Source organism: Anser anser, assembly GCF_964211835.1.
Source record: "Anser anser genome assembly, chromosome: 9".
Classification (NCBI taxonomy): domain Eukaryota; kingdom Metazoa; phylum Chordata; class Aves; order Anseriformes; family Anatidae; genus Anser; species Anser anser.
Genome location: NC_139729.1, coordinates 12,959,268 through 13,028,443, shown reverse-complemented (window position 1 = coordinate 13,028,443; position 69,176 = coordinate 12,959,268). Strand labels below are relative to the sequence as shown.

The window sequence follows — 69,176 nt, the reverse complement described above, 5'->3', positions numbered from 1 at the left end:
CACTCCTACCCAACGCTTCTCACTGCTGTCAGTGCCTCTTCCCATGCCACAGCAATGCCAGTGTCAGGAAAGAGCTGCCTGGGGATCCCTCAGTTCTGCAAGAGCTGGGCTCGTGCTCTGGGAGGGGACTTCAGCTGAGGAGGAGGCATTTCCTTGTAGCCTTCAAAATCTGCCTTTAAGTGGAGCTGGTTTGAAGCCACAAACCAAAGGAAAACTCCCAAGCCACAAAAACAAATGGAAGCACAAAGCCCAGATGATTTAAGGATGGTGGTTATTAAGGGTTTGGTTGCAGCTTGGATATGGTAACTTGTACTGCTCAGGGGCAATGCTCACACTAGGAACAACCAACCCTGCATGAGCAGATCACTCTTCACCTCTGGCCACGCTCTCTGATGTGCCTGCATGTCTGTTCACAGAAGGGAATAGTTAAAAGCATCGCCACAGCTTTACGCCTGTGGCAAAGATGGAGCCTATGCTGGTCAGAGAAGAAGCAGATCCAGACTGGTGGCTACCATCAGTCCCCGGTTCTGCTCATTTAAGAAAATTAAACTGAACCTCCTCCCTGTAGAGATGGTCTGCTGTGGGGCACAGAGGCCAGCACCCAGTGGGAGAAGGCGTTGGAGGATTGCTCACCACTTCACGGATATTTCCACGGAGTGGACATGATCAATAACCTTGTCATTAAATGATTCACTATCAAATCTTGGGGCCTGGGCTGTGGCTGTTCCATTGGCCAGAGTCATCATTCATTTACTCCTTGATGGATCAGTAGCAGTTTCACTTATTCCCATTGCCCCCTGTAGCTAGCACCTACTTACCTAAGGAAGCTTAGAAGTGGGGGAGCTTTAATGTAATTCAGAAGGACACAGTGTCTTTGCCCTATTTCCACAGCAGATCACTAAGTGAGAGGAAGATAACAGAGAATTTCCAATAAAACCAAACCATTATTCTCCTCATTTGTCAGGTTAAATCCTTCCTGAATAAGTCGGCATCTCTTCTGCAGAGCGCTTCATACCAAATGACCTGTTGCTCCCAAGTCCTTTTCAGCAAGAACAGGTCTTGTGAATCAAGAGAACTGGCCTTACAAATATTTAGGGATCCCTTGTGCTGCAGGCTTTCCTTGCTCTTGGCTTCAGCTGGATGCCTGCACAAGAAAAGGCCACTTGAGGCCCATGGTGCCCCAAACATGTCCCATCTCATCACGAGCACTGCTTGCATCTGGTGGCCTGGGCTCCCACCGTCCGTCCCAGATATGTCGTGGTGAGCATGTCGGCACCTCGGGGCCCTCCAGCTATTTCCACTGGAGGGCAGGGGAGCTGCTATGTCCTGTCCATCCTTTCAACCAGCAGTCAGAGAGATGGAAAGGGAGGGAAATGGGAAAGAAGAGGAGGAAACAGAGACACAAAGGCCGTCAATTTGATAGAAAAGGAAAAGAGTACTACCCAGTCTAATATCTGCCCTTTATTCTGTATTACAATACATTGAGACTTTCATACTGGACACGATGTTGTGGGAATCAAGGCTGAAATTAGTTTTCAGCCATTCATTCATAACTGTTATGTTTGAAAAAGAAAAAAAAAAAAAGAGAGAGAGAGAAGGTGGGGGAAACAAAAGTAAATACAAAAAGAGAAATGTTAACATGTGTGGCGCAGAATGTATACATCAGACAAAGCTCTGCTTGTTCTTCAACAATGGCTTTGAAAAGCAGGTGTCATAGCAGCTGTACAAGGTTAAAGCACAGAGACCATTATGTACAAAATGAGTGAGTCTTTATCCAGAGTCTGCTTCAGCTCTTAAGAATGTGCTTCCTATTGTGCCGGTGTTTGCTGGAAGGACTCCATCTATACAATGGAGAAATTTTTCATTCTCACCTTCCCCCAACCTCCGTTCCACCATCCAAATCTACAGTTATGGATATAATACAGACCTCTGGCATTCAAGGTCCTCATTGCCCTATACTTCTGAAACAAAAGCTATTGTGCTGTGCCATGAAAGCCTGCCTGCGGCAGAATAAAGCCGTTCAGCAGCGGACCCTGAGAGAGTATTTGTGAGGCTCTCTCTAAAGTTAAAATCCTGGTGAAAACAAAACACTTCCAATTAAAAATGTTCTCTCATTTTGTTTTGTGTTTTTGGTTTCCTTTTCTTTCTCTCTCTCTCTTGGATATGTTCAGAGAGATGCTCATATAAAAAGGCAAGTGACCTGTCCTTGCTTTCGTTCTCAAAGGGAAAAGATGGAAAGAGAAGCAGGAATACACAGCTTGGGAGACAAGCAGTATTTTAAATAATAGTTTTTTAGAAAGTCCCCACAGCACATCCGGCATGCCTCAGGTCTCTCTTAGAGGGAATATGAACAGATGGTGCCTATGCTAAATAATTTGTCCACCAGGCCTGTACTTTAGGTAAAACATCACAGCTAGGTGTAGGACAAACATGGAGCTGGCAGTCCAGTTCAGCCTTGCTGAAAAGGAGCCGTCAGCATCCAGGCAACCGAGCCCACACTGAAGCTGCAGAAGAGATCTGTGTGTACTTTGCTGGCACCACCATAGACAAACATGCACCCTTATTTTGGAAATATTACCTCCCGTGGTCTATTAGAGCCTTCTTTCTTTTCTTCCCGCCCTCCCCCCCCCCCCCCCCCAAATGATGAGGTGCCAGAGGTGGAAGCTGCTTGGTGTAAAGGAGAGGGTTATTCTAATAGGTAGAACCTATTCTACACATCCACATCCTCTGTGGCTCAAGTTGCCCAGATTTATCAGTGTGTCTCGTCTTTGGGATTGGAAAAAGGAGGGGGGAAATAAATAGTTTGGGCTTGATTTTTCTGTGGCTGGCTATTTTTGGAATCAAATTTTGCACTTAGTGCACACCTGGTGGGGACACAAAGCCAGGCACAGGAAGCTTTGATTTGGTGCAACCCAGTGCAAGCATACCTCTGTGTAAGCAATGTCTCTGAAATCACCACCCAGCGTATTACTGACCCCAGAGCCCAGTAAAAGTCTTTGCAGCCATGCCACAGAGATAGCTGAGGTGGGACTGGGGTTGGTGATGCAGGGGAATGAAGCCCCAGGGCCCCAGTCCTTGGACTCCAGCATAAGCACAAAAGCTGGAGTCCTTTTTCTGTCTGTAGGCACTTGGGTGGGAACTGAGATGCCAGCTGGGAGTCCCAGGAGAGCATCCTCCTCTGGGCTTCTTTCCAGTGGCAGGAGGAATTCAACCCCACACCAAAGAATTCCCCTACAGTAACTACATCGTTTTCATCAGGACCTGCTCATATTTTATGGGCAGTTCTTCCCTTCAGCTTTCAGTACTGATTGGAGTATGCATGATCAGGTGCAGGTGTTACACACCGGTTGTTAAGGTCTGTGCATGTATAGTGTTGGGTAACATCTATTTGAGTATAAATTATCTATTATACTATATACTGGGCTCTGAAGTTATAAACTAAAGGCTACAATGGATAGGGCAATGAGATTGCAGAAGAAAGTGTCTTAACTCTTGTCTTAGTACTTTTCCTTGCAAATGTGTTAGAAAATCCAGTGGAGAACCTTGTTTCCAAATCATTAGAGTCACTTGAACCTCCAACTGCATGCCCCTCAATGCATTTTATTTATTACACATTGCAACTTGCTGACCACTTATTAATTATTGCTCTTAAGAGGCAGCTGCATTCACCACACTTTTATGCAGTGTTATGCATCCAGAAGGATGACAAGTCTGTTCCCAATTTGTTTTTCCTCTGGCACTGCTATGAGCACCCACCCCGTGCAATGCTGCACCAGGTCGCTGTGGGTCGCAGTGGGGGCTGCTCGCTCTGGGTCCTGGGAGATGTTAATCTCAGCCGGCACCTTGCAAGTCCCAGCCAGGACATTTCCCCACTGCTCTTGTGTCACACCAGGATAAGTTAAACCTAGGTGTGGGAAGAAGATGGATGCCATGGCTCAGCTCCTGGACATGGAGGTCTTCTGAGAGCAAGAACAAGCATTTCAGGCCACCGAGGTAGAGAGAGGGGCAACAGGATTCTCAGTTCCTTCTTCATGGCAAACTTCCCTCCTCATTCCCCTTTTGAGGTGAATGGATATCTTCCAGAATGAAATTGGAGTGGTGAATGGTCCACATTTTTTTTTTCTGTCTCTCACCAAATAGTCACTGGGCAATATCACCTTTCTAGTAAGAGACTTAGTGGAGTCGTAGTCCTGTTGGGGTTTCAAGGCAAAGGGAGTAATGGAGCCAGAAAAGCAAGCTGATGTAAAGAAATGAGCTAATGAAGTGAGATCACAAAGTGTGCAACCCCAGCCAGTGTTATCTTTCTCTCCAGTTACCTTGGAAACTGTGTAATGATATAATGTTGCTTGGTTTTGTATCCTTCAAGTGAAAGAAGCTCAAAGTACCCACCACTGGCAAAAATATTGGTAAGATATCTACAAAACATCACAATTAACTTACGGATTCACTAGATACTGTATCGAAGGGGAAAATATATCTTCCCTAAAGCCTGAATAAAATGACTTGTATTTTCCTATGAGCCAGCAATTTAGCACTTCTTTTGATGGGATTTCTTAGGGCCAAATCAAAGGGATCACAACAGGACCGCTTTTTTCAGTGGCATGGTTAGTTGAATCTCTGCATCCTTTCAGTCTCAGGCCTTTCTGCTGATGATAATGCTGGTTAAGTGAGATATGGACTCCTGTTCAGTAGAAACAGGACTTAAACCGGATTTAGATGGGGAAGAACTTCTGTGATGGTGAGTTGAAAAAAAAAAAGACAGCTCACAGAGGTGTAGAAACAGCTCTGACTGATGATAGATATTGGTTGACAATGGTGGTGAGTCTGGGCAGACTTGGACCCACCATCCACCTTTCATGCCATTGGCAAGGGGGAGTTATGGACTCACCAGCGGGATCTTGAAATGATAGAGGGGGTGGCTCAGTGGTTTTATTCTTTCCCCCGAGTGTCAAATATTGAGGATTTTCTCCTCTTTAAGGGTGAAGGAGAGCGCTGCTGCATCCCAGTTACCGTCCCCATCACTCCTCCTGCTCCATGGCCATTGAACACCATTGGGTAAGGTAATTCAAGTTGGTCAGCTTGCAGCATGGACTTTTATCTGGCCACCCTACCTGACCAGCTGCCTGCTCTTGTCCCTGTATCCTGGGACAAAGAAAATACCCTGAGGGCTAGGGCATATGGCTTTCCCACACCAGCTGTGCTCTCCGATGATGCTCTCTTCACTTGACATCTCTGCTCTCAGCCTGATGAGGAAAGGGCTGTCTCTGGGGCACCACACAGAGACATGCTGCTGTGTGTGTGTGGAAATACCCCATCCCTCTCTGTCTCAGGCCCCAGCATGCCCACGGCTGTGGTAGCCCCACACACATACATCCTTATGTGCAGCAAGCAGCCTGAGTTGCTGCTGTAGGCTTTCTCAGGTAGGGTCTCTCACAGGTGAATGCAAGTAAATTGGGACAAGGCAGGAGCTAAGCAGATCCCTTGTGCTAAAGGGACTAAGACACACAGTGCAGAGGAAGAGATCTAAATCAGCATTGGCAGACACTTTAGCAAACTGCCCCTAAAGCCTGCACTGAGTTCTGGAGGCCAGCGAGTGATAAACCCATGATGGAACAGCGTTGAAAAGTCCCACGGGCATCCTTTGTAGATAATCTCTGCAGGTAGCCATTTGAGCTACCGTAATCCCCAGGGCACTGAAGCTGTAAGACAGCCCCAGAACCTTGCTCTCAAAGGGGAAGAGCTTCCTTGGTCTCTTTACAAAACCTGTAGCAAAATATTAAAATGAAAGGCACTATTTAAGTTCAGGCATGATCCACAGCTTTTGGCAGGGAGTTTTGCTTGCTGCTGGGCTATCTTCTTCCCCCACTTGCTGCCCAGACCTGCCCTTGCTAAGCACTGCAAAAAAAGCACCTTCCTCCATCCCTGCTCCTGCAAACCTGTTTTGGGGACTTTTTCGTGCCACTCATCCTAACCATGGTCCTCCCAGGCACCATATTACCCAGTGCTGGCTGTGGATGAGAAAGCCCCTCCAGATTTGTCTAATGAAAGGCCATCACTGAAGTATCCCTTGGTCATCACTGTGCACCTTCACTTTTGGCTCTTTGGCCCATCTCCTCTTTGTCTTTCATCCAAGAGGCAAGGAAGGAGCACTCTTCCACTCTGGGGCAAAAAATGCCCCAAAAACTTCTTTAATAACAAATGACACCTCCCTTCCAGCCTCTGCACCTGCAGAGATTAAAATAGCACTAGGAAGGTCAGGCTGGGGACGCTGTCAGCTCTGGATGCAAATCTGAACTCCCAGAATTTAGTGAGGAAACCTTGAGAACTGTGCCAAATTTAAGTTTGTGTGTGCTGGTTGAACCCATGGAAATGGAAAACAAACAAACAAACAAAAAACAACAAAATCCTAGGGCTACCAAAATATTCACTCACCTTCTCTTCCTACAAAAACATCTGTCATCTGCCTGTTAAAGGAGAAAATGCAGCCACTTTATTGTAGGTAGAAAGAAGAGGGCAGAGGCAGTAGCACTGATTCTTTGAAGTTTGCAGTGTCCCCCTCCTATGGACAGCATAGCCTGACAGGTCAATAAAAGGGGGGGGGAAACGAAGAAGAGCAACGACGCATCTGAAATGGGCTGGAAAGGCTAAAAAGCCTAAGTGTGTGTGAAAAGGCTGGCTAAGCACTGCTGGTGGTGCCCTGGTGGAGTGGAGGTGGGCAGGGTGAACGAACAGCCTTTATATATACATATATATATATATATATATACTTATTTATTTATTTATGGAGAGTTCTCCCATCAGCTAGCCTTCAAGGTGTGCCTGTGTCCCGCCGTGGGAAACCCATGTGCTACAGGCCAAAAGTGTGCACACCACTGCCCTCTGTCTCCTTGCTGTCTCCTTGGAACACCAAAGTAGGTCTCCGGATGGAAAAGTGGGGAAATTTCCTCCAGACAACAAATGATTTGGTTCTCTGCCTCGAATAGGGAAAGCCCATCACCGCAGGGCGAGGATTCAGGCCAGGACTGGAGCTGGAGGCGATCGACGAGTTTCTGCTGCCATCCTGTGGCCGCGGTCCACGTTGCTTTTTGGATGAGCCTGGTGAAATCTCTTTTATGTCAACGCAGGAGCTGGTCTGAGCAAGGTGGAGGCAGATGTCCCCATGGGACCAAGGCAGCATGGGCTGGGGCTGCTCCTCTCCACGCTGCTGCTGGCATCTCCCTGCTGTGTGGATGCAAATGTCCCATGCCGCTCCCTCCCCTTTGTCTTTCACCCCCCAAACATAAGATTTTTGCAAAAATATTTTGTCATGCAAGTTTCACCCTAGGTTTAGATCTGCAGGGTTGGTTTGTGTGCTCTGAAATGTTTGTTACTGAAATGTTTGTTAGCTGCTTTGCAAGTACAGAATCCTGGAAATATTCTTGATATGGCTAGTGACAACACCGATAGGCTTTTTCGTTGAAATTAACCACATACATTAAACTGAAATTTTGTCACTGCTTTGGATGTGCTTTTTAACAGTTTCACTACCTGTCATATTGGGAGGCAGCTTGAGAGAATAACAAAGGTGAAAAGGAGGACAAGGAGAAAAAAAAAGCTACACTTACAAATGGGAAAACCCAGGGCTAACTCTGGAGTTTTACCCTGGTTTCCCTGATGAAGAGGAGGAGATGGAAGCAAGGTTAATTGGAAGGGAACAGGCTGGTGCTCTGCATGAAATTCCCACTCGGGAGTTGAGGTTTGGTCAACACAAACACAATAATTTGACACCCCCTTGTACTTTTAAATGAAAAATCAATCCAAGACTAGCAGAGCTTTGACTAGCTGCCACCTTCCCATGCTCCTGCCCTTGCTGCTTTCAGGAAAGGTGTTCTGCTCTCTTCTCCAGATGCCTTAACCCCCTCTCTCCCCACGAGCAATTGGAGGTTTCCTCGCTTTCTTGAGGGCTGTGTTGCAGCATTGGGGTGGAACAGACCCCCCCCATGGCCCTCCTGGCCTTTTCGAGGGCTGCTTCACCTCCCTCCAAAGCCCTCAAGCATGATTTCTGACTCAAAGACAGAGATAACAGAGTCAAAGATAGGGTGCTGACCCTAATTCAAGCACGCACCTTTGGTGGTCTCACAGGAGGCAACCAATAAATCGCTTTACTGTCTGCCCTTAAAGCTTCTCTTGCATTTTAGCATCGCATTAGACACCCTATGACTCTGAAATGGGGGGTCATACAGCCTTCCCTTAATGATATCACACAGAAGCATCTATACTCTGCAGCCCAGGGTTATATGCCAGGTCCATTTCTGTTGCTTTTCCAGCAAAGTTTACTAAAAATCAGAGTTTTAAAAAAATAAATAGAAATTTGAGACTTTTACTTGAGGGAAAGAGAGGGAGAGAAAGAGAGAATATCTGCTGTCCTTGAAAGAGCAAGAGACAGTGGCAAAGGACACCAAGAGGACAAAAACAAGCAGACAAAAAGTGTATTTTTCTGGAGGGAAGCTGCCTTTTTCTTTGTGACTTTATCAGCCAGTTACACATAAGGCCAGTGGATTGTTCTGAATGCTTTCGAATTTAAGAAAAAAAATAAAAAACATTGATGGTGAGTTTAAAATACTAATATATAACACCAAGGATCTGCAGGCACTTCCTGTAATAGGGTGGAAAGTGCTCTCCTTCCTAACAAGGAGCTCCCGTGCAGTGCTGGGACTCACCAGTGGCAAAAGCATAGCTCCCAGGCTCCTGGACTGCGTAGAAAGCTGCCTTAGAGGCAGAAAATAGATTGTGAGTCTTAATGGCTATGCAGAGGATGGTGCAAGAGTTTATTTCTTGTCCTCTGTCCCCAGTGCTGAGTGGACTTTGCTGGAGCTGTGCAGGGACATCTGTCCTCATTCCTCACATGCTGCATTTTCTCTTTCATTCATCCTAAAATCAGAGGCTCATGAAATCCTCTCATATTTTTTTCCCCCTCTTTTTTTTTTCCTATTTTGTTTTCTACCCAAAGCAATATAATACAAGGCTGAAAGGCACCTTGAGAGAAGTCCTCTAGTTTGGCCCATTTAACCTTTCTTGGAAATAAGAAATAAACATAAGGGAAAAAAACTAAAAGAGGATAATTTAGAAGAGTGTCTTAGATGTTTTCTGCCCACCAATGCAGAGGAGCACTGCCAAAGTAAATTTTGTCTTTCCAAGGAAACCAGAGGCAGACACAATTGTTCTCTTCAATGCCAGGCTTTAGGTCTTGAGAAAGCTGGGGCTGTATTATTTGCAAGCACAATTCCTGTATTTCCGGAGGGAGTCTGTTGGTGTCAAAGCAATAAGAAGAAAACAAAGGCTTGGAGAAGAAAGACTTGAAATGGTGTTTGTGACAGATGCATCTGAGCCTTTAGATTCTGGCCACAAAACCCAGTGCAGGAATTTACCATCTGTTTGGACTTTAGATGTCAAAAATCACCCTCCTGCCTGCCCCCAGAATGAATTGCTGCTGGCGGAGCAGGTTCAATATCGTGGCCCCGTGACGGGAACGGTGGGGCTGGCACGTGCACTGCAGGTGTTTCAGTAACTCAGGGAGCACCAAGTAGTGTGGGGTGCCTGCGGGTAAGAGGGAGGAGGTGGGATGTGGTTGTGCTCCCTGTGGTTTCCCTCCAGTCACCTCTGGTTTCACCTCCCAGCAACCTCTCCACCCCTCCAGACTCGTTGTGCTGATGGGCATCCATGCTGCAAAGGGTGATTTGGGGACGGAATTTGCCGAGGAAGCTTAAGGTTGGATCAGAGCCTGACACAACAGACGGCAGGTGGGGTGAAGAGGAGCTTTTCTGGTGGTGGAAGTGATCAAGAGGCTGAAAAGCACCATGCCATCGGCATACACAGGGCACCAGCACACGCTGATGAGAACTGATACCACAAGAAGAAAAGAAACCCTGAGACATGCCTTCTGTGAGCAATGGAGAAAGCCTCTCTGCATCGAGAAACCCCGGAGAGAGAGAGCATCATCCCCTGGCTCTGCTCGTGCCCATGGCATGGCCTGCCCCAGTCTCCCTGCAGCCTTGCTGCGACCTGCTGAACAGCAGCACCACACTGACTTCCAGAGCCAGATGTTGACAAACTCATTGCTGACTTCTCAGATATGTAGAAGCTGAAAAATGGATTGCTCTGTGGCTGAAAGCAGTCTTTAAATTTGCCCTGGGCAAAATTTGTCAGGGCATAATTCCTCCAAGGAAGCCTCAACTCTTTCTGCCTACCTTGCACAGGCAGAAAACTTTTTCATGGATTATTTTCAGCACAGAAATAAATGAAGGAAGCAGGCTTTGGTACCCTGCGTTGCCTTGGATTGTTTGAGCAGCAGCATGCGTCATCACCCCTGAAGTCCTTATGTACAGCAAACACATAGACCTCTTACAAGAGTGACCCTCAACTGCAGACTGTGGGGTCTGAGTGGGTGCCACAACATGCACGTGTGATATCATAGTTTCATTCCACTTTTAACCTCAGTTTCTACATTTCCTGGCTTTAAGTACCTAAATATGCAACCTCAGTGTTGTGTCAGCACAAGGGGAAGGTTTTGTATCAAGTTGTAAAAATAAGTGCGCTGGAGGGGGCTGAAGTTGTGCAGCAAATGTGATACAAGATTAGGGAGCATGATTTGTGTCCTGAGTTGAAGGGATAACTCCAATGCCACCTAGAAGAAAGATAACAAAAGTGGCACACATGATATTTATATACAAATTTGTGAGTGAAAATAACACAAAGTGATCAAGAAATTATTTAAGGTGGGAAAAGAAGGCCTATCGATCCAAACCTGGGAAAGAAAGGAAACCCAGACTGGCTGTCAGCAAGCGCATCGATTTATGGCCAAGAGCATTATGAAGAGGCGCTGTGTGCCTGTAGCAGCTAATCCCTGGGGACCGCTCCCGCTGCCTCACCGAGAATACCTGTGCGTTTGGTTTGCAGCGACAGGTTGCTGCTGCCACCCCAAGCCACCCTGTCAAAGGTAACGGGGTCCATTATTTCAGGCAGTGCTCTTATTCTTCTTGCAAAACTCTGAGCTTGGGAGAATATCACTGCTTAGGAATATATTTAATTGCACTGTTAATTGCACTTATGTTTAGTCTGCATTCATGTCAGTGAGACAAGGTCCTGTGTCTGCAGCCTGTTGCTTGTCCTTCCTTGCTTGTGCAAGCCTCTGCCTGGGGTTCCACACAGAGCTCACTGGGTCACCTCTCTCCTGGGACTTGATTTAAAGCCATTTCCAAACACATAGGGAAGAAGTATTATCAACAGTCCTGCCAGATAGGTTCATAAAGGTGTCCAGGTGCCAAATTCAGGCACCAAAGCTGCTGTAGCAGGGTCTGATGTTCATTTGTCCTCAAGACCCACTCGAAGGTCCCAGCTCCTGTGTGCTGGTCTGGTCTTTCTGCTTCCTTTGAAAATGAGTTTGTCTGGGCCATTTCAGTGAGGGTTAATATTAACACTGAAAAATCAATTAAAATGGAAAGAAAAAAAGAAAAAGGAAGAGAGAAGGCTGTCAAGATAAGTTGGGTTCAGATGGGAAGAGAGAAGGCTGTCAAGATAAGTTGAGTTCAGATGGGTCCTGTGCTTGCCCATCATCTTCAGATGCTGCCTCCTGTGTTGCTGCTCCTTCAGGGTTTTTCCTTATCACAAAACAGGGAAACAACCAGCAATTTGTGAGTTCTCCTGAATTCTGTTTGGTGGACAAAGCTCTCCCTGCCGTATATTTCCTCCTCCTCCTCTTCCTCCTCCTCCTCCTGAGGGCAGGCAGGAGTGTTGTTTCACTGTTCGTAGGGATCAGATCTGGATTGAGAGGTGGCACGAAATTCACCCTGCTTGAGAAGTTAATCTTGCTTGGCCATGCCCAAGAAGGTGTGAAGGGGGAGCTCACGAGCCTCTGGAGGGAAATTGCTCCTTGATGCCCTTTCCCTGGAGACCCTGAGAATGTGAAGCAGTGGCTGCTGCTCTGGCCATTGGGAAAACCAAAAATGTGCCTGCATCCTGCCTCCCTCGCTATGACCAGTTTCTTATCCTGCTCCTTTGAGTCACCCCCTCCACCTCGTGCTCCCTGTGTATTTGCAAGATGCACTGTCTATACAATTTCCTGGTGCACCCAGCATTCCTGGGCTGAAACTTGCTGTGGTGTGCCCTGTTAGAGGCCACCCAGTGATGGAAGGAGGGACTTTTCAGTGTGGCATGGCTCTTCTGATGGTAGCTGCCTTTCTCTCCTGCTGACTAACACTCCTGAGTCAAACTTGGCCATAGAAGTCACGGGCAAGCAATGCCACTTGAGAGCTCTAACCTTATATAGGTAAAGAAATGCAAAAGTCATTTTGGGGTGGGTCTTGTGGCTGAAAAATCACAGGAAAATACATTTGGTTGACCGACTGTATTTGAATGACCAACACATTCCATCTCAAACACTTTTTTACATCCTTTCCTTTCACTTTCCTTTCTTTTTCTAAACCCCCTTATGTCCCTATAAGCAAAGTCAGAAAGAGAAATGACATTTCAAAGTGAAAAGTAGAAAAAAATTCACTTTGCAAAATTCAAGTATGAAGTTTATGGCTTCCCTCTCCCCAGATTATATTTTTTAAATCCAGACCTTTAAGAAACCCATCCTGAGCTCCTCTGCAGCCCCACTCACTCCAATCGTGCATGTCTCAGTGAGTTCGTTCTTGGCAAAAGACAACCCAAGTCCCCGCCGGCACCCCAACCCGAACCCGCCTTATAAATAACAATTGCACTACTGCATGCATAGCCCTGAGGGTGGTTAACGTAAGTTTTACTTGGCCATATCTTGTTTCAGAGAAGCAGCCGAGGCCCATACCACTTCCCCAGCTCGTTTCTATTGACCCCCAGCAGGTACTGCAAGTGTTGTGCCCAGCATTTAATCTGCTTCACCATGTAGGAGTTCAGCCAGGCCAGGAAGGAGCAATGCAAACAAAAGCGTTATTAGCATCTTATTTGGCTCTTAATGGGTAGAAAAGATGCAAGATTATTTTGGCACAGTAGCACTTTTTTTCTCCCCCAAAAAGGGAGGAAAAAGGACTTTAATTGAAGCCTGCAATGTTGTATAAATGGAAGATCTAAGTTTTAATTGAAAAATAATTATAACCACTTAATCATTTTAAATGAGGGCTGTAATTGCAGTCAGTTCATAATAGCCAAATACAGACACTTAGATTCCCGCAATAAAGCAGGGATGGTACAGCTTGATTTGCTAATAGCTCTTCCACTTCTCTCCTCTTTTGTCTCAAAGATTAATTCAGGCAAGGGCTATTAGTGCCGTTAATTGGTTCTGCAATTTAGACCTTGTGCTTGTGAATGAGTGACTGATGCGGACCTATCAGCCAATAATGTGAACGCTTTGTCAATGTGTTCCTCATTGTCCAGCTGAACATCACTCCTCCAGCAGCTCCTCTGCCACCCAACCCCAGCTCCCCAGAGGGATCAAGAAGACTGGGTCTCCTCCGGGGTGAGGGATTCACTTAGCTTTAGATAGGTCACCTAGATGTCTTTGAAATTACGGCCGGCTTATGAATAAAATAATTAGGCAGACGAGCCGTCCTCCTTGGCAGGGATGAATCCTGTATTCGGGAGAAATCTTCACTGCCATGCTGGAAGAAGGAGGCTCAGTGGAATTGCGAAGGAGAGGAGAAGTGTTAGCTGGAGCACGGATGTTGCTGATGGGATGGGACTGGTGGCTCTGGCTGGGTCCTGTCGGGAGTCTCCTTCTTTGGGGCACCAGGGATGGCTAAAGCCAGTCTAAATCACCAAAGTCACAGGCAGAGGAGCAAACCCTGCTCTGAAATGGGCATTATTTTCCACGTGGCCTGTGATGCCAGTGAGGACAGTGGACACAGCTGGCTGGACTTGGGCTAAACAGTGGCCAGTGGCCCTTGGGAAAACACAGGAAGGCTTCAACCTCTGCATAGCCATTCTGTGGGAGATAACTGGCTGAGAAGAGACAGTGCCACTTAGTCCTTACCAGAAACAGCTGTAATTTGAGGCCCAGAACAACTGAAATTGCAGGTCTGAATTCCTTGCTTCGTCTTCCTTTTCCATTATGTCTATTTTTAAATTGGTCTTCTCCCAAAATATTTTATTTCTAAGTTGTATATAATTTATTTCTTTATCTATTATATTAATTTATTAGTTTTATTGCATTATAATAATACAGAACTACAATATTTACGTATTCCATTATTTATTATTGTTGTTGTAGTTGTTGTTGTTATTATTTTCATTGCAATAATTTTGAGGCTGATTCACACAAAACACTGAACCCACCAACACCACCACTTAATTTTACTGAAAATCCCACCATTGTGAGCAGTGTTGGCAGGTTATTTTCCCCCAAAGCCAGTTTATTAACACGAGAAAATGAGAATGGAGTGTCCTGACCTGAGTGTCACTTTCTAGTCACCCCAGTTCTCCAGTCTGCATGACCATCAGGTCTACTCAGAGGTGGAAGTTGTGGAAAAAAAACAAACTTAACTGAGTTACTGAGTTTTGGTGATGTGCAACAAGCACGTGAATATTCCCAAGCACATCTTTATGCTTTGATCTTATTTGTAGCATCAAAACTATGTTTACAAGTATGCTTCTGTGGAGTTCAGCTCTGGTGCAGTACTCTTCATTTTGAGAGGAGATGCTGTGAGATCTTTGACCTTATGGAGATGTTTTCATCTCCTGCTGCTTTTTTTTTTTTCTAATACCTGGGTGGCAGCTGTTCAGAAGTGGTTTAAACTAACATTATTCCGCTTTTTAGAAGTCAAAAAAATGTTGTTTTTATAGCAAAAATCTCTCAGACCAAGGAGGTATGTTGGGGCAAGCTTAGTTTTTCTGTTTCAGCTGTTAAATTAAGTAACAGAAAAAAAAAAAAAAAAGAGGAAAAGTCACATTTCATCCTTTTTTTTTTCCCCCTCTTTTGATTGTTTCAATCTGTTCCTTTAAAATGAATAAATCCCACTGATTAAAGGCACCTACATTTCACACCAAACCTCATTCTAACACTGTTCATGAGAAGGCGGACCAGTCCTCACTTTTGGATACAGCTTTGGGAATAAAACAGTCTAGGAATAAGCTTTTATGGGAAACCTTGGTAGGGCAGGATGTGTTTGACTTCAATGCTGGGAACTCGAGGAGGAATGTCTCGGATGGGAAAGGTGGGCAGGGGAGGGGAAACAGCAATGGCAAGAGCCCAGTGTGGTGGTGTGGGTTGCACTTCAGCATGAGAAACAGGTGATAAAGGTGCCGATGAGTTTTGAATGAGGGAAATCAGTGGTGCTCTCATGTCAAGCTGCTGGGCCAAGGTGGTTGAAGGAGTTCAGTCCTTCATTATTCTCACTGTAAAATGCTGTCAGCAGATAAAACTCTCCTCGTGGTTACTGCCATGAAATTTGTGCTTGTGAATGATTCTACCCAATTCTTCTAGCTGCTGTAAATTGGCACAGGCATTGAAATAAAATGAGGGGTGATCTGTCCCTTTGCCTGCAGACAGCTTTCCCATGCATATGTGTCTTCCAGGCCTCACAGGTTGATCAGATGTGAGGCAAATCTACCTTTAGTTCAGTTTATTCAAAGCCATGCCATCTGCCATGAGTCCTGCCTGTCGCCAGGTGACCCTGGTTGTGACAAACATAGTGAGTGTATTTGCGCTCCAGTTTTGGGCTCTATATTTGGCGGTGTGATACCGGGAAAGCTTTCTGTGATTAAGCTCTGTTGACTGATACCGAAAGTAATTGCAGCCACGACACACAGTGGGTGAGGTGTGTCACCGGGGCTGGTATTGCTGTGCCCAAAAAGGGTCTGGGAGAGGGAACTGTGAGAGTGAGCGTGATTCACCAATACTGCTCCTTTGGAGAAAACGAGGAAAACGGAGCAATGCCATATTTAAACCAGAGGACTACTGGTGAGAAACATGGAGTCATCTTTTCCCTTTTTGGTGTCTAGTTTTGGGCACTATTTTTCTTGAACAATGAGGAGCAAAACTCAGTATTAGGCACAATACTGATTTTTGAAACTCTGGGATAAATTTTCCTAGGCAAAAGCAACATCTCCCTTGTAGACACTATCCAAAGAGAGGTCAGAGCGTTGCCCTGCTGTGGGTGTGGGAATGGACTGGACGACTTTCCAAGGTCCCTTTCAACTCCACTTCTTCTAAAGTAGCCAGCCTGGACCTCCAAGTGCCCTGCACTGCCAAGACAGGGCTCATCTGTCCTCTCCCTCCCATGACAGCAGCCCTCCAGCAACATCGCTGACTGCAGCCAGGTCAGCACCTGTGGAAAACTGCACTAGGAAGGAAGTGGTGAGGGATGCGGCAGAATGGGCAAAAAAGACAATACCCAACAAAGAGAGTCTCTAGGAGAAGGTCTGGTCTCTAAGATGTTCTTGTCTCACAGCAATACTTAGTGACATACCTGCTTTCTCTTCAAAAGTGATAGAGAGTGAGGATACAGGTTTGCTTCTATGATATTTTTCCTTCAGGCTGTCTGCCAGACTTGGTCAAGCAGCAAAACGAGCCCTCCCCGCTGCTACCTCAGCATCCTGCAGGTGCCCACCACCCTCCCTCTGGCAGCAGCTCCCTTCCCCTTGGCTCCCAGCCTGGCTTCACCATGCAGCAAGATCCATCCCAATGCCTGCCTTGCTGGGGCACTGCCCTTGGCTACATGCTACCCTCTGCTGCACACCATCTTTTGCTCAAATTTTGTGGTCAAGCATGAGGCAGTGGTCTATCCCACAGCCCCCCTGAGCTTGGTTCTGGACTCAGTTGTGTGTAGCTGAGATGAGAGCAGTTTGTAGAACACTTTGTCCTACACATACCTACAAACACCCCCCCCCAATAAAGGGGTGCTAATAAATACCTCCCCACTGGGCTCAGAATTGCCAGCCATGCCAGAAAAGGACTAGGCTCTCCATCATTTTTATCTGTTGCATCTGATTTAAGCATCTCTGTGCCTGCCCCCCTGGAGCGTGTGACTGCCTCTGAAGGTTTAAGGGACTGGTTTAAGGGACCTCCTGGTCCCCAACTGCCCAGGCTGGCTGCACCTCTGCTTCGAAGGAGAAGGTAAACAGAGACCGAGGCGTTCACGCCGTCTGCAACAAACGGCCCTTGGTACTGAGCGAGGAAAATTATCTCACCGAAACAGATAAAGGGAAAGGGTAGGTTTGTATGGCGCGGGCCAGACCTCTCCTGACTCCCGTCCATGACGTAGGCTGTGCCTCCAGCTAAAAGTCCCGTCTGCCCTGGCTGCATGCCCCAGAGCCGGCTTGTGGAGGCTTGTGCGCACCGAGGGCCTGCCCAGCGAGCCACCAGCACCATGTCCGTCACAATATGCCAGTCCATGGGCTTCGTGGTGTCCGCTTTGGGAATAGGAGGCATCATCGCGTCGACATGCATGGACCAGTGGAGCACCCAGGACCTGTACAACAACCCGGTGACAGCCGTGTTCAACTACCAGGGCCTGTGGCGCACGTGCGTCCGGGAGAGCTCCGGCTTCACCGAGTGCCGCGGCTACTTCACCATCCTGGGGCTGCCAGGTAGGGCCTGCTGGTGGCGAGGGCCGGGAGGGCAGAATTGTGGGTGCACTGCCTCCCGCCTGGTGCTGTGGGTGCAGAGTGGGGAACCCACCTTTTAGCCATAAGGGACATGGTTTGGAGGACAGGGCCCTTGGAGGCACCTCGGCTCCTGTAGCCAAGCTGGGGTTCAGCAAAAGTCATTATGGGTGACTATGCATTAGGTAGCCGAGCTGTTATCCTGGCAAGGCACCTGGGGCTGACCTGGGTGTACACTCGCACCCCAGCTGCATGGTGTACGTGGCTTCCCACCAGAACCACTAATGTCCCTGGCGTCCGAGAAGATCCTTTTCAAAGAGGATAAGTCACAGTTCAGCTCACCCTACTACTGTATGGGCTAACAACACCAGGCTGGATGTCTCCCTAATTCTCCCTCAGTTCCAGTTTTTCCTTCCACGGGTATCCTTTCTATCCTGGTTGAGCCCAGAGTACCCAGGGCTGTGAACAATTAGGTTGCAACAGGATTATTGGGATTTCCTTCTTGCCTTAATACACTGAGGAGAGGGGCACTTAGGCTATTCTATCCATCTACCCTCTGTGCTTCAACACAAGAACAGAGGGAAGAAGCCGATTATATCAGCAGATATTGCAGAACTTCTGCAAAATGACATTTCCAAAACAGAAATTCACCCACCTCTGGATCCTTATTCCCAGCTGGTGTTAGCATCCTCATGCAGGTGCCAGGGATGCCCATGAGCATCTTCCACTTGCTGGAGCCATGGCTTTCTGTGGCTGTGGATGTCCCCATGTGTTCACACCATGTTCTCGGTGCAGGCATGCATTCTGATAGAAGGACATGGTGCTGATCCTGCCTAGGCATTCTCTTGTGAGGTCCCTGGCAAAAGCCGTGAGTTGCAGCAGGTGAACCACGGACAACATCCAAAGGGGGATGTTACAGCAGGGCTTGGATTCATGCTACCACTGTTGTCAAAGTCGAGATGTCTCCCCAGGGGAAAATGAATGCAGCAAGGGGCAGGACAGGTTGGAAAAACGGCTTCAGCAGGCTAATTGCTTATACACATAAAGATTAAAGTTGCCTTGCAAGGTACAAATAGAGGTGTAAAAAGCAAATCCTCTCCCCATGTAGTCTTAAGTTACACCCACACACACTCTCCCACAACACACCAAAGAACTTCCTCAGTTTGTCAGCTCTGAAAGCTTAAAATTATGGAGAATGTAACTCTAGAGAAGGAACAGTTGAACTTTTCAAGTGTTCATCTCCGGGAACTACTTTCATCTCTGCAGAAATTGAAGAATCCCTGAGATTTGGGGTCTTTTTGTTGCTGTGAAATACCTTCAAAAATCTCAGCACTGCAGTGTGCGATTACAGCCCTTCTTGCAGGTCCCAGCCCCCAGAATACTGGCTATAGGATGGGTATTAATTTCCTAAAATGCAAATACAGAACAATCAGGCTGGGGGGTGGATTTCCTGCATTTATCCGACTGGTTGCTGGAGATGGCTCTGTCCCTCCCAAATCCTCTCCTAAATGTTGAGATTTCCAATGAACCGCTCAGCTTAGAGGTTCAACAGAGCTACTGGGTGAATTGCTGGGTTTATTGCACAAACAAACAGGGATTAAAAAAAAACAAAAAACAAAAAACCAAAAACATATAATAAAGCACAACTTTTAAAAATAAAGGTGGGTGGGATCCTGACACTCCTGAAGTTGCAGTAAAAAACCCCAAATGTGCTGAGGGGTCATTGCCTTCCCCACCGGTGTGTAGCTATGTGAATATTCATGTGCTTTTGTCCCAACAAGCTGATTTCTGCAGCCAGTGCTATCAGCACTGCCCTGTGAAGCGAGGTGGATTTTTTCTTTCTTTTTAAGGAGCAGGGCTTGCTCTTTTTCTCAAGTCACGCCATGTACCCCCACTTTCCCCTCCGTTATATATCATTTGGCACTGCCAGTCTCTGGAGAAGCTGGTGCAAAAATAAGCTCCAGGCCTCTGGGCTCCATCCCCTGTATTCATCTGCTCCTACGGGCATATCATCCCACCCACTGCTGCTGAAGGGCAGCTGCATCCCAGCCAGAAGGGGGCAAAAAGTGATGCTAAAAATGAAATTATTAATTTGCAAAGAAATTATTTAAGCAGATTGTCGCAACATTTATTCTAACCATGCTGCACCTTGATCTCCATTAAACCCCCCTTGCAAACCGCACAATAGTTAATGGTTTGTCAGCATTTCCATTATAAACCCCTATTTATTATTCTGACAATGGCAATTTATATTGGGAACAATAGTGCCAGAGCGAATAAAAATAATAGGACTCCAGCAAAGCAGCGAGGTGACCTGAGTACATCAGTGAAGTTTGGGTTTCTGAGGATTTTTTTTCAATCCCTTGCTCCCATAGCAAAGATTAAACTTGCCTTGCCCATCATCTATCTTCAATTTAGTTGGGAATTTTAATTTCAAATAGATTGAGGAAAAATCAAGATAATAGATGAAAATGAGAAATAACAGGTACTTTATGTCTCTCCCCCTCACTGCTCGGCTATAAACAGTCAGTCTCTGGTGAAATGTGTCACTTGAGATCTAAGCCTGTTTGTTCTGATTTTTCTTTCTCTTATTATTTTTGCTGCTTGTTTTGGTGTGTGGGCAGACCTTACCGTGACTGTCTGGAGGACACGATCTGAATTTGAACATACAAATAATAGAGAAATAGAGGTAGCTAAGTACTGGTGAAGGTGATCATTTCACCTATTGCAGAAGTCACACTTTCTGCAAAAATGAGAGTTTTTCAGTTGCTTACAAGTTTGTTAACCTACAATAACATTGGCAGTAATCTTCCTCTTTTCTATTTTGGTCTCTTTTTTTACAGTCATCTTCAGCTAGAGCTGTTCAGCCATTTCTGAAAGGGCTTTTTGGTCTTGAGACAAAATCCCTTTTGACCCTCCCAGAAAGGCTGAGATATCTCTCAGCTCTGTAACAAAAGGCTGGTGACTTAAAAAATAAGAATATTTCAGATTTTCCAACAGCAAACTTTGAGTCTGAAAGCATCCCATTAAACTTCTGTAGCTGGTAACTTTTAGTGGCTATGCAAGCTTATGTGGCAGGGTATTTGTGTCCTCTAGGCATTTGCTTGGACTTGTCATGAACTCTAGGCTATGAAGGGTCTTTTGCTGTCTTGGATTTTTTTTTTTTCAGTCTGTTAATGAAATTCTAAGAAGTTTTTATTTTTTTTTAATTTTTATTTATTTTTATTTTTATTTTTATTTATTTATTTATTTATTTTATGTACAACCAACTCACATTTTTTGGCATAGCCCTAGGAAAAACCTTGCTCTGGGTTTTTGGGCGGTTTTGTTTTGTTTTGTTTTTTGAGATTGGGCAGCCCACTAGCCAAGGAAACAGCATTTCTGCTGGATGTTCATAAGGATGGGGGCTGCTAATTGCTGTGTCGGGGCTGAGCTACAGCTCAGAGGCTTGTGGGGAGGGATGCATCTCCATTCATGCCAGCTCTGCTGAGGGACCTCCAAAACCTGTCTGGACCACCTGAAGACCAGTGGGGTAGAGGATGCCTGAGATGTGATGGGGTGCTGCCACTACCCCTTTCCCCACCAAGGTTCGGAACGGCTGGGCAGCCCTTCTCATGCTATGGACCTGTGGGCCACATATTTCAGAGGTTGCAGTCATCATAGCAATGGAGGGACAGAAAGAAAAGGGTGGCTTTGCTTTATTTCGGCCTGAACAAGCTGGAACTGACTGGCAGGGTGTGAGCTATATTTGCAAATTTTAAAGTCAACATGAGCTGTAGGTGATTTTTATGGGAGAGGCAGTGATAACATTCAGGAGTTGCAATGGGACCAGTGAACGGTTTTGAGATAATACATAGCTGACGCCTGGGTAGATAAAGCAAGAATGAGCTGAAATAAAGGTTGCAGAGGGGAGTGGTCACAAAGTACCCTTCCTTTTCCTCGTTTGGTATACCTAGGAGTGAGGAGCAGCCCCATTCTCTGCTTCTTGGTAGGGCAGCTTGGTCTTCGTGAGAGATGCGCCACGTCGTGCCCCTTCCTCTGATTTGGCTTGGTATCACCATGCAGCAGGTCGAGCACTCTGGCCCAAAAATTTGACCTCCTTGGTGGAGACTGAACAACAGGTCCATGCTTGGGGAGAGGTTCCCCACCTTCCAGCCACTCTGGGCCGTAGACAAACGCCAGGAGTGGCTGGAGGTGGGTATCGGGGTGGTAAAGATGCTGAGACATGCTCTACAGCTGCCCACCACGCAACGATTTTTCAGGTTGTGCACTGAGCCAGCAGTTCAGATAAAACCTCCAGGTCATCAGCTATTATTGGACTGGGTGCTGGGAAAATGGTGCGATGAGATTTTTTTTTGCAAAGGAAAATGTATTTTTCCCCTATCATGGGCGGCTCAGAAGCAACCATTAACAACAAGCACACTACATTTGGGTTTAAAATAAGAACATTTCAGAAAGGCAGAGAAAATAGGCTGAAGGAAGGATTGGGATGGAAACAGGTTTGTGTGTTTGTTTTTTTTTTCCATAACTTTGCTACAAACAGCCACCAAGGAAGGTACCTGTGGGGACTTTGAGTCCCGTGTCTACAAGCACGATATGAATCGGAGCATGAGAAAAGGCAAGCAGCTAATGCTGGGCTGGCTGGATAGCACCTGAAGCAATATGCCCAGCAATGAGCAAATAAAAACCTCTCCAAAAGTTAAAAATCCTTCAAATACAGCAGTGCCTGGGGTGCTGAGCATGGCTGAGGGTTTATTTGTTGCTCAGCTCAGGACTCAGCATGACCCCCATTGCCCAAGCTGCTGCTCAGCTCCATTTTCGGGGGGGCACTCCTGAGGATATGGGGGAAAATGTCTGTCCCTGCCCTGGTTAATCCTATTCTGAGGCATGATTCAGTTTGGGCCCTCGAAATCAGAGACAGACGGGTTCATCCAGGCTTTCTCGCATGCCTGGAGGCTGTCGGTGATGGTTTTGGACTTCTCCACCATGCTGCATGGTTTTCATGTCCCTGAATAACATTGATGAGAAGCAGCATTACCACCTCAGCAGCAGAAAACAGCATCCCCAAGGGAAGATTAGTGAGGCAGCGCTGCCTGGGTGGCAGACCACCAGGCCGAGGCACGAATAGGGACAATCTGATGGACTGCACTCCTTCCAGCAGGTGTGTGGGACGAGAGATGAGGCTCGGGGTGTGAAATGGTGCAAAGGGAGAGGAGAAGAGAACCTCCTTGCTGGCTGGAAGAGCCGCTCTAGCTGCAGGCAGCCGAAACCAGCAGAAGGGGTCAGAGGAAGGAGTGGTTGCTCCCCTCCCGGCAAAGCAAACACACGGACATGGCATGCAGGAGGGCCACCGCCATCAGTGAGCTGGGTGGAGGTTCTTCTTGGGAAAAAATCAGGAAGAAAATGTTTGTCCTTTGCATTTCCCTCCACTATCTATATATATATTTTTCCCCAAGGGGTTATTTTTAGCTGTGACCAGCCCTGGGGTCCATTTGTGTGTGTGTGCAGCTCTGCAAGCCATTGCACGCAAATCCTGCGGGGTGACACCAACCTTGGGAGCAGGAGTGATGTCCTGGAGGAACACCTGTCACTGGGACATGGCTAGAAATGGTCTAGCCTGGAAAAAGAGAGATGTGGCCTCTTGGCACTTGGTGGCAAGAAGAAGGCAAGAGGGAGAGGAGTCCTTCAGACCTGCTGGGCAGCATCAGGCTTGGACATAACCAGCCCTTCCAGAGTGATGCACGGGAATGGGGACAACATTTGGGCATCTCCTTCCTCTGCCCCCATCTGCCATAGGCTGTGGGGCCATAAAGATCAGGATGTGGAGCTGGCTACATTGCTTGTTCTAGCCCTTACTGTCCTCCCGGCTTCCAGGTCCTCCCCAGCCCTGACTTTTCACAATGAATTACCCCACATGAGGTATGTTTGATGTTTGTGAGCGTGCCCTCTTCCTCACTGAGGATGAGCAGCTGCTAGCATCTCTCATTCTCGAGGGCTCACTTCCATGGGTTTTGGTCAAACTATTACTTTTGCTGACTACTTCTGACCTTTAGAAATGTTGGAGCTGGCCCTTCCCCTGATGTAAACTTGCCAGTGTAAATGACTAAATTTGAAAAAAATTGTTGGAAGCAAAGACATCTTGTGCCTGGCCCTGGAGGGCTTTGATGGCTGTGATCTGTAGCTGTACACAAGATGTGAAATGGCTTTGGTTGCCATAGGAAGAGCTACCAGACTCCAGTGCACTTCCTGCTGCCCACCAGCCCTCTGCACAGTCCCAAAAGCAAAACAGGTGCCCCAGGTTCTCCAGAAGGAATAGCCAATGTGTAATAACCCCACTGTAAGTCATCCATCTGCAGAAATCAGCTTCTCCTCCTTTCCTTGTAACTTTCAGGTGGCGTCATGACCAGGAGATCATATGGAGAGGGATGGTGGCACAGAGCTGGGCTGGATAAAGCAAGAATTTGTTTCTAGGTCAGGGCTGAACTAAATCTCTCGGAGCAGGGTCTTGGATCAGAAGGGATGAGCGTGAAGTCTGGAGGGTACTTGTATCTCACTGCGCTCCATCAGCAGAGCATCATGGCAGATTTGTATTACTCCCCTGAGCCTAGCACTTCACCGCTGTGCCAAGAGATAATTCATTTCCTAATTCTTATATTCCCTGCCCCATTTTCCAGGACCACTGCCCTACCTAATGCAGACAAGCACCTGCAAAAACGCACTTTCTGAGTGGTCCTTGCCCCCCACATGGGTTTTGGTGGGGCCACATGATGGTGGTGATGGGGATGTGGGTTGGAGGAGAACAGGGCTGGGGGAGCATTGCTGGGTCATTTGGGGGCTCTTGAGCTTTTGAGGTGACCTCGGTGATGCTCCAGGAGGCTGCAAGGAGCGGTGATGTCCCTGTTTGTGGTTCTGGCCCCATGCCACCCACCGAGCTCATCACTGGTGTCCCTATCCACCTCCACACCTCTTTTACAGCCCGCAGGGACAGCAGGGCACGGAGATGTCCCCATCTTGGCCCGCTGGCAGATTTACTCCCCTGTTGTGTAATCAGAGAGCCAAGGAGGTGGTGAGCTGTGGGTGCTGAGCTCTCCGGGGAACGTGCTCTTTCCCCCTGCCCCTCTCAGCATGCTTACAACGTGCCAAGCACGCAGCAGGAGCCCGATGGGCAGTGAAGGGTTTCGGTGGGGGCCGGCACAAGCTCTGAGTGGGTTGCCCAACACTTGACCGAGCGTGGCTGCTTAGCCTGGGAAGGACAAGCACTTCTAAAGGACAAAAGCTCATATCTCGGGCCCTGCCAGCACAAACCGACCCAGCGAGAGTGAAACCGGACTATCTTGCAAAAACACTTTGTGCAAACACACCGCTCAATGGAAAGCATCTGATAAGGGCTGCTGCGTTTCTGGTGGCTCAGTCGGGAGGACTTCGGTGCTCCCATTAGGTCTGCGACTTCCCTGGGGCTGTCTCACCTCCTCTCGCTGGGGGAGACACCATGTCCACCACCATCTGCCAGGTGATGGGGTTCATCGTCTCGTCGCTGGGGGTTGCGGGGTGCATGGTGTCCACTGCCATGGATATGTGGAGCACGCAGGACTTGTATGACAACCCGGTCACAGCCGTCTTCCAGTATCAGGGACTGTGGAGGAGCTGCGTGCGGCAGAGCTCAGGCTTTACAGAGTGCCGGCCGTATTTCACCATTCTTGGGCTGCCAGGTAGGGCAAAAGATGCACCAGGTTTAACCCAGGAGTCTCCTGTAGTTCTGCACCCACAAACAGGAGCAGAAATCTTAAAGCACTTTGCAAGGAATAAAATTTCCAGGCTTCTCGGTGCACGGGCATAAAAATATGCACATATTTGTTACCAAAATAATACCTTCACTCGGTGCAGACTACAACTTGGAGCATGTGTAGGTGATCTCTGGATGAGTGCCAGGGGGCTCAGCTCCGTTACTGATGTGAGGAGAGTGAGGATGCTTAGACCTGCAGATATTCTGCCCCTTTGGATCAAAGCACAAGGAAAGCAGCTGCGCGCGGGTATTGTGTTGTTATCAGAATTGCAGGTTCTGCTGAAAACAATTGTATTATTTTTCACATAAAATACAGATTTTTTCTATAATGGAAGAAATCTGCCTCTGAGCAGTACGGGCAGGGCGAGGAGGGGAAGGGTGCGCTCAGTCACCGCGGAGTTTTAGTGGTTGCAGCAGTAGGTTGCAGAGGGGTTTTACTTTCTTGTTTGCTTGCGATTTCCACAGTGTTAGGTACAAAAGGAGCAGTTTTTCCCACATCCATGCATGCGAGGGTATTCCAGTGCTCCCAAGCTAGCTGGAGCCATGGGAAGGGGGCAGCCAGCCCAGCTCCACATGCCTCCCCGTGCCCTATGGCACCCATGCCCTGCCACCAAGCACCAAATAGAGTTCTGAGCGCCTTTTCACTCTTGGTGCACTGTTGCAGCTAGGTGCAAATAAGTGCCACTGCATGCAGGCCTTTTGCATTTAATGACTCGTGCAGAAGAAAGCACAAGGCAGGCTCTCAGCCTGTACCCTCACAGATGCTCACCATCCTCCCCTTCTGCAAGGCAGGAGCAAATGCTGTGTTGAAGACCAGGATGCTGGCGGCGGTTTTTGCCTTTTGAGAACAGGCTGTGACCATCCTGAGGGGTGTGATGGAATAAATGTGTTCCTGGGGCTCCAGTCTTGGGATTGCCAAGTGAATTCTTGCTCATTTTGAAGAACAAAGCTGGTGAATGGCATCACTCCTTATCTGGCCACATTCATTTGACAGAAAAAAATATATTTATTAAACCATACATACACATGTTGATCTCTACATTTACATATCCTAATAGTGCTATGTGTGTGCGATTGTACTTTAAAAGAGCATTGAGGCAATGCTAACCATTACTTAGATGCTAATTAATCATTATCAAGATTCTACTTTTCATTTTATTTTTAAGTCATAAAGCAACAAAGAAATGTGCAAAGCATTCACAGACAGTTTCTGTTGTGTCATAGATATTCTGTCAGTTTTATTCTCTTTATGTGCTCATTTAGTTGATGATGACCTTAAAACATAAAGAAGGAATGCCCTAGCTTCAGTCTGGTTAACTTAAAAAAAAGCATTTTCCCCTAAACTTTCTATATTTCATTGATCACACTCATCATAAACTTACATTATCACTTTTGCATTTTGTATTAGTAACAGAAATGCTGGTGGTGTTAGTTTGGATGACTTTAAGTTGCTTTTTTTCACTCACCTCTCACTATTCACAGCAACACTGGGGGGAAAGACAGCTCTCCAGTTCCGCTTAGGACTGAAAAACCATAATGATGCAAATTGATTCAAAATTGCAGACTTTTTATTTATTTATTTATTTTTATTTTTTGGTGATGTGCTTGCATTGATACTATTTTCTGGCAGACAATCCCTTTGTATGGAAGTTGTGTGTGTGCAAAACAAGCAATCATATATGCACAAGTATGAGCACAGCTATTGTATCCCATGCAAAGTACACGTGCAAAGACAGGCAGGTAGTTTCTGTGCTTGGCTTCAACTACAGGGCAGCATGGTAGCTAGTGCTCCTGGTACAATTATTTTCCTTAGCCTCCTGCTTTGTTTGTCTGTGACCTTCCACTCCTTCCTGCTAGAGGAGGTCACTGCCTTTGAAAAGCAGCTCTCTTCAGAGGACTTCTGATGGATGCCAGAATTCACTTCATACTGCAGTGCTCTCACTTTTGGTCCCAGGATCCCTGTGAAGGGGTCTTAATGCCACAGCAGACCTGAGAGCACTTTCTTTTCCTTTCCATCCCTTTGCAGAAACAATGCATAAGTCACCCTCGTGGCACCGACATCCTGCAGAGAGGAGCGACAGCTGATTGCTTTGCACTTTGTTGTGCCTTGCCATGTGTCCCTTCTCTACCCTTCTCATGGTGGCAAATTGCTGCTTTTCAGTGGAGATCCACCACACTTGGACTTTGGTGCTCCAGCAGAAGTCCGGTGTCTGCAGGAGGTGCTTGGCTTGGCCTGCCCTTCATGCCCTTTCACAGGCACTCAAAGCCCTGGGAACATCTCTCCTGTGAGCCCACGATATCCTGGTGAGGTCTTGGCTTCGGATCACCTATTCTTGAAGGTCTTGAACCACCCTAGTGATAGTACAGAGAGACCAGAAGGTCTGTAGAAAGCATCCCAGGAACAAAGGACTGTACTGGAGACAGACTCTGAAGGCTACAAGGACCTGCCATCAGGATCCGTAGTGTCTTATGCTGCCTTATCAGCCTCTGCTGCCCGTCCTGAAACCAAGCAGTTAGAAAGAAACTTAAGTGATTGTAAAGACAAATGAGTATTGTGATTTTCTTCTCTTTACAGCCTCTCTGCTTTGCATCAGGTGCTGCACGAACACCTTTTGAGGGCTGATAAGGCATATCCGCCAGCTTCTTGTTCTCGGATGAATAATAACTAGTGAGCTCGCACCTGGGGGCTGATGAATGGGAGATTGAAAATCCCAGGCTCGTTAGCACTTGTTATCAGCTGATAAGGGCAAATTGAGTCATAAGAGCAGCAGCCCCAGTGGGACTGCCAGATGGGAGAAGGTGATGCAGTCCCAGCTTGTGGGATGGCAAATGGTTGTTTGTCCAGGTGTTGTGGTTCCGGTGTGGTTCTGCTCAGGCTCCATACACCTTGCCATCCTGGGGAGGGTTTATAAACGGTTCCCTTCCCTTCCCTTCCCCGGGCCAGCCCAGTAAAAGGGATGATGGGCAGAGTTACCGCAGCCGCTGGGGCTGTGGGATATGTTGCCTGTCCCTCTCAGTCACTCACAAGCTCTTGTCATCTTCCCTGAGTGTCATGCACAGGGAAGCATCAAAACCAAACCCAAGGCTGTGAGAGCTCATGGCAGGGCAAAAAGAGGCTTCAAAGTGTCCTGGCCAAGTCACAACAGCCTTTGAAATACTTTTGACAACATCCTCCCAATGCCCTGCCAGCACTGCCGCTTCCCTGTCTCTGCCAGGGTGGGGAGCATCAGGCTGCAGGCAAGACAGGATATGTGCCTGTATTAGAAAATCATCTTTGTGTTCAAATGCCTGGTCTTTTCCCTTCACTTCTCCATTTTAAAAGGTGCATGCTCCCCTTTGCTTTTCCCCCTACTTTTCTATTCAAGCCAGGAGGAGCCTGGAGGGGTTTTGCTGCCTGATGGACAGCAGTGCTCAGCTCCCACCAGCATCACAGCTTGCCTCTAACCAAGCAACCCTGCCTTGATGGCAATGTGCTCAATAAATTCAGGGCTAGGGCATTCGCATGTCATATTAATGAACATGGATGGGTGTATACAAGTCTAATATTACAAATAAGCAATCAAAGGACATGCTGGGGAGGTCGTTGCTGAAGCCTTGTGTCTGTCTCTTGGCGTATATGCAGTATTGGTCAAGGTGATTTTCTCGTGTCCTGTGCCATGTGTTTTATAAAGGAGGAACATACAGAACTCTGCTTGGAGTCACAGAGTGGTTGGAATACCATGGACAACTGGGTGGAGCTCTCTGTGCTCATTGCTGCCTGGGGAAAAAATCTTTCTCAAATCAGTCCGGTTATGGAAAAATTCCAGCTTTTTTAAAACAGATCAGCCAAACAACAACAGAGCAACAGTGTGATGTAAGTTAGAGGTGCAGCAGTGATGCACATAAATACAGACAGGTAAAATGAGCAAATCCTTACAATTAAACGACGAAAAGAAGGTTTCTATTCCACTTTGAAATGCAGGTAGAAAGTTGTGGCATTTCTCACAATATAGTTTGGGGCTCCTGCAATATTTAAATTAAAGACCTGATATATTCCTGCAATGTTAAATATCCATTATCACACTGAGAATGAGTAGGAATATCGATATCTTAAGATAATTTAGGCTTTATTTTAACTTTCTCACATTAGAAAGTCATGATTTTTCCACTCTTATGAAATATTTTTCAATGCAAATGCAATCAGCTGACCTGCTTTATTTTAAGCAGCAATAGAGAAGGCCACCCAAGCCTGATTCACACTTGCCCCAGCTGTATACCAACCCCTTTCCATCAATTTCAGCTGAATAAATCATGACCAATGCCCACGAACATTTCCAAAAAGAAGTTGTTTAAACCATCAAACTCTTTGGGAACTTGAGATAAACAGCTGCATTTCCAGAGGCATCCCAAATTATGCTGAGAGTAGATGTGGTGCCCGTTTTCCATTGGATGGTCTTTGCTTTAAACAAATTAAACTATAATAGTTTTTTTTTTTTTTTCCTTTAACATTTTTATTTTTAGATAGAAATAGTCTTTAAAAACTTCCCAGGCTCCATCAAAACTCAATTCAGTTGTTCATTGTGGCTCTTGCTAATTTGTTTTGCAGCAATGTTCCAGGCTGTGAGGGCCCTCATGATCGTGGGTATTGTTCTGGGCATCCTTGGCCTTTTTGTGTGCATTTTTGCTCTGAAATGCATTCGTATCGGCAACATGGAGGATTCTGCAAAAGCCAACATGACCCTGACCTCTGGCATCATGTTTATTGTTGCAGGTAAGTGTGGTGGTGTTGTCTTTCATATGCAAATCATTGCGTTTGCCAGAAATTGGGGACTGGTCCAGTCTTCATCACATATGGTCACAGGCATTTCTGCTGGTAGGACTTGGGATTTTGAAGTATGAAGTTTTATTCTTGCTGCTGGAATGTAAGTATGTGGAAACTGTGTCAGAAATGCAAACACACAGTGGGTCCCCAATTCTCCATAACACACCATGCCAGGACACAAAGCAGTGTCTCAGCCACGCTGTAAGGTGCTTCCTCAAGGCCCAAGGTGACCGCTTGTGCTACGTGGGTCTCAGTCAACCCTTCTGTCTGATTTCAGGTCTGTGTGCCATCACTGGAGTGTCCGTATTTGCCAACATGCTGGTCACAAACTTCTGGATGTCCACAACCAACATGTACCAGGGAATGCAGAACGTTCAGAACAGGTAGGTGATTGTTCAGCTCAGGATGCTGCAAGGTGCAGATTTCCCTCAGGGCCAGGGCATGCTGCAGCTGAAGGAAAAACAAACTCCGGGTGCATATTAATCTGGTCCCATGACTTGGAAGATTCATTGAGTCTAGTTCTTAACTGCACTGGAGATAAGGATAATTAGTCTGAGCAAATTGACTGGGATGTTGATGAAGGAACACCCTGGACCATGGACACAGCAGTAACCAGGCACATCATTCTTTTGTAGGTACACTTTTGGCTCAGCCCTCTTCGTTGGTTGGGTGGCGGGCGGCCTGGCCCTCGTAGGAGGCATCATGATGTGCCTTGCTTGCAGAGGAATGGTACCAGAAGAATCCCGGTAAGTCTGTCTGTGATGGACACAGGAAGGTATTGCGTGAGGCCTTGGGTGGCAAGATAGCATGCAGCCAGTACACCACAAGACAGGTGTAGGCATAATGACCCCATTGCAAAAGTTATCATGGTTAACAAGTCTTATGGAGCTGATGAGGGAAATGGGGTTGTTTAGCTGTAAGAAAAGGAAGTGCAGGGAAGACCTTGGGAGGTCCTTCACTCAGCCAGCGATTTACTCACAGGAAAGAAAGGATAAGTTTACGAAAAAACGTGAGAGAGACTTGTAGCCTGTCTGTGGGTGGTTGGCGCTTAGCATATTCAGCAACTCCAAGTAATGACAGTACAAAGTTTCCCAAAACTCAACAACAAACAGGAGCACAGGGTGCAGCACAGGGGAGTCACAGAGCCCACAGTAGCTGATACCACCTCTCATGTCTCTTCCAGTTACAAGGCAGTGTCCTACAACGCGTCGGGGCGGAACATCTCCTACAGAACGGGGCCCTATAAGGTCGGTTCGGGGTACGAACCTGAAACGAAGACTAGGAAGGGTCCAGGGTATGAAGAAGCTCCTCGAAGCGAGGATGGAGGACGCTCGTACCCTTCAAAATATGACTATGTTTAGTAGACTTTCTGAGCTTGAGATGTGCTATATTTTACAGAACATTTTTCAGTTTAGAAACAAGTATACACAAACAAAGCAGTATGTAAATAGGGTTGTGTTTTGTATTGTTTTTCCCCCACTTGGAGGTGGTATCCTAACCACATTGGTTTTATTTGGTTGATTGCTATAGGCATGTCCTCCCTCAGCATGTCTGTAGCAAAAGTAATGTCTATGCTTTCAGAGTAGAACTGTTTCTTCATATTTTACATATAAACTCTAATAGCCAGGACCAGGATTCTGACTTGTGCCATTTTCTAATTCTCATAGAAGTTTTAAATTCCCATTTAGTAATGGTCCTGTTACGTTTGTGGTCACCCTGGATGTCTGTGATTGAAAAACACATAGTGAGATTGTATACAAAAAAGCCTTAACAAATCAAGAAGCTAAACCAAAAACATTGTGAAAAGCAGAAATTATAATCTGGAAATCTCCTGTATTATTTTGTGGTGTATTGAATGAAAACTAAGTCATGTCCCTTTGGTGATGGCCAATGCATACAGACCATGTAGTCATGGCATTTTTTCTCCCTGGGCACTATTTCTACTCAGAAACACCTTTGCTTTGCTGGTGGTACTACAGTGCTGATCTGCTGTGATATTTAATCTGATTTATATTACTTAGACATTTGCTATAACCCGTGATACCAAAGTGTATTTATTTCTTCTGATCTCACTGGGGGATATGTATAATCCATTGTTATTCCTATGCTAGATATTTGCTGTAGTAGCTGAAAACCTCTGTGTGTGACCGGTGTTCCTGCAGATGTCATCGTTGATGAAGCCAGAAGAATTTCTCATTTAGAATTAATTAGAGTTAAATTTGGAGCAGGAATCTGAGGGAGCACTAGATGTGTAACTCCGTATTAACATCAGGACTTTCTTGTGTTAATTCTTTCCCAAATAATGTGAAGATTAAATCCTTGGTGGGACACTGCCCCTTCCAGCCAATCCACAAGAAAGGATGCTGATTTAAAGGGGCTGAAGAAAGAGACACAAGAACTCAAGAAAGCGCCTATGAGCATAGTGAAGTGTACTAAGGGATAAGTTAAAGAGAGAGAGCAAAAAGAGTCTGAACACTCCAAAGTAGCCATTTTGATAGATTTCTGCAACAGGTTTTTGTCCCACTCTGAACAATTGTAAGTTTTCCCCAGGCACATTTGTTCTGGCCAAACACTGATAGTCCCTTGGGTAGTTTCATGTTGTGGAGGCATCACGGGTAGAGCTGAACATTTCCTTGGAGTTTGGCCTTCAGAGGTGGAGGGAGCACCTGGCATGGGCAGCACTGGGTCTGCCGGTCAGCAGAGGTGACCACCATGAGGAGAGGGGGGAAGATCTTCCATCCAGCAGAGGGTCCCGGCCCTTTGGTGGGACTCTGGTCCCCACTGCCACCTGGGGAAACCAGCGGATGCCAGTGCTGACTCTTCTATTTGTACGAGTGGAAGACTTGTTTTAAGGATTTGTTCTGAACGGAGACCACTTCAGTTGTGCAGAGAGAAACCTTGCCCTCTTTAAAATTAAATATACAGTCTTTTTGGAGGATTTTCCCCCACATCTCAGTATAGACTTAGCTTTTTTGCCTTTTTTCTGCATGCTGGATTTTGTTTTGTTTTGTTGGTTGTTTATATTTTTTACTTTAGTATTAAAAAAGAAAAGGCCTTTGCGACCCCAAATCACTGTTTTCATTTGTTCTTTCCTCGCCATGAACAGAAGCTGACAGCTTTCTTGCTCAGCCAAACTTGCCCCATGTTGGAATATTTGCCCTCACTGTGGAGAAGCTGCTGGGGGAGCTGCACACAGCTGCTCCTGAAACAGATTCATCTGCTTAAAGCATTTGCTGGGTCTTCCCTGCTGGAAAACCAAGGGATTTTCCTTGAACTCCCCGGGCGTGCTGAGGAGTGCAGCTCAGCAGGTACCCAGGGCTTTTGGGGGTTGGGACCACTTTGGTCAGCCCAGCATCTGCCTGACTTTCAAGGGAGCAATTAAACACTTCTAAATACCTCATTGTTCTTAGGAGGGCAAAAAAAAAATTGCTGGTATGCTTTCACTCCTGCCAGCTTCCACTGGAAAGGGGCTGAAAAGCACAGGAATGTTTAATTTAGATAGGAAACACTTAAGTGGTGGTTAGGTAGAGGTACACAGGGTAATGAAAAATACAGAAGAATACTCAGAAAAAAAAAAAAGAAATACTTTTTCATTTAGTGCACTTCATAATTAGTGCATTTCATAATGCACTAATACTGTATTAGAACAACTAAAAGAAGAGAAGAGAAGAGAAGAGAAGAGAAGAGAAGAGAAGAGAAGAGAAGAGAAGAGAAGAGAAGAGAAGAGAAGAGAAGAGAAGAGAAGAGAAGAGAAGAGAAGAGAAGAGAAGAGAAGAGAAGAGAAGAGGAGAAAGCACATACATAAAATTACAAGGACACACTTTTAAAAGTTGCATTTTATTTTTATGCAACACAGATACTCTGACAAACACATCGAGCTGCCTATCTCTCAGTTTCACTTAGATAGGAGCAGGCATATAGATGACAAGATTGCGGGCAGGAGCATTATGGAGAGTGGCAGAAAGCTGAAGCAGAGCTGGATCCTCCGATTCCTGCCCTCAGTAGATTTCTAATCTTCCAGCACCAGTTTTCATTTCCTTACCTTGGCTGAAAATTTGCAGTGTTAAAAAAAAAAAAAAAAAAGGAAAAATTGTATTCTGCAGGCAAGAATCATTTATTTATGAGCTTGTCTGTTATGTAGCAGCACCTGATATTACAGATGTTCCCCTCTTGGTTCTGAGCTGGCCATAAGGGACCCGGTCTCGTGTTGGGCACCACCACGTGGGCACAGTCATAAGTGGTGGGCATCGTGCATTGGGGGGTGACTGCATGGGGAGAAGCAGTGCCCATAGCCATGGAGCTGCCTTTCCTCAGCAGAAAGCACTTGGTGTTTCCCTGTCTCAGGAGACAGACGCAAATATCTCCTTCCGAGCTGATCTGACTCCTGAAAGCCCTGTGGCTGAAACCATCTGCTTAGAGAAAGCTCTTGGTCTTTAGTGAGAGCAAAATTCCCATTTCCAAGCTTTCCTCTAAAGCCCTGCTGGCTAAAAATGATAGGGTTACACTGAAAAAAAAATCCTATTTCTTAGAATTTTGGAAACAAACAAACAAACAAACAAAAAACAATATTCAAGCTTCCTGAAGGTGCAATCACCCTCTGAGGAGCAACAAGGAGGTTTGTTCCTCAGAAGCCTGGAAATACAGGAGCCCAGCTCTTCTGGACCTCTTGGTCCTACGAAGAAATCATGCATTTCCTCCTGCAGCTGCCACTGGTGGTGGACAGAAGACCTCCTGCCAATTATTTTGCCTTTATCGACAGCAAATGGTGGGGCAAGGGGTGCATTTGGTAGAGCCGCACAGCCAAGGGAGATGAGTTGGAGAAAAAAGCGTGGTTGGCGATGTGAGTGTGTGTGCCCACACTCAGCAATGGTTTTGTTTCCATGAATTTCATCATCCTCTGAAAGTGCACGTCCTGCTTCAAAGCAGCTAATTAAATATAGGCTTGTCTAATAAAGCAGACACTGAAAAGGCTATGTGTATTATCTGGCAGCAGAGCTCTGTATAGGTTCTTTCTGAGCTTCTGCAACATTTATAAGTCTATGAGAGCACGGCAGATTTGCATGGACTTTGACCAAGGGAAGCAAAGACCCATATCTGAAGCTACAAATTGGACTATGAGATAAGAACTCTCCTGAAATCTATATGCAATTAAAAGCCCAATCTTCCTTCCTATAGTGACAAGGTTATTGCTTTTATATAGCTGAACAGAGATGAATGAGTCTATGGATTAATAGCACTAAGATTTATGACACCATGCTTGCACCAAATATTATGGGAGAATAGCTCTCTGGGTGAGATATTCCAGCTGAATAAATTTGATAGGACTTTTCTTTTCCTTTATTTTTTTCAGCTTTGTGTTATTTGGGAGCGTTGCATTTCATTCACAGATCGTTAGTGCTGTGGTTTGATTATCTGCTAATTGTCCCACACATATTCATGCTTTATAAGAGCATTATCAATAAATGGCGTCCCACGAAGACAAATGTCACCGAGAGAAACAAAACACAAAATATATTCTTTCAAAGAGCATTACACTCCCATGGCATTAGGCTCCTGGCTAGGGCCCAATAGGCAACTTCAGCCGATCTGTGCTGCATTGACCCATGGAAGGGGGTCACACGTGTGCCCCATGGATGTCCTAAATGGTATGGCCATGTCACAGTACCCGCAATAGGGAAGCTGCTTGTGCATGCATCAGCTGGTTTTGTCAGGCCATCCTCGGGTTTCTCATAGACCCTTCAGTGTGTCGTGGCAGTGCAAAGGTCCAGTTTCCACAGGGGACCCCTGATTTGCGTGGTATCTCCTTCCTTAAATCGGCTAGTCCTTTGCACTGCTGGCTTTGAACACGCTTCACCCAGAGTCTCCAGAGAGGATGAAGCTAAAGGGGATGCTTCCAGTGTGAAAAACTAGGCTCAGAAACTGGTGAAGACTGTGCAGAACTCCCCAGGCTGTGATAAACTGAAGACAAGGTCAAAAAAATGAGGGGGAGGAAAACAAAGCCCTGTGGGAATTTAAGGGGAGCATTTGGGTGTGGGAGGCATGGGGCTACCTGCCCGGGGGGCTGGTAGGTCAGGGCAGAGGGGTGAGCACTAGGCTGCTTGCACTGGAGGACAGGCAAAACCACAGCCCACAGCTGGGCAGGATTTGACCTGAAGAGCAGGTGCAAAGGATGGAGAGGGAGAGGATGCATTTTGGGGCTCTGAGAGGTGCTGGAGGAGATGGCAGCGTGCAGGATGGCTGTGGTTTGCATGGGGCATCTCTGCCCACAGCAGCCTCCCCGTTGCTTTTGCTGTTAAAGTTGTGTTGTTTCATGGCATTGCAACATCTTGTTTTTACAGGGCAAGGGAAATGCATTTTGGAGTCAGCTTTTGTTCTGCTCTGGCTCTCCCACAGGAGAAGCCGAATTTGTTTCGTTAATGCAGTTACAAAGACATCTTTGTGCAGAGGAATTGTCAGGACACCTGTCTGCCTATTGAAACCCAGCTGTGAGCGAGAGTCCCCTCTTGCACTTCTGACTTTCCCTGCCACCACGCGCTTTCTGTTGGCTTTGTTTCAGTTGGTTTTGTTTTACATCCCCCCAGCTGCAGTGATTTGCCTGCTCGGGAGCATCCCTGGTGCTCTGGCATCACGCGGCACAGCAGGATTGTGCGGTACTGCTAGCGGGCACAGGGCTCACGCCAGGTCCCCACCACTGCAGCCCATTGAGGACAGCATGCTAAAAAGGGGCATGGGAAGAATCAGCTTTTCCTGGGGGTAGGAGTCCATAACACAAGAGAAAAAACACCTCCATCCTCTCCCATTGCCTGTGCTAACCCGTGGCTCTTCCATGTCCACTGTGCATCCTCCTATGCTCGCTGAAGCCTGTAGCACCTGGAGAGCCATTTCCTATGGACCGTGCTGGCTCAAAACATACAGTCTGAAACAAAAATGCCTTGTTCCTGTGTATATCTATTTATTTGTTTCTTGTAGCACAAGGGTACTTTTGGAGTTTCACCATCTTAAGCAATTTTTTCCCCTTCCTGCCTGGCACCATCTGGGCTCAGTGTTGAGTGCCTGAAGCTCACTGGAGCAGCTGGAAAGCACTGCAAGCATGAGAACTGCTAGAAAAGTGAACACAAGCCTGGTTCTTGCATTTGTCTACAGGTGCATATGTGCAGGAGCTGCACATGCTGAGGTTTGGCCATCAGTTGGTGGCACAGCGTGATTTCTTTGATTCTCCGGCATAGGGAAGGGAAGCAGCTGGGAGAGGGAGGTGCAGGGCAAGGCACAGTCTTGACACTGAGCTTGCCACATAGTACGGGTGAAACAGCTTCTGCTGGCTGTCCTGGTCCTGCTGTTTGCTCTTTGGGGCAGAAAATGTCTTTTCCCATCAGTTTTGGATAATGCCAGCACAGCCCAGAGGTGTGTGAATTGCCTTTCTTAGCACCCCTTACACAGGAGCAAAGTTTGCTCCTACCTCCACCTATTTTACAGGTAAAAGGCTCATTTCTTTTTCTCTGACACCAACTTCAGTTCTCTGAATGGCATGAAAACATCCCTCCTTTGTTCAATTTTTTAAAAACAGTTCTCCTTATGATCACCACTCACCAAAAAGAAAAACATTTGTTAAATTAGCCATAAAGTAACACGTCTGGCAATAGCATTCTAAAGAAAGAATAATACAAACCAGGTATAGTTCATATTTTACCTTGAAAGATTAAAATGAACAATTCCTTCACAAGGTATGTAACTACAGACCCACACAATGTGGGAGGGTATAGGCACACAGTGGACTGCGTACATCCCTGGGGACTTGTGGATTTACAAATCATGTGGTGGTGTTTTGCATGTTGGCAGACAGTTATCTGGAAGGCACTTTTGCTATTTGATGGAATGAAATGAATTCACCCTGTTCTGCTCAGCCCTGGCCGGGCTTTCTGCTCCCTAGCATTAAAATGCACGTGCAAATGTTTGCACTTAGGAACAGGCAAAGATAGAAATTTGAACCGGTGGTGGAGTGGATTGGAAAACAGAGAAGTTGAGAAGCTGCATTTTTAAAAATTTTGTACTCTGGAGAGATCAAGATCACCTCACACCCTACACTACAGCTGTACAAAAGCCAGAGAGAATTTGGAAAACACATTTCATTTACACCAACGAGCATTATAAGCAGAGCCAGCTTCACTTGGTGATGCTGCAGGGGGTCGTCCTTTGGGTCGGGGTTCTCACTCAAGAAGGAAGGAGGAAGGAAACCGCAGCTGGGGCTTGCTCCTCTGCCCACGTGTGCTTGGGCCAGGGTCTTCCTTGGACCCTCGGGAGAGCAGGCAGAGAGGGACACAAGGTCAAGGTGAGCTGCCTTCTCTCCCTCCCATGCTGCTCTATGGGCTTGTCAATAGGTACAGCAGCCACAGGCACCGGGCCTGGTGGGAGCAGGGGGCCCCGGCCCGGGAGGTGCTGCTGAAAGCTCCTGGCACGGCGGGATGCTGCGCTGCAGCTCGTTCCTGGTCTTGTGGCACCATCCAGTGGCTGCTGGCAGAGGACTGTCATTTCCCTGCCACCACCAAGCGTCCTTCAAACAGGGCTTGGCCGAAACGGGGACCCTCACCCCTGTGTCACCAGCCACCGGTGCTGGTGGCTTGGCCAGGCCCCCAGGGAGGAGGTCTCCAGGTCGCTGCTGTCACCTGCAAACTGAGCCTGGGGAGGGTGAAGGGGGCAGCGGGGCAGGATGCTCATCCTGTATGTGCAAAATTAGAGCAGATGGCAAAACCCAGCCGCATCAGGATGCCACGCAGGAGACCCCCCCTCTCTATTTGCATGGCTAGCAAATTGTCCCAGAAATCTCCGCTTCTTTTTTTCACTTTGCCAGATAAAGGCAAGAATATCATCCTCACTGCAATTAAAAAAAAAAAAGAAAAAGATTTTGCTTTGGTAAAATCCCCCTCCCTCCCCGTTTTCTCACCCCCTTTCTAAAAAAGCAATATGATGCTGACACTGCCCACACTTTAATTATATCAGCCCTCCCCCAAAAACTGAGGTTATGTTTAAGTTGTATTCAGTAATTTAATAATTTCACCATTGCATCACTCCAATTATCTTGGGATTTTTTCCAGAGACCTAGTCTTAATCTGACTCTCTAACACTAGTGTTTTGATACTAGCTGCACGAACACTGTTTTTCTTTCCCCCAAAGAGGACAAGTGGACAAACAAGAGGGGAAGGACACTCGTCTCTACCTGGAGAAGGGACCAGTGGCCAGGTCTCCCCTGCTCTAAGTTTGAGCTCCTTGCAAAGGGACAACCTTGTGGCACTGCTGATGGATACAAAACCTTATTTTCCTGGAAATTACATCCAAGACCATCCCTGGGACCATTCACATGAGATACCTGGAGTTTCCCAGTGGCTCTGGGAGATGTTGAGCTCAGGGCTGGGAGGAGCTGACCCCACCAGCTGGTCTCCGTGTGGTTGCAACCAGGCGTCTCTCCACGGGCTTCTCCCTTGTGGACATGGCTGTCCCTGCACGGAGCACAGCAGGTGAAATGGGGGCATGGTGCCGGCACAGCTCCACGGGAAAGGATGCAGCTGCCAGCTGCCCAAGGGCTGCCCTGCTGCCTAAGGGGACAGCATCCCACGGCCATCAGCAGGTGGCCCCAGATCCCCACGGCTGCTCTCTAGGGACAAGTCGCCTCACCTGGGATGATGGAGAGCTGTCGAGGGGCAGCAATGCCAGGCTTCTTGCATTGCTTGACTTTCTTCATCACCACTTGGATCAGCTCACTCCTTAGGTGGAGGAGACCAGGAAATTTCGCAGCCCTCTGCTGCTGCTGAAGCCTGACCACGGCCCGGAGGTGCTGGTAGGTCTGAGTGGAGATCCCTGTCACGACCTAAAGCAGAGGGTGGCCAAGCTGTCCTCCCACAGCACTGGGCGGTGACACGAGCCATCTGCAGCATTGCCCATATCTCACAAGCATCCTCCGAGCTCCATCCCCAGACCTGCCCAAACCCCAAGGGTGGTACCAGCCCGGTGCCCATTGTTTCCCCAGTGCAATGCTCTTATCCCATGCAAACAGTCCAACGAGGAGGCTTCAGCCACTGTCTGCGGTTGCACCAGCTCAGCAAGGTGCTAGGTGGTGATGTTGTATTGCTGGGAGCTCGGCAAGACTCACAGGAGGTCCTGTTTAATATGCTTGGCATGGAAAGGACCAGTGAAAGTCCTCTTGAAATCCCCGTGACGGAGGCTGCCGTGCCCTCACACACCCTCCTTCCCTGGAAGAGAGGGAGCCCTGGGTGATTTAGCATATGAAAGGCTGCTTGCGAGAAAGAGCTGCTGGATATTTATTAATAACCAACCTCAGAGGCAGTTTATTCCCTGCACTACCATGTGCTTTCTGCCTCCATCTTCCTGTTTGCCTCTCAGGCTGTGAATGCTCCAGGCATGGGCTGTTTCACGCCCTGCTAGTGTTTTGGTTGCTCCAAAATAATTAATCCGTTCGCAGCACTCTTTGCATCCCTGTACCGGCTCAGGGCTGGCACTGGAAGTGCCGGCAGTGAAAGGACAGACTTACCCTCTTGACGCCCATGCTCTCCAGCTTTTCCTCCAGCGCTTCCTCCAGGATGGGCCGAAACTTCTTCAGGAGGTTTGGGTTTCTCCGCAGGGCTTCCAGCAGCCTCCGCCTGCCACCCAGGGCATCCTCCGCCCTGTCTGCAGTGAAGGTGAGAGCAGTAAGGCACAGGCTGTGCCCTGCAGAGGCAGCTGGTCCCTGGTGCCCTTTGAGGTGCCTTCCACCTCCAGCTTGAGTCATTCCCAGCCACAGCTTTTCCAAAATCCCACCCACAGCGCAGCAGCTGCCTGGGGCAGCTTTCTGGGGTGAAGCATTCCCCGCGGGGCTGGTCACGGTGCTGCTGTACCTGGCATGGAGGTACGTGTCCCCACCCCACCATGTGCCACCACCCCTCACCCTCACTGTGCAACACCCCAAAAGCCAAATGCTGGCTTCGTCCTGGTGTTCCCAGGACAGAGATAGTCTCACCCCCGGTGCCCACCTTCTTCTGAGGATTCTTCAGCAGCCAGCACTTTGGTCACCTGCCGGGTCACTGCAGGGATGAAAACAGCCTGTGAGGGCCAAGGCGAGCACAAAGCGAGCTCCAACATCCTTGTTTCACTGTATGGAAAGCTCTGACACATCTGTCCCCGTGGGGTCCAAGGATGGCCCAAGTCTGGCCCCAACCCTCGGAGAGCATCCTTGAGGGAAAGCCCGGGCTGCTCAGCAGCAGCACCGCCACCCTCCGGGGCTACCAGCCGGAGGATGTCAGTGGCCAAACAGCCCTCTGCCATCCCTCGGGGCCGGGGTGGACAGCGTACCCGCGGGGTATTTGCTAATAGCCATCCATGTCTGAAATCTTATTTTTGTTTGTTTTCTGAGGAGCAGCTGGACAGCAGGCATCAGGGAGCTGGGAAGTCCCCACTCTTCCTCCCTGATTTTAGGAAACCCAGGCTGTAAAGAAGAAACCGCAGCATGTCCCAGCTTCTTATTTTTATGGGAAAAAATAAAAAAAAGGATCCAAAGAGACAGGGGGGTTTCTGCTGGCAGCTGGAGCTGTGGTCCATGCTGTTGCAGCAGGCAGTCAGGAGGCTGCAGGATGTCTGCTCCGTGCCTTCAGGTAAAGGACACACAGCCAGCTCCCCAGAGAGGACTCCATGGCACGTTTTTGTAGTGGGAGACAGAGAAGATGGCATGCTCTGAAGGGCTCCTAGCTATGAAAAATTGATCTAGGCCCAAACTGATTCACCTTAAAAAAGCAATCGTTACCTTCAGGCTTGTTTGCAGACAGCAGCTTGGTCTGTAAAGAAATAGACTGTGCATCATTCAAAGGTCATTTCTTTGTCGACACTTTTGGGTGACTTTTCCTCTCCCTGGGGAGCATTACTATTAAATACACCACAAAAGGAGCAGAAAACAGCAGGAGCCTAAACTGGGCACATACACCCCCAAATGTTTTTTGCTTTAAGCAGACCATACCCGCAAGGGCATACTCCTCCATGGTACAACCACCGCACAGCAGATGCCAGGCTGTTGTACCTCTGTGCTATTCACAGATCAGATAATGAGCAAAAGATGCTCCAAAATGTAATGCAAACTGTTCTGGTGATCTACAAGCCAACAGACATCTGCTTAAACACCCTGGGTCACTATGTGAGCCCAGTCGGGTCATCCTGGCATCCCCAGGGAGGGGTCCTCCAAAGAGCATCACTGACCTTGCAGAAGACCTATGGCCAGCTTCAAAATCTGCTGGTGGCAAGCCTATGTCTTCTCATCAGCCCTGACAGCTTTGGTTGCTGCATTTCATACAGTCTTTCCCCTTTATAATAAAATAACTGTATTCTCTTGACCTGGGCTTTGAAATCCAGTCACAGTCGCTTCAAGTGTGTACACCCATTCTTTCCCATTATCAGGAGGCATTAAGCTGACCTGCAAAGAGGGTCTCCCCCAGCTTTTCTGAGAAGACCTATATCTCTGGGATTTGAAGCTGAGATAGAGAGAAACCACAAAGGCCTTTCCTGAATGAGGTGCTTTGGCAGCTGGGCAAGGTGTCAAGGATTTTTGTGTGCTCCTTCCGCAGCTCCTTCAGCACCTGCCTCCCCTCTGTCCTCTGCCAAATTAAACACACCCATGTGTCCTTCCTTGGGCTGCAGGGTCCTCACTGGCAGGGGCACCCAAACACATGGCGAAATCCCATTCCTTTGGGTTCTGAAGGATACCTGCCACCATAAGAGCAGTGCCTTTCCCAACCCATTCAACACTGAGAGGCGCTGTGCGTGCCAAGGCCTTGTTCGGATGTTTTTAGAGGGCGAGAAGGCAGCTGATGCACAGGGAAAGAAATCTCTTCTGTTTATTTGGTACTTTAAATGCTTTTCCATGCAGTGAGCTGCCACCGTGCTCCAGTGAAGATGGGTTTCCCAGGGCTGACCTGGGACCTTGACATGCCTTTGGTGCCCTCCAGGTCCCATTTCTGGGCTCATTGCTACCAGAAACTAAGCTGAGACCAGACATGCAGGGAGCAGATGCACACAGAGGTGCATGGATGTGGGTCCATCTCCATCCAGCACACCTCCTGGGATGTGTGGCAGGGGTAAGGACACAGGCACCCCACTGCTCACCTGCACTGCTGTTCTCTCCTGCTCTGTCCGGCTTGGTGTCTGCCACCGCATCTCCTCGGAGTCATCATCCTGCAGGGTCCCCAGCATGGACACCGCTGCCTCTCTGGCCTGCAGCTCCTGCAGTTTCTGCAGTGTGGAGAAGAAGGAGCAGCTTGTCCCAGGGGGTCTCAGGAGGCTCTGCCTTCCTCCCAGGGAGTCCCACCTCAGCCAGTTGTTGCCCCCAAACCCAAAGTGTGTGCATGCCCCAGGAGAACGGGTGACTCTTCAGGCTGTGAACCTGCAAGGCCACCTGGATCACACGAGGCAGCAAGCTCAGATGTCCCCTTGCTGTCCCTTTGGCTCACCCCTTCCATTGCACTGCTCCTGCTGGCAACATCCTTCAGCTCCCCAAGGAAGAGCTGCCTCAGGCCATCCATCTCTGCACGCAGCTTCGTCCTCTCCTCCTCTTTCCACCTTTCCAAATCTCTCCTGCCCTCCTCTTCTCGCTGGTGAGCTCTCTCTTTTTCCTAAAGAGGGCAGAAAACTGGAGCAGGAGATGTCCTGGCAGAGGAGCAGCAGCACCCATGTTGGGCAAGGGCTGGGGCTTCTGCCCTGGACCAGCCACGTGAGTAGCGATGCTCCTGGGGCACCCAGCGCCGCACACAACGGGAGGATGAGGCAGCACAGCCTCGGGCAGGCACACTTACACAAGTGCAACACTTACCCCAACTTCACATTTCCCACATGAACCTTCTGGGGAAAAATTTCCAAATAAATAGACACAAGCCCCACCATATGATGTTTTTCAGTGCCTTTTTCATCTAAGTTTAAAAATGTCCCATGTTTCATCGCTTCTCCCCTTTTTTCCCATACCTGCTCCCTGTGCAGCTTCTCTGCCTCCCTCTCCGCTGCCAGCTGCTGCTGTGTCTCGCGCAGCTTCTCCTTCAGCTCCTCAACCTCCTGCTCCATTTGCTCCACCCGCTTCATCTTCTGCCTTTCTGCAAAGCCTGGGGAAACAGAGGCACCATGAGCAAGGGTGTGACCTGCCAGCTCCTACTGGGATTTTGCTTTGGAGAGGCGACAGAAACACCCAGAAACACCCCACTAAAGCACCGAGCAAACTTGCCGCAGGGTGTCAGGCTGCAGAAGGAGCTGGCTCACCTGCAGGAAAAAACATGAGAAAAGTGGCCTCTGATTTATTTATTTTTTTGATAAACTTGGAGAGATTAGAGGCTAGAGAAGCAGCGTGCCTTTGCGCTGGGCTGGCTGTCTCCAGCAGCTGAAGTGCCCTGCTTGGACGTCTTGGGCTGTGCCCAGGAAGGCGCCTCCAGAGCAAAGACAAACCTGTTGTGTTGCATCAGCCCCGGGCTGGGGTTTCAACCTGCCAGCAAAGAGCAAAAGATTTTTCATCTGCCAAGTCCCAGAGCATCAATTCCTTTCCAAAAGGAACAAAAAAGGTGAACCCCTCTGCCACTCAAGCAAAACACTCTCCCAGACTCCCCAGGGTGGCTCTATCCACACACGTAGGGAAGGTCCTCGGGGAGCCCCAGGTGCAGAGACGGGCCGTAAGGGTGCCTGCACTCTTGTATCTGACCACACACCCTGCCCGTGCTTCAGGGAGCGGCAGCGAGCAGAAACCATTTATAAATACTCACAGGAACATTTATAAATTCAGAGGAATAGAGAAAAAATGAGAAGCTGTAGGAAAGCGCAGGGAAACCATCCCAGTGCTCACCTGCCTCGGTGGCCTCCGCGTGCCGGCGTTGCACGTGGGCTCGCAGGAAGACGTCGCTCATGAAGGCTTTGTCACAGAGGTGGCACTGGGGAGGGGGGGAGAGTCAGCAGGAGGACTGCCAGAAGCAGAAAGGGGCTCTGCCCCCATCCCTGGCATGGCAAAGGTTTGCTGCCATAAAGCGAAAGGGGAGACCTCGAGGGATGTGGCTGTTGTGTCGGATGTACGTAGGTATTAGGAGTTTCTTCTGGCAGGAGCCAAAGGAGAAGCCCCTTAGGGATCAGGAGAAAGCAGGAGGCAAGACTTTCCCCAACAGACCAGCATAAGCAAAGCAGCAGCGAGGTGCTGCTCGTAACAGGGTCTGCTCAGGCCATGCAGGAAGGGAGAGCAGTGTTTGTGGGCATGAACCTGAACCACCTGGTTTGGGGATCTTCTGATCTCCAGGAGTAAGCAAGTGGGTTGATTTGGTAACGGGGAAGATGTGGTTGCAAAGGCACTGCTGGCAGGCTTTCTGCTGAAAGGCTGGGAAAACCTCCGTGGGAGGATAACAGCCAAAACCACCACCAAAACCAGGAGCCTCCAGAAACCCCTCAGTGGGCTGGAGGATGTCCAAGTATCCCTGGCACAAGATATCCCCCAGGACACACAGATCTCGTAAGATCTCCCCGGCCAGCCCTTTCCAGCCTCCTCTCCTGCAGCCCATGCAGCTCTCACCCCCCTGTCCCTGCATGTATCCCAAAAAAGGGAGCCCCTGGGCTGACAAGGACTTTGCAGTCTCCATGGAGGCAATGAGCCAGCACCGGGACGCAGCAAAGAGCATCCCACAGGGGATGCGCTCTGCACCTTTCTGCCACGCACCTTGCAGTAGCTGCTGGGGCCAGCTTGCAGGAGGAGCTGCTGGGTGGCCATCAGCTTCTTCCAACTCCTGTTCTCCTCCTTGGCTCCCCGGAGCTGCGCTGCCTGCTCCGACGCCAGGTCCTGGGCTCGGGCCAGCTCGGCACGGGTAGCTTGGAGACGCTGGGCATGCGTGGCCAGGCTGTTCCCCAGGTGCTCCTGACAGTGCAGCAGGTACTCGATGCTCAGCTGGGCCATCCTGAGCACCTTCAGCAGCACGGGGTCCGCCGGCTGCCCGCAGTGGGGGCACTGCTCCCCATCCAGGTTGCAGAAGGTGACACTGGCAATGTGCTCCTGGAGCGTGGCCACGTCCACCTCCCGGGCCACCCGCTCCACGTCCACGGCGCTGAAGCGACGCCAGTCCATGCTGGCCCGGCGGGGCTGGAAGTGGAAGCAGGGGACGTGGGTCGGGACAGCGAAACCTGGGACCGTGCCCATCATCCCTACGGTCCCGTATACGGGCTGGAAATGCCTGTGGAAAAAGGCTGGGAGGGAGAAGGGATGCGTTAAGGTTGGCCATGCTGCTGCCCTCCAGCTCTGCTGGATGCCCTACCACGGTGGGGAGCAGGTCAGCGCTCATACTACCTGGGAGCAAGCACAAAACCTTCTTCTCTCCCTCTCTGCAGCTGCTATCTACTGCTTTTGCCAAAATCTGAAAAAAAAAATAAAAATCTTCCAGTTTATCTACCATCTGCTTTTGGTAAGGGAAAGTTTTCTAAAACTGTCACATTGCCATTCTTTAAAATAAAGTGTTGTGAACGAATTTGTAACCCCTTTTACCCAACCTCCTTGACTTACACATTTTAGGAAAACAGCCTGTTTTCAAACAGTATGTGGTAAACACTGGTCACACAAAAATCACAGCGCTGCTTCCCTCTGCGTTACCTTGCTCTGACCTGGATCGCTTCCAGAAGCAGTGTTCACCCATTTCCCTAGCTGCATCCTAAGCAATAATTAAGTAATTATATTTAAAACACATAGCTTTAAACCTGTGAAATTGCCCTATGCAGTTCCTAGACTCTAACTAGGGTTTTTTCTCGGAGCACAGGCAAACTGCTGCGAAACATTTACAAATTCAACCAAGCTGCAATGCTTTGTGCTATGAGTTTGTGTCTGCAGCTGCCCCACATACTGCAGGCCACCCTCTGGCCACCTCAAGGACGCCTTGTTTTTAATCCTCGCTCTTTGCTGGGAGGCCACTCACCCTATTTTCGGGCAGGACGTGGGGCAGGGCATTGCTGGGTGTGCTGCGTGCAGCCGTGTTGCCACTCCTGGCCCCGCTTCTGCGCTCACGTGATGGGGACACGCTGGGTCTGGCATCCCAGGGAGATGCTGAATAAACGTGGGCTTTGCTGTGGTCTCCTCTGCTAACCCAGATGGGGCAATGGTTAGCATTACAGCTTTTTTTTGGCCATAATTTCAGTCCCAGAAGCGCAAGTGGGATGCTCCAGACCCTATGCTTTTCCTCAGGGCTTGGTCCCACCAGGCACGTGTAGTGACAGTGGCACAGGGAGGACGGAGCATGAGCAAGGGGCTTTCAAGCTGAGCCCCTTGCATGGGGCTTTCCAGCTGACAACCCAGACAGGAAGCCTTCTGCAGTGCCTGCACGTATCCTGGGATAAGATCATCATTTTTTGATATTTTTTTTCCTCAATTCCTTGCAAGGCTTGTTTGCTCTCAGTCCAGCTCAGCATGTTCAAACCCACTGCAAGCTCTGCAAAGTCCCCTCTTGTTCCTCTGCCCTGCATGAGCCTGTTCATGTCGCTGCCTCTCTCTTTGGTCAGCTGGGTTAGAAAGCCTTCAGGAGGGCCTGCACATCAGCGTGACATGAAGTTAACCAGAGGCTCCCTTTAGGCTTTATTCACTTTATCTTCTTCGATGTGCACCTAAAATCACCACGTCAGCAAGCCCCTTCCCTCCCAGGCTTGTATGGCCAGTAAAGATCACTAGCATTATTACTGCTGTTATATATGTATGTATGTATATATATATGCTATTAGCAGCACTCAAGTGTCAGACAACCCAATTCATTGCATCAGACAAAGTACGTGTGTACATATGTACACTCCTACGTATATATAGGTCTAAATATAGCCCTGACTCACGGCCACAAACTACGTAGTTCTGCTGGGGAACAGCACGTGGCTGCTGCAGGTGAGGCTCTGGGCCACGAACCAACCATGCCTGAACGAGGCTGAGTTTCTGGGAAATGCCTGGAAACGGGGTCCGGAAGTGGCAAGGAGACAGCAGCAACCCCAGTCCCCTCCCTCCCAGACGTTTCCCTGTTCTCCGGGACGCTAATTAAAAAACCCCTAGCAATCTCCCGCACGCCCTGGGAGGCAGGCTGTGTTGCACAACCTTGTTAATATTAACAAGGCCTTCACGCACCAAAGCCAGCAGTGTTTAACCTGGCTCTGCTGCTTAGCAGCGTGGCTGAGGTTGCCCCATCACCTGCTTTGGGCATGCCCATGGGTGCTGGAGCCCAGTGGGCTTCCCCTCCGTTTCCTACAAAATGCCACACGTCAAGTCGCAGCTGGTGCAACCACAGCTTTGGGGTGCACTAAAACCACTGCAGCAGGCAAGACAGGAACTCAGCTCTGCAGGTTTATTCCTTCTCCTCAGTTCTTGCTTGAATTTGCCTTGGGTATGTCCCCAGCTGGTGTAAAAGCACTTTGCCTTCCACTCTGCAATGCAGCGCAGCATCAGTGGATGCGACGGAGCTGCTGGCAGAAGCCACCCTCCTGGCCCACCAGGGAAACGCTGATGTCCCTTCACTGGGGCTCAGATTTTGCTTGCTGGGTGCTGAAGACACCGGCCGTGGGGGATGAGGGTCCGTCACAGAGGTAGCAGCGAGGACCGTCCAGCTGAGCTTAGTCAGAAGCGCTCACCTGCACAATTTCCACTCCACCGTGCACAAACCAGCTCCACCAAGGTGCTGGTAGAGCAGCACTGACCGCACAGCAGAGGGGTCAGGAGACCCGGACCCTGCCCACAAGCAGCTCCCCAGGTCCTGCCTGCAAGCAGCATTCACCTCCTCCCTTCCTCAGCCTCTCCTCTCGCCAAAACTCAGCCCAGAGGAGCCTCGGAAATGTTTTTCGCATGAGCTAATGCGCTACGAGAGCCTGAGCAGCTCAAGCCCGAGGACATCCGCCAGCGCCCTCCCTCCCTCCCCTGCACAGCTTGAGGAGTGGGGGCAGAAAAAGAAAAAAAAGGGGGGAAAAAAAAAAAGCAATACTCACTTGTTGCTCGAGACAGAGCGAGGAGGAAGCGAGGAGCTGGGACAGGGACAGGAGAGGGGCAGCGAGGGGCCGTCCGGAGCCCTGCAGAGCAGGGAGGACTTCCCGTGCTGTAACCCTACACTCCGCCCGTACTTCCCCCAGCCCGTGAAACTCAAAAGCACGGAGAAAAAGCAGCTCCCGCTGCCATAGCTGGGCAAAACCAGCTTTCCGTGGGCAGCACTGAAGCATGAAACCCATGGCCTCGGGCTGAGCCATGAGAGTTTCACACCGGGGAAGGAAAGAGCAAAATATCCCCCCACGACAACCCCCAGCTTGGCTTGGTGCCTTCTGCCCTTACACTGATTGACTTTGGTGCTTAATGAGGACGGATGGGGCTCGATCCGTGGGGCTGGAGTAAGACCCAAGCCCGGCACCTGGATGCATAAACCCCACGTGCGCAGAGGGCTTTCTCCTCCCGATTAATCCTGCTGCCATCTCTGGGTGCAGAAACCAGGCTGCAGATTGCAGCACGCTCATTAGCTGCTGTGTTTACAGAAGATAGCATTGTACAGATGGCAAACATTCGATGACGGGCAAGCCACCCGCCCCCGCCTTTCTGCTCCCAACCTAAAAACAGCTGCTCAGACAGACCCAGAAGAGATTTGCAAGCTGGGCTTTTCATGGTGGTGTTAGGTGGATTTGCTTTACCTCAGGGAGGGGAGGGAGTAAATGCAAGGGGATGCATTGCTTTCTTGCAGAAAAAAAAAATGTCACGGGGTAGCCTGTTAGGATTAAATGGGGCCTTTCTCTTTCGCGTTGGCCCTAAAAACGGAGCAGCATGGAGAGAATTCAGAGAGGCTGGTGGGGAGATGTGGCCCTTGGGAATCCTGGCTCTCGGCAATAGCAAATCCCGAAGGAACCAGCACCTCCAGGGTGAGCAGGAGGCCAGCAAGACAGAACGGGACAAAGGCAATAGGCACTGCAAGATGTCCCAGAAAGGAGAGGGAAAGCAAAAGTAGGTGGCACGTCTGGAGATGGGTGACCTTCCTAAAGCCTCCAGAAAGGGCTTTTCTGGAGCTGCTGTGCCCCATTTTCAGGGCAGCTGAAATCCATTGATTTCAATGGGACCTGGGAGTACCCGCAGGCTGGTGCCATCAGTTCGTGGTGCCCCAGCACCTCCTGTTCAGGAGACAACACCCTGTGGCCAGAACTGACCCCAGGGCCGGGCAAGAGCAGCCCCTTCCCGAAAGGAGACAAAGTAGAGGTGCAGGACTGCAAACATCCTTAAAGAGAGGAGGACTTTTCCAGGTGAAAGCAAGCTCGGAGAAGTGGTGGTTTACTACCCATTTTATTTTCACTTGCAGTGATAGGTCCCTCTCAAAAACGTAGGGTATAAAGTTCACGTGAGAAAAAACACAGATTAATGAAGACAGTAGTTTGGGCTACTTTTCATCAGTAATGACTGTCGTCCATCCTCTGCTATACACTTGCATTACACTTGCTCAGAGCCCTCATCCCAGTCCAAGGCCCCTTGTGTCTGTGACTCCTCAGACTTGTAGCTGCCAGTAATGCCAAGAGGTGCATTTGAAATCCCTCCCAGGAGGCCAACACAACTCTTCAGGAACTTTCCCTGTCATGAAAGCTCACCAGAAAGGCCCACACATCCCTTTGACTAAGTAAGGTTTGGTTTCTGAGCACCTACGAGGAAACAGAACCTAATTTCCTAAACCACTTGTGCAAAGGTGTCCTTATGTCAGTGGAGGCTATGTCTGATGGATAACCACCACCGTTCTGCGTATGCTCCTTAGTGTCCCTGGGGAGCGGGGACAGTGGTTATGAAAAGGTCTCTCTCCTACAGAGCCCAGCTGCTGCCACCAGCGGTGACCATGCTTCGGCCATGGGACAAGGGAAGTCTGGAAGGATCACTCCCCTTCTTCTCTCCACACATCACACAGAGTCCTCATAGCTTGAGAAGTCCCTCAGCTCCGCGTTTTTGATCAGGTCCTCGTATGTGGTGGGGCAGTAGGTTTTGTACAGTTTTTCGGCCAGCGTGTTGCTGCCAGCAACCACAGCTTTCCGGTTGCGGTTCATGAAGTTCCACAAGTGCAGCGCGTAGGAGTGGTTGAAATCGGGGTTTTTGTCCCATACGTCATAGTACCGGCCCCAGGCTGGGTACGGGATGGGGTAGAAACGCTGTGGGTTTAGGAAGGAGATGTTCTGGCAGCTGTGGTCCTCAATGCCTTCAAAATCGGTGAGATTGCAGATGGTTTTGAGCATCCTTGTCATTAAGAAGGGGCCCTGGTTCCCCCAGATGTTCCCATTGTACTTGAGAACAAAGTTCTCCATGCAGTCCCAAATAAATTTGTGGTGGGCAGGGAAGCCAAAGATCCCGTTGCTGGAGAACCGTGACTTCTGTGCCGCCAAGAAGCTCCCCTCGGGGATGGGCCTGATGGAGATGACATCCGTGTCCATGTAGATGCCCCCGTACTTCCAAATGAGAGCCAGTCTGCTGGCATCAGAGCTGACGTGGACCCAGTTCTTCTCCTCCTCTGGGTCTACCTGCAGAGTTGGAGAGGCAAGACAGTGATGCTACCAGAGAACAACCACATCCCCCATCGGGCGTCAAACAGCACCGTGAAACTATTCCTACACCACAAAGGGTGGTGCTCTACCAGCATGGCAGCATTCACAAGCACTCAGACGACTCGTGCAACACGCCTGGTTAGACTAGCTTCTGTTGAGCAAGACTATTAAGCTCTGTTTTATCAAAACACGTATGCAATCTATTTTTACCAACATTTCATTTGCCAAAAATCTGATTCTCCAGATAGTGGGAAAATGCTGATAATGTGTTCAATAAACAGATAGATGAATACGCTGCAAAACATGGCAAAAATAAACCTATTCTGAACCAGAAAAATAGAAGTGACTGGTTTCACATAGCCAGGCCCACGCTCCTCCATTCATTTTGAGCCTCGTCCCGAGCAACCCCCCCCCCATCTATAATTCATTCCATTTTCCCCCTCATCACAACTCTCACCTCGTTGTACCACTGCAGCAGGGGGGTCTCCTGGAAGATGGTTTCCATCTGGAGAGGGAAAAGGAAGACATTCTTCATAGAAGATAAAAGCGAGAAGGCTGCATAGCTGGAGTTTGAGTCCAACACCGTGTCGTTCGTGAGCCCCTTCATGAAGAGGATGACGGGCCGGTCCTGGTAAATCCTGGCAGCAGACTCCACAGAGCAGGAGACCAGCGGGGGCGGCTCCAGGCGCTCCGTCGTCTCCAGGAAGATGATGCTTTTTCCCAGGTTCAAGACCTGCTCAGGTGTCAGGAAGTGCTTGGGCACAGGCATACAGGAGAAGAAGCAGCCGGTCAGCAAGGAGATCTCATACAAAATGCCCGAGACAAAGAAGAAGCAGAGGCATATGTAGATCTTCTTCAACATTCTTGCTTTCCTTTGGCCTCTGGGGTTGTGCCTTGGACATGTATGCTAAGGAAGAGCAGAAATACATGTCAGTGTTATGGCTTAGCAGGACCAGCAGTGCAGCCTGGCAGGGATGGAGGCTGCAGGGAGAGAGGCAGATATAAGGACGAAGCGTGTGGCTTTACACAAGCAGAATGCTAGGAGGTACCTGGATTATAGTTCTGACAAATCCACATTTCCAGCTTGTTTGCTGGCCATCAGGCTTCCTGGAAGCCCAGCTCCTGGATGAAGACACCCAAACTGTCTGGAGCATGCAACAGGACTTCAGAAGGCAGGAGACGATGCAGAGAGAAAAGCTGGCTCTGCTGCAGGCTGGACCTCAGTTCCAGAGATGGTTTGGGGCCAATGGGACCCACCTGAAAGGGCACAGAAGGGACAGGTTCTAGGTGAGACATCTCCCATGTGCATCAGCCTGTCCCCGCTCCTGGTTCCGCAGCAGCACGAGCCCGTACAGCACCAGGGAGCTCTGGCTGGTGAGAGGCAGGATTGGGCCTTAGCTGCATTGCACTGACAGGCTCATGGTGTAAGGAAATTCCCTCCTGAGATGCCACCAGGTTGCACGTGAGCAGCCACATTTCCTCTGCAGAGATCAACCAGCTCCCAGGAGCCAGGGTCCGGTGGAACGGAGATGCTTTGAATGACAAGCCAGTGTCCGAGCGACCCCCTGAATGCATTGAAAGCCTGATTAATTAAAGGGAACGGGAGGAAACGCAGCTCTGTGTGCTCGGTTAGCTAATGAGATGCATTACCATGTCACCCAGCCAGAATATAGATAAGTCCGTAGCGTAGCGAACCCCATGGAAATTCCCCTGGAAGCGCTGAGCTTGAAGCTGTGGCAGCTCCTGCTCCATTTCTCAGAGCTAGATCTCATCAAATTAAATATTAAAGCAATGACTGTTCCCATCAGCACAGCTTTCCATGCTGCATAGCAAATGTTGCTGTTTTCCATTGCCAAAACAGTTCTCTCACTATGCCCCAGGCTCCTGCAAAAGCAATGGGGAAAAATATAAGGGGGGAGCAGGAAGGTGCTGCAGCCACCAGCAGGACCGTGGGGACAATCCTCTGGAGAAGGCCAGCAAAGTTTGCAGCCTGCAGGGAAGGGGATGCTGCTTTTTATTGGCTTTAATCATTGTTTTTTCTTTTTTCACCCCCCTCTCCCCCCCCACTTTGTCTCCTTGCACCAACGCTGTGCAGAGGAGCCCAGCCCCTGCCTCCAGGGCCTCCCTACAGACAGGGAATGGAGAGCCAACAGTTTCAGAAACATGTTCTGGAACCCACCGATAAGGCCAATAATGCTGCAACACCAAATTTCCTTCCACATTCCTCTCCTTCCTCTCAGACCTGCTTTGACACATTCCCAGTTATTTGGAAAAAAAAAATAAAAACTGCATCCTAGCAGCTCCCTCACGAAGCTCAGCTTGGGCAGATTTTCGGGCTTTTTCTCCCCTCCATATCCCTGTTCTGACCTACGCCATCCCTGCTGCTCATTCTGGGTTGCTCCCATGCATCCCAGAGCTGGAGCTCCCTCCCGTTCCTTGCAGTTTCTAAAATCTTGATGCCAGACTCCTTGCCTGAAGCAGAAAACCCAGCCTTTGGCTTTGATTAGAAACGGGACCATCCGAACATTCCCATTACAGGATTAATATTTCTTCTTCGATGGCCTCAAGATCCGATGTCTCGAGTCTTTATGAGGAGCTTGGCAGAGCCGTGGTTGCAATAGCTGTTCAAATTTAAAATAGTCCAGAAGGCATTTTATTTGCAAATTGTGGAGGGAGAATAAGCAGACACTCCAACAGATATCAGCTCCGTGTACAACATTGTGCAGAGAAACGCAAATCTTCATCGTCTCATTCTGGGAAATTGTTTTGCTTGGTTGGTTTTCCAAAACCCACTCTGTGGCGAGTTACGAATTCTCATCACATTTGACCTGGAGGCTGCTGTTATCAAAATGTTCACTTCTCTGCTCGAGTTAAAAGGACTGCAGAGCCGAGCGTTAAAAATAAATCCCAGCCATTGAATAGATTACCCTGCTGAGTGGGCTGCTTTTTGGCTGCAGCAGACGGCACGCTGGCTTGATGGCCCTTCTTGTAAAGATATTTCTTTTCTCCAGGCAATTGCAGTATTTCAAGTGCGGGATGAAGACGGGTGGGAGCCTACAAGAGATTACTAGGAACGCCGTGCGCTGTGCGGTCATTCCTCCGGGGTGCCTGCGGGACATGTGCAGCAGGGAGGTGCAGTGGAATTTGGGGGCTTTCCTCCCAGAACCAGTGGGATTTGCGTTTGGGTCTGCACACATCCAACAGGGCGACTGTCTTTATTCCTCCTGCCGGGGAATAACCCCGACGCTGATTCCACCCATGGCAGCGCTTGAGCTTGCATGGGTTTATTGAATGTCTTTGCAGAAGGTGCTCAAGTAAATTGCAGCTACGATCAAGTCAGTGCATGTGTGCACACTTCAAAGCCAGCTTCCTTCCAGCTTTAGCACCAGGCATATCTGGAAACCTCTATCAAACGGAAACCCTGTAGAAGAATATTCTGTAGTGACTGCAGACTAATTAATGCAGCTGTCCCTACCTCCAGCAACGCACGCAAGCAAAGGGGCTCCTTCCCACACCACTTTTCACTCATGTTCCAGTTCCACAAGCCGACATTTTTATAGATAAAGCAAAACTCACCTCTTGCCTGGAAAAAAATATGGCAGAGCATGCAATCCTCAGGGAAGGAAGGCCAAGCTGAAGCAGGCTGGAAGGCGTCCACGGCCAGTGGAGAGCCCTTTGCCTATGCTGGAGGAGCCGCGCTGCCTCTGCACTGTCTTCTCCCCTGCCAGGGCTTGGAGCAGCCTCATGGCTTTCACTCTACCAGCTCTGGTGTTTGCATTCTTGGTGCACTGAGATAACGCTGAGGCAGGAGCTGGGCTGTGTTTTCAGAGGTGCAGGCATGCAGGAGCACGCAGGGTGAAGTGGCCCAATTGCTCTGCAAAGGTCTTGGAGATGGGGGATGGAGCCAAGCAGGCACAAAAAACAGACTGATTGCATCTTTTGGGGTGCTGTTTTATTCCCTATTGCCTGGAAAGGAGACTTTGCAGAATATTTAGCTTTTTCTCTTTATCCTCCGTTAGGGCTGTTCTGGATATATTTTGCACCATTGTGTAGGTCTTTGCCCTATAGAAAAGAAGAGTTTTCCCCAAATGACATGGGATGCTGTTGCCTTGCTTGGAAGCATTCACTGGGGCCTCACACACAAATACATCCCAAATAACACCCCACATCCTGAACTCTGTGCCAGCACAGGCTGGATTTATTTAATCCAACCAGCACTTTAGCAGCAGACTAACACCCAGCACCCACAGGGCTGGACCTCACTGTGGGTTAATTTATGGTGGAAACATGGAGGGTCAGCCAAGCCACGGTCACTTTAAACTTGAGCAAAAAGGCTGTGGAGTTTGATATTGTTTAATTCATTGCTTTTAAATACATGCCGCTCATTTGCACTGTGAGTGTGGCTGTGTTTACCAAATTTCATCAGAGACGTCAGAAAGCCCTTTGGGAGGAGACCAACAGCATCTTGGCTCTCAGTAGCTGTCCTGTGCTGGGTTGGCAGGATTTCCAAGAGAGATGGAGCCATAAAGCCAACAGAGAAGCCTCTGGCACATCCCTCCTGCAACCCTGACCTGTGCTGGCCCTCGCAAGGAAGCCAGAGCACCCTCTGGGATGCAGATGCCCAGCCACCAGGCTCTTTGCAGTATCCCTCATGCTGCCTTTTCCCCTTCTCATCAGGGCTTTTGGTGAGGCTGTAGACCCATGGCAGATGCAGTAGCAGGGCTGCCAGCCAAAGGACGCTGGCAGCCTTGCACATTGTGCAGGATATGGGATGAGTGGCCCAAAGGCTTTCCCCTGCAAAGGCGAGCACTAGCACTGAAGCACTCAAGCTTGAGAAAAATGCTCACTCGCCACCCAGAAAAACATCTTTCTCCATCATCAGCTACCACTTAGCACTAACAAACCACCAAGGAGCGCTCGGCTAATCCCATCCACCAGTCGTGGCAGCAAAAAGCCTGCCTGCCTTCTAAAACTTCGCCGTGGAAGAGGACAGGGTGTGCCCATTTGCTTCTTGCCAGGTGCAAAGGGCCCTGGGTCTGCCCCCAGCCCTGTTTGCGCTCCCGCGTGCTCCCTTCCTGCCGCAGGCTGCTGACGGAGGATGTGAAAGCATTAATGCTGCCTCAGCCAGGCAGAGCAAACAGTCCCATGGAAAGGTATCAAGATACCCAGGGCTTAATCAGCAGATAGCGCCCAGGGAGAAAGCACGGCCAGGGCTCACATTACAAAGAAGTCCCTTGGGAGTGACGTTGAAGGAGCCCCCGTGCCCCGACACACCTCGGCTTTCCCCAGAAACGCTCTCCTTTGGCAAACACTTGCTTGGGTCCATCTTTTCACAATGTGTCCCGCAGCAAAATAGCACGGCACACGATCAGCCACAAGATCTTCTGGGGGTGGAGGTTTCCATCCATCCACCCCTTTCCAACACAGTGCCTGCCAAGCCTACAGGGTGCACTGATCCGTAAACACCAAGGCACGCACAGAAACAGATGCCATCTGTTATGAGAAGTCTCAGCCCATCTTTTATCTTCCAGGTAGTGGGAAAGCATCCCCCTCCCGTCCTGGCTGCCCCATCACCTCCATGTGCCACCAGCCCCTTGACCCGGCATTAGGAGGTGAATTTGCTGGGGGCAGTGTAAACTTATAGCCCGGGGGAGCAGCGACCACCAGTGAAATGAAAAGAAGTTATAGAAACTGAGCCACAGAACAGGCGAGGATGGCAGGGAACTCTGGGGGCTGCCTGGTCCAACCCCCTGCAGGTGTTAGCACCTGCAGCAGATTGCCCAGGATGCCAAAGGCACAGGTTCCTCCTGCACACAGGGAGGAAGGCATCAAGAGGGCTCACGTTGCAGCTTGGTCGGAGTGCTTGAGGAGGTACTTCAAGGGAGGAATGGCAGACTTTGTCCTCGGGGGTTCTTCTGCTTGTCCCCTGCACCTCTGTTGATGAACCCCAGCATTTGGCTGGGCTCTGGTCTCCTAAAAAAAGTATCCTTGCCCCCCAAACCTACTTTTAATGGATGTTTTAATGTTGCTGTTTGCAAAAGCAGCTCGAAAGACCTTTCCAGGCAATTTCAGCCTGGCTGATGACCACCTCAGGACATCATGAAGATTAAACTCAGGTGAAAAGCCCAGCTTTTCACCATTTCTCTGCACATTTGCAAGAATAATCTGGGTCAGTCTACCCTATAAGCTCTTATAAATAGGGATAGACAGTGACTAGACACCCCCTATTCCCCCACCTTCACCTCCTCTGTTCTGGATTGAGCAAACATCTCACTCAATCCCTCCTTGCATGTCCTCCATCAGCACCACAGTGGCCCTCCACTACACCCTCTCTGATATTCCAGTGTTTGATCTACCAGGGTGCCCAGAACTGGGTGCAGAACCCAGCTGTGGCCTCAGAAGGGCAAAGACGAGGGGGCCAAGCCCTTCCTCACCCCACAGTACCTGGTTTTGAGTAAGATCCCCAGAAGACCAGTCTGAATGTTTCAGAAATAGGGGCAGAAACATGCCTGGATTTGCTTCCTTCATACACAAATCCCTGTAGGGCCCCTTGCGGTTAACTCTCAGCACATATAGCTCTGGGCATTTACTGAAAGCTTGTGCCTTCTTCAGAACGATGCTGACCTAGTAGAAAATTCGTTTGCTTTCTTTGAGCAACAGAAGTTACAAAACAATGCTTTTAGCAATTCTAGGGGAAAAAACAAACAAACAAACAAAATGTTTCGTGGGAAAACTATAAATCACTTACACCTTACATGCATACGGAGAGAGCGGAAGAGGTGAAGCTGGTGGCACTTTGTTGTAAACAGGGGGACCCAAAGGCAAGTTCCTCGGTGGATTCAGCAGGTGGCCGTGCCACAGGGACTAACACATGGAGGAAACACTATTGGAGAAAGGAATGCAAGGCGCTGAATTGCGCCAGATTACAAGCAATTGTAAAGCAATACATTTGTGCTTAAAGGTTTCCATACTCATTTCCCTAACACCTGCAATGTCCATACAGCTTTAGAGATAAAACCAGAGTAACAACTAAAAAGTCGGCCACCCTATCTGCAGTAGGGGAAGTGTTTACTTTCCTTTGCCTAATTTCACTTCAAGCTTTTTCCAGCTCCCCAGCTCCTGATAGCATCACACCCTGCAAACACCTGTGCAATATTATAGCCTTCCTCCACTTTAATGTAGTCAACCTCCACAATATTAGTTTATATATCATCAGTTAGTTCCCCAAAGTGCTGATACGATTTTAAGTGTTTTCTGTACTGGACAGCCTTTTTGAAACAGGCCCACAGAAACCCGAGGGTTTGGTAACTGAAGACTCAACACTGTCAGAACCGTGTAGAGGAGAACAGTTTGGCTGGTGGCTCCCACGTCTGCCTTTGCATCACAGAAGCTTTTTGTGCTGGTGTGTGGAAAGCAAACACCATTAGACCTCATGGGCCTCACATGGCAAAAAAAAAAAATCCAAAAATCCCCTCCCATTAGGAACAGCTCTGTTACCTCTGCCCAGAGCATGTGCCAACCTGTAGTTTATCTGCTACAGGTTGCACTTCAGCCCCCAAGCTCCAGGCAGTGCCAATCCCTCAGTCCCTGCGGGGCAAAGCCCCCACAAAGCCCCCAAGCAGGGTGGTCCAGAGCCAGCCCACCCATGTCCCACTGCTCCAAGCATGACTTTGCTGCACCCACAGCACTCCCAGCCCCCAGAAATGCTGGAAAATGACAGAACAAGTGATTACTGTGCCTCTAAGAGAACACCTGCATCACTAGATCACCCTCCCAGGACTTTTTTGGATATGAAGCCTGCACCCACCGTGGGCAGGCAGGACCCCACTGCTGGAGGGTGGCTCCCAGCAGCTGGGTGCTGAGCAGGGATGGGTGCGCAGCTGGAGGGAGCGTGCTGGAAGCCTGCGGCAGGCATCTATCAGGAAATCACGCTCGCTTTATTACCATTTTACAGACAGCCAGCACCCAGAGCTTTCTATATTCATGAACTCATCAGATTTGTATTTCAAAAATAATAGATGTCATTATTATTATTATTGGAATGAATTTCTCTATTATAGTCTGAGTGATTGTAACTACTTACTGCCTCCAGCACAGGAACCACCTAAAGAATAATACAAGCAAATAATATTTCTGTAGTTGTAGCTACAGGGTTGGGTAGGTTTTTTTGTTTTGTTTTTAAGTGAGAAAGGTAATAACCAGAACAACAGCAACAATCATAACAGAAATAAAGTCATTATGAGGTTGTGTATAACAATACCAGTTTTTAAGGTAAATTTAGTTTGGGGCGCATGACTCATGCTTCTCCCTGAGATTTTTCTCGACTGCTTGGAGCGCTGCCTCTAATAACAGCTTCACACTTTCTGCCCGCTTTATCCTCTGTGCAGAGGGAAGAAAGCAAAAACAAGTCTCAGCAGAACGGCTTCCTGATGCAGGGACCGCACAGGAGGGCGTAAGGCTCTTTGCTTCCAGCCCCAGAGCTCCACCACAAAGCCCCGCCAGCGCCCCTCAGCCCCTGCAAGCCTCCTCACCTCAGTACCAGCCCTGTGTGCTTTGGAGGTGGGGCTTTCACTGCTCCTGGATGACTTCAGTACCAGGGTTTTTTCTCCTCGAAAGAAAGTCCACAAAATGCTGTGCATTGACAAAGAGCAGAGATAAACCAACTGACCGTAAATTATGCACTCATAAGCTAAATCTAGATAGCTAGTGGGTAGAGCATATCAGCCTTGATGGATGGCTTTCCTCCAGCAAGCAGGCAGCCTGGGGACTGGCAAAAAAAAAGCCAAAGTGGCTGCGGAGCTGCCTGGGAGGCTCTCCAGCGAGTCCTAGCACGGGCCAGTCTCCCCTGCCATCGCAGCAGGGTTTATGGCCAAAGCAATGAAACCCTCTTCACCCCGGTTGCTTCTCCCCATTGCCATTAGCAAGTCCCCTTGCTCTGCCCCTGCCAGGCTCTGTCCTGACCTCTCCCCACGTGGCCCATATGGTGCCACCAGGCGAAGATCTGCCACAGCATTATGTGCAATATACGCTGTCAGTGTATTCTGACATGAGTCCAATAGGATGGATTCAAAAAAGATGGGATCCCACCATGCCAAAATACAACATTTGGTTGAGCATCTGCCAGAGCCTAACTAGCAGACTGCTGAGAATGCTGCATTTTCCTTTTTGTGTGTGTGCGCGCATTTGTTTTTAAAGCATGCACAATAGCAAAGAGGCTGGGGAGTTGAAGATGCTCACAAAAATCCTGTGTGAGCAAGGACCCATTCATAGCTGGGTCAGCTGGAGGGGGCATTTATCACAAGTGCCAGGCAAAAGTTAAACTTATGGCCCTGGTGTGCTGGTAAGCTGCACTACAATACTCTCAACATGTTCCTGTCCAGAATTCAGGTTTTCCTCCCCCAGTGATCTGGAATAATTCTTCAAGGTGCAGACCTTCGCCCTGTCAGCTGTGTAACCACTCCCTTCTACACAACCTTCATTTCAGTGATGTCACTTTATTTGATGATAAAAGTTGCAATTACATTTTAGTGGCTGGAATTACCACAGGGAACCTGCCCTGCTGACCTCCTGTGCACTCATGGCATGACAGAAAGCAACACCTCACCATGAGCAGCCCTCTGCACTGGCACGTTTCGTGGGGGACCTCTCTTCTCCCAAGGGTGTGAATAATTTTTTCAAGTACTTTGGAGTTGCAGAGGTGTCAGAGTTATCTTCACAGCTCAGGTATTTTCTATCCTGCAGGGACAACTTGTGATCTCCCCCTCTTGCCACCTGTCCTCAAGGTACACTGATGGACAGTTGCCTACAGCCATCCACTGGCCTGCTGTAACTCCGGCCAGCTACCTTTCCTCTCCAACCTCAAGTCCAGAAGCCCTTGATTTGGTGAAGCTGAAGACCACCAGGTGGCTCGTGGATTCACTTTGGGATGCCCTTCATGGGGGCAGGTTTGCTCTCAAGAGAGGGACCCCACCCAGCTGCCCAGAGAAAGGGCTTTGAAGCTGGCACTGCATCAGGATTACCTACAGGCTAGGAAATCCTGGAAGAAATCCAAGAGGAACACATGCCACCTCCTTTCTCGGCCTTAGCACACATTGCTGCTAGTGACCAGAGAGCCCTGGTGGAGCAGCAGTCTAAGAGACGATGAAATTGAAGTCCCAGCTCTTCTCGAGCTGGGCACCTCCTCCTCAATGCTCTTCCTTGTCCCAGAGCATTTCCCAAACAGTCATCCCAGCCTTAACCCACTTCTACAGAATTCACAGAAAATTATGGTCATCAGCTTCACTTACCCATCCCATTTGTCACAGCACAATGCCACAAGAACTGTGAAAGGAGAAAGGGCTTGGCTTTAGACTTCTAGTAGAAAGTTTGTCCATTCAAAATGATATTGTCCTGATGAAGCAGGAACTGGCTCAGTTTATGCTTTTTAATTAAAATCTGGGGAAGCTTATGCTGAGATGAGGGACTGAGATAGGCTTCAGATCTCCAGAGCAGCAAAAGTGGATGGAGAGCTGACAGGGACAGACAAAAAGAGTAGGTCAGCAAAATGGGACAGCTTCAAAGTGAGGGGACGGCTAGGGCTGGGTGCACCCATGTAAGGAGGAAGGGGGAAAAAAATGTAGCATTATACATAGAAGTGTGCAGAAATGGGAACAGCCAGCCACAAAAGCAGGTCTGGGTTAAAGGGTAATGAAAACATTTCCCCCAAAATTAAACAGACTGTTTTTGTCAGGAAGAGTGACACTGACTGGGGAGTGAGGGCACACATTACCTGGAACAAAAAGGGAAGGAGTGAGAGCAGCCACATCTGGAGGCAGAACTCTGGAGTGCACTGAGATGAAGCCTGAGGGGTTGAGGAAATCTCCAGCCTGCTTGGAGACAAGTGGTGCCTCGCGTGCAGAGGGGAAAGCACATTTCTGATGAGTCCCGTGGGTGAAAAGGCACTGATTGAACCCCCAAAAGCAAATGGATTATAAGAAAAGTAAAATATGATAAGGAAAACGAAAAGCATGAGCTAGCCATCTACAGAGGCGTTAACCCATTTTTAGTTATACACAAGATTGTAGGACAAATGCTAAAGGAAACATTAATTAAAGGCACTGAGAAAAATGAGATAAAGTGCAACACAGGTTTACCAAAGGCAGTTTGTGCCAGACTGTGCTGACATCTCCCTTTGATAAGATAATTGGTTTTCCAGACAAGGGAAATTTGGTAGATCTAATCTATCTAGAGTTCAATAAAGCATTTGATATGGTGCCACATGGGAAATTATTAGCGGAGCTTGAGAAAATGAGAATTAACAGAAGAACTCTGAAGTGGAGAGAGCAGGGGCTGGCACGGGGACAGCAGCAGGATCGGCACGGGGGAGCCGGGGTGCAAGAGGTTGCTGGTGGGTGCCTGAAAACTCCATCTTGGCACCTATCCCATGAAGGCTGGCCACCTCCAGCTCTGTGCAAGGCTGGGAGCAGAGCAGTGAAGTTCCCTTGCTTACATGGATTTCTGCACCGAGACTCACAACCTCGATGGCTCGGAGGGGAGCATCCCTGCAGACTTTGTAGGGCTGCACCTATACCATGAGATGGCAATGTTGTTCCACCTAAGAGCAGCTCTCTTGTCCTCTTCCAGCACTGGTTTGCAGCGTCTGGACACATTTTGGTACGTACTCCAAGAAATATCAGTGATTGCAACTGTGAACCGAGGATGACGGTGGAAGCTAAATCTGTCCCCACGTGGCACAAACAGCGTGGTGCTGGACCACCAGCCTTCATTTCTCAGGAGTGAAAACATGCAGGTGGCAGTGGAAGGAAGAATATTAAATTAAGGCAGATGAGAAGCAAGGCGTTGCTATCTCCATTGCAGATCCAGGCTAAACCACCTTTCCCAGTATACCAAAAAATATACAAAAGCAGCCAAAGTTGATCAGAGTAAGTGTGAATGTGCACACATGGGTGCATGGCAGAGGAAGAGAAAACAATTTTAAATAAAAATAAAGTCTGCTTATCCCTTCCCCGTATTTTTAGTTTAAATTACACCCAAAAGCCATCTGATCAATTCAGCTGAAATGAGCCTTTAATCCTAATAAGTCTTGATCACAGAATTATCTCTTTAAACCGAGGGAATGTGTTTGCCTTAAGAATTAATACCTTGGCTCCAGTTTCTTTGGCGTGTACCTTACTTTTCCATGAGTATAAAATTCACCTGTTAATGTCAAAAAAAACAAAAACAAACAAAAAAACAGAGAGGGACAAAGAAATGCTTTTAGCTCCTTTGTGTCCCCACACATCATTTCTGATCACTGCAGCATCTTTCTCAAATGGGGAGACACCCAGTTTCACCCATGCTACAACAAAAATTTATGCCAGGATAAAATTCTCAGTCTTCTTTAAGTCTTTGAAAAAAAGACAGAATCTGCTCATTATTCCTCAAACCTAGAACAACTCTGTCACTTTAAATAAGCTTTCAGGGGGATTTTTGAATATTGAGCTTGCCAAAGGTTGCTGTTTCAGAGAAATGCAGGCTCTAGCACTCCACAGTAACCCTTCATTCAATTAGAAACCATTACAATAGCTCCTGAATGTTGAAATTCAGGCATTATTATTGTTATTTTCTGGATTTCTTACCTCTCTCTCTCTTTTTTTTTTTTTTTTTTAGGTACCAGCGCAATCACTTCTTTGCCAGTGGTAGCCTGCACAACAAAATTATTTCTTTCTCCCTCTCATTTTACAGCTACCTGGGAATTTCTTTAGGTCATCTCTCACTTACTAAATTACAGGTTAGAGTTGTAAGAGAGGGAGGCTTAGCAGGCAGAATCTCTTTTTATAGTAGTCATGAACAAGCCTGGCCCCAGCTGCTCCAAATTAATGTAGACCCAGTGGTGTAAATCAAGATGTATTCATTTGAATGCAGCTGTGATTATTTTTCTTAGCTGAGCATTTGATGGGCGCTTTTTCTGGTAACCTGCCCATCACCCTTGGGCTTGTCAGGAGACCCGGTGTTGAGAGCAGCTTGCGGCGTGTGAGCTGCTGCCTCCCTGATGGGAGAGGAAAGGTGCAGAGGGATCCTGAAGGTGGTAGCATTTCCATGGCTAACAGAGCCCAAACCTACCGCCAGCGGCAGCAAGAGGAGCTGAAAGAAAGGACGTGCGGGAGATGCCCTACAGAGATGCAGTGGGGAAGGGGGTGGGATGTGCATGGGGGTGAAAAGAGCAGCACAAAACCGCCTGCCCTGGGAAATAAAGCAGTGAGGAGAGAATAAGAATTGTCTTTGCAGCTTGCTTTGCAGTGCTCAGCAGGGGAGGGCAGCAGGTCTCCAGCCAGGGGGCAAAGGCAAAACTCTTGCAGGATCTCAATGTTTATGGGATGGGTGGAAACTGGGCTCCCCTCCCGGGATCCACCAAAAGACAACACCAATCCCAAAGTCTTGAGCAGTGCAAGCCTGTGAGCATCGGGTCTCCACTTTCTGCACGTTTCCCTGCAGGACCAAGCACTGGCTTTGCAAACCCTTTGGAGCTCCATCCCGCAGCACCTCCTTATGCCTGGAGCGCCGCGTAGATGCTGAACGTGGTTGTGCAGATATCCCTCCAGCTGTCAGCGTTTTCCATGCAAGGGCCTTTCTATGACTAAATGCAGTTTTAGAGCTCCCCTAACGTGTAGCTATAAATAACAAGATCAAGGTCTTGACCCCTGGAAACTCACCATGACCCCACCATTGAGCAGCCGTGCCCAGAACACTGTATTAAACTGGAAGGGAACATAAATCTAGGAGGAACTAATGAAGACCCCCAGGGCCACTGTTCTCCATAGCTGTCTTGTTAACATGATCTAGGAAAGACTGGGGGCCCTTAAAAAAAAAAAAAGCAGAGGTAATAAGTGACTCATCAAAGTCAGGGAGAGATGGAAATATTGTCATGGAGGCGTTGCAGCCCTGGATGAAGCATTGCAGAGCATCGCTTTCACAGCCGAGCACCACTGCCAAGGGGACCGGGGGGCAGTTAGCCCTCCAAAACTTCAGTGACCTTCACTGCCCATCCAAAATCAGCACCATCGTTAAAGGCAATGAAAGGTCCCACCCCATGCCCCATCCCTCTTCTTACTGTCAAGAGTGGAGCAGAAATGAAAGCCCATTTGTTTTTGTCTTCGTGCCAGTAGGGACAGAACAGCTTGCGAGAGGTGGGGTTTCAGGGTCTGCCACTCGTTTAAAAGCCCCGAGATCAATGTTTTATGAGAGGCAGGAGAACTTTCAAAGGTCCCCAGGGTTGCAGAGGGCTGAGGTGTGAAAAGCTGCCATGGGGATTTGTATACCCGGTGTTGGTGGAAGCGGTTGGGAATCTGGAACTGGATACGACCAGTGGCACAGACATCATGGCTCACGCTGCCTTCCCAAACGCTCGGGCGCTGGTGCCCTCTAGGGAAGGAGACAGGCCATGGGTTGGTCTGTAGGAAATGCTTGCCTCTGTCAAGACTATGCAGACCCCGGGGCTGGAGGCGGGCGTCAAAGTCTTCTGCTGAGGAGGGTGGCAATGGCAATGGCTTGGGGTTCACCAAGGGGATGGATGGTCCAGGTGGGGAAGGTCCCCTCGGGAAGCCCTGGTGAGTGGGGCCATCTGCCTGTGGGGACAGCAAACCAGAGTTAGATGCAGGACGGAGTGCTGGGTCCGCATGCTTGCACGTCCTTGCTCTCGACCTTATGAAATGACTGGCAGATGGATGGGAAAATTGCATGGGACGACAGAGAGTCAGGTAATGATTTTAAAACTGTTTCCAAGCCTGCTGCTTCGTCACAGTTCTCAGATGTTACAGAACAGAATTGCACTGGCTTTCCAGGTAATGCAGGCACTGATTTCCCCTAAAATTGCATTTTGGCTGCTCACAACGACTTCGGTGTCCCAGCTGCCACCGGGATCCCAGTGGCACCGGGAACCAGGTGGGTTCCCTTAGTGTTCATCTGCCAGCGAGGACAACATGCCAGGAGTGGATTACATCTCGGCACCGGTGACCTCGGGAGCCCTGGTACCAGCCTGTGTCCCTCGCTAATCCTATTCTCTATTAATTTGTTATCCCATTAACACCTTGCACATTTCTTTCTCTCACCACTGCGATACCCTGAGAGACTTCTGGGGATCCTGTAATATGGTATTTTGTTGCTCAGAGTGTAAGCCAGCAAACTCTTCTCATCTTAGCCTAGAAATCCCTTGATAGAAAGAAAGAGAACTGCTGCTTTGTTTCTTTCAATCAATACTATCCATTAAGATCTGTGTCTAACAGCTCTGAGTCCAAGTCTGAATAACCGAATGAGCTGCCTCCTGCTCTCTTAAACCTCTGGAAACAGTAAATGCTCTTCTGAAAAGAACAATTTGATATCGCAGCCCTGTCTGGACCTGGCAGGGGGGCAGCTTTCTTCTCTGATGTATGAAAACAAAATTGCTCACTATTTTCATTGAGAGCCACAGAGGGCAGAGAGGAACACGGTCCTGCTTCTCCGGAGAGCCCCCACAGCCCCCACCTGGGGGGGTCCTGCTGCATGGTACCCCCCAAGAGGGGAAGGTTTCTGACCCAGAAGGACTCAGCTAAAGCCCCTGGGGACCCAGTGAGGGAGCATCACAGTTAGAAACCTGTGTCTCCTTCCCATCTTCCACCTGTCCAAGCCCAGCTTACATACCGTTAGCCTCATACCTATTAATACCAGTGCGATCAATACTGTGCCATCAAAAGCAGTACTGATATCGGTGCTCCGCTTCTCTAGGGAACCCAGAAGCAAAATTTCTGCTTCAGGCAGGGAGCCTGGCAGTGAAAGACCAGGTTTTCATGCTGGGATGGCAAACCCTTCAAGGGATCCTACCGTGAAACCACACAAGCAGCCCCCAAGCATGTTGGCTGAGGAATGCCTGGTGGAGGAAGGCAAACCCTCACACATTGTGCAGGCATTTGTAAGAGTATTTCTCCCTCTCAGCACTTCAGAGAGAAAATCCAGCTAGCCATGGGCTTAGAAAAAGCTAATGAGATGAGAGAGATGGGGAGTCCATCTGGGAAGAGCTTGGTCCTTAGAGAAATACCCACGAGGGTATTTCTGCACCTGAGAAATGTCTGCTCAGCATTTTGCAGAACATGGGGAGTTGTGGAAAGGCTTTCCCTTCCCACCTGCCATCCCGAGCAGCGTGCCACTGAGCGGGCAGTAACCAAACGTGCTACGGGAACGTGATCTGTGCTCATTATTGATTTGAAGGTTCATCGGTTCGCGTCAGGATGATCAATACTTTATTATTCCACCAATCGATCCCTGCTTTGTTTGTGAACTTTACCCAATTGATATACATTAAAAAGTTTAGCAGCATTGATAAGGTTTAAATCAGGAGCCGCAGGCAGAGGAGGAAAAGGGGCTGCTTCCAGCACAGAGCTCCTGGCACTTTGGTGTCTCGGTGCTGTGGCATCCCTCAGGCAGACACTGCTCTCTCTCTCGTCCCCAGCCCGGACAAGCTAATGACTTCACGGTCACATAAAGCCTAATTAGAGCTGGGCCCCATGCCGGGAGGAGGGCAGTAAGCTCTGGAGGTCAGAGGGCTGGGGTGTGTGAAGGTGTTGGAGCAAGCCACAGCCAAGAAGCCCTTGCTCCCTGCTGAGCCCTCTCTGGCCAAGGAGGTGCTGGCATGGCTCTGCTGAGAGCGGCTGAGCTCGGGCTGTGGGGGTCCCCTGTGGCTGTGGGAGGTGCTGCTGGAGAAGTCTCCTGGTGCACTGCATCCCCTGCAGCCCAAACCCAAACCCATGCAGCGGGTGGAGACCAGGGGGCTCTCGGCTGCTTTGCCTCCATGAGCAGGACCACCCTCCTGCGCTTGGTGTTCCCCTGGCCAGCCTGGGGTGGGGAAAAACCCTTGGAAAAGATGTAGATGGGAAGGGAAATCCAGCAGTTTGCCATATGGCCAGATGCAAATGGACTTCCCCACAGGAGGAATTCTGCCATTGCAGGACAAGAAGCCCACTAGCCCTGCACGGGGCGATGAAGCCATTGGGATATGGGTTTACAGGGTGCGTTTCTGCATTTATCACCACCCCCTCTGCAACTCCAGTGCGGAGCTTTTTCCCCGGGTTTCACACGGGTGGCACTGTTTCAGAATGACTGTCCCACTTTACAACTGGGCTCCAGTTTTCCCTTGACTCCAACAAAGAGTCCCATACCCCTCCTGTACAGCCCCTTTCTGGCTTTGGAGGCACCACAGAGGCAGCCTTCATAGCATGGCATCCTGGTACACAGTGTGTGACCAGCACTTCTTATATCCCAGCCCATGACATCCCCTGGCATAGTCCTGGCAAGGGCATCATCTGTTGGAACATCCCCTTCCCTTTTTCTCTGATGGTTATCGAGGCAGGAGTAAAAAATATCAGGCAGCTTTAGGAAAATAAATAAATATATATATATACATATATATATTACATATATTACCAAAAGCATCCTGATTAAAAATGATTTTATAGCAGGATGCAAGCTGCAGCTGGAGTCAGCATCCGATTT

At 48.8% G+C, this 69,176-nt stretch overlaps 3 protein-coding genes across 17 annotated transcripts; 1 reads left to right on the top strand and 2 right to left on the bottom strand.

The window, feature by feature from the left end:
* The first annotated feature begins 24,817 nt into the window (after positions 1-24,817).
* On the top strand, positions 24,818-33,206 carry CLDN18 (claudin 18). The gene is made up of 5 exons (XM_083848479.1): positions 24,818-25,262; positions 29,922-30,086; positions 30,415-30,520; positions 30,773-30,883; positions 31,321-33,206. The coding sequence occupies exons 1-5, from the start codon at positions 25,043-25,045 to the stop codon at positions 31,496-31,498; spliced, it is 780 nt and encodes a 259-aa protein (XP_083704605.1). The 5' UTR covers positions 24,818-25,042; the 3' UTR covers positions 31,499-33,206.
* On the bottom strand, positions 29,964-49,685 carry DZIP1L (DAZ interacting zinc finger protein 1 like). 12 transcript variants are annotated; one of them, XM_083848473.1, is made up of 14 exons: positions 49,116-49,185; positions 47,081-47,240; positions 46,462-46,528; positions 45,841-46,361; positions 44,986-45,070; positions 44,124-44,257; positions 43,616-43,777; positions 43,272-43,397; positions 41,923-41,953; positions 41,156-41,206; positions 40,678-40,814; positions 39,804-39,996; positions 39,499-39,628; positions 37,069-39,006 (listed from the first exon to the last, which is right to left on the bottom strand). In XM_083848473.1, the coding sequence occupies exons 4-13, from the start codon at positions 46,315-46,317 to the stop codon at positions 39,534-39,536; spliced, it is 1,491 nt and encodes a 496-aa protein (XP_083704599.1). In that variant the 5' UTR covers positions 46,318-46,361; positions 46,462-46,528; positions 47,081-47,240; positions 49,116-49,185; the 3' UTR covers positions 37,069-39,006; positions 39,499-39,533. The 12 variants fall into 12 exon arrangements, 9 of the variants coding, with proteins under 9 accessions (XP_083704596.1, XP_083704595.1, XP_083704599.1 ...); XM_083848470.1 differs by lacking the exons at positions 37,069-39,006; positions 47,081-47,240 and adding an exon at positions 29,964-30,893 and having other exon boundaries at positions 49,116-49,592; XR_014588086.1 differs by lacking the exons at positions 37,069-39,006; positions 47,081-47,240 and adding an exon at positions 33,959-34,184 and having other exon boundaries at positions 41,156-41,225; positions 49,116-49,685.
* Positions 49,686-49,830: 145 nt separating this feature from the next.
* Positions 49,831-64,447, bottom strand: A4GNT (alpha-1,4-N-acetylglucosaminyltransferase). Of its 4 annotated transcripts, XM_083848476.1 has the most exons (11): positions 64,295-64,447; positions 63,818-63,872; positions 62,446-62,617; positions 61,964-61,997; positions 60,209-60,308; positions 58,426-58,560; positions 55,254-56,471; positions 53,328-55,098; positions 52,727-52,934; positions 52,135-52,584; positions 49,831-51,653 (listed from the first exon to the last, which is right to left on the bottom strand). In XM_083848476.1, the coding sequence occupies exons 9-11, from the start codon at positions 52,829-52,831 to the stop codon at positions 51,042-51,044; spliced, it is 1,167 nt and encodes a 388-aa protein (XP_083704602.1). In that variant the 5' UTR covers positions 52,832-52,934; positions 53,328-55,098; positions 55,254-56,471; positions 58,426-58,560; positions 60,209-60,308; positions 61,964-61,997; positions 62,446-62,617; positions 63,818-63,872; positions 64,295-64,447; the 3' UTR covers positions 49,831-51,041. The 4 variants fall into 4 exon arrangements, with proteins under 4 accessions (XP_083704602.1, XP_083704601.1, XP_083704603.1 ...); XM_083848475.1 differs by lacking the exons at positions 53,328-55,098; positions 55,254-56,471; XM_083848477.1 differs by lacking the exons at positions 53,328-55,098; positions 55,254-56,471 and having other exon boundaries at positions 58,433-58,560.
* Positions 64,448-69,176: the final 4,729 nt, after the last annotated feature.

Bases quoted from the DNA above. Each gene is read 5' to 3' on its own strand.
- CLDN18 (XM_083848479.1), top strand. From the start codon at position 25,043: ATGTCCACCACCATCTGCCAGGTGATGGGGTTCATCGTCTCGTCGCTG. The intron at 30,521-30,772 runs GTAGGTGATTGT...ATTCTTTTGTAG, and splicing joins ATGCAGAACGTTCAGAACAG to GTACACTTTTGGCTCAGCCC. The intron at 30,884-31,320 runs GTAAGTCTGTCT...TGTCTCTTCCAG, and splicing joins ATGGTACCAGAAGAATCCCG to TTACAAGGCAGTGTCCTACA.
- DZIP1L (XM_083848470.1), bottom strand. From the start codon at position 49,370: ATGGCTCAGCCCGAGGCCATGGGTTTCATGCTTCAGTGCTGCCCACGG. The intron at 45,071-45,840 runs GTGCGTGGCAGA...CCCCCTCCCCAG, and splicing joins GCCCCAGCAGCTACTGCAAG to TGCCACCTCTGTGACAAAGC. The intron at 44,258-44,985 runs GTGAGCACTGGG...CTGTTTCCCCAG, and splicing joins CGCGGAGGCCACCGAGGCAG to GCTTTGCAGAAAGGCAGAAG.
- A4GNT (XM_083848476.1), bottom strand. From the start codon at position 52,831: ATGCTCCAGACAGTTTGGGTGTCTTCATCCAGGAGCTGGGCTTCCAGG. The intron at 52,585-52,726 runs GTACCTCCTAGC...GCTCTTCCTTAG, and splicing joins TTGTCAGAACTATAATCCAG to CATACATGTCCAAGGCACAA. The intron at 51,654-52,134 runs GTGAGAGTTGTG...CCAACTCTGCAG, and splicing joins TGCTGCAGTGGTACAACGAG to GTAGACCCAGAGGAGGAGAA.